A 72,089-nucleotide genomic window follows, 5' to 3' on the forward strand; every position below is an offset into this window, starting at 1 on the left:
TAGTTTTAACTGGTTAACTCTGAGTCCCTTGTAGTGGGCTTTACTGGCTTTAATTCTGTTTTCCTCATATCTGTGTTCCTGCTCATATCTGTTTTCCTGCCTAACATTCCTATTAATAGGATAATTAATGAAAACTATGTGGGTCATAAAAAAATCTGAGGACACAGAAAATAATTTTATGAAATTAAGCATCTATTCTTGATAAAACACTGAATCAAATGAAAAATAGAAAGTAAACAAGTTCTCTGATAAAGATAGTTACAAAAATTCCTAGCAAACATACTTCAATAGTGAAATGTTAAGAATGTTACATGAGATTTATAATAAGAAAATTATGTAAACTCTCATCACTTCAGCCCACAATTACAGTGGAGCCTGAACCAGTGCAAAAAATCTACCTAGTATAAGATCTGACCATTGGTTTTTCTTTTTTGTAATGCAAGTGTTATGGAAAAAACCTGAAAAACCTGGACTGGATCTGCTGACAGAAGAACCAAGCAGCACTCACAAGTTCTGGAGTGTTAAGATTTATTTTACACCAGCGGGCTCAGAGGGAGTAATCTCCCAAGGTCTGAGCCCTGGACAAAGGCAAGGGAGCACTATATACCTTTCTGCTTCCATATCTGCAGCATTTCTACATGCACAGCAAGCAAGGGGGAGTGAGTTTTGGGAGTGCAAGCCTGATGGAGGAGGGAGTGAAGGGGAGACGGAACCAGGAATTTATGCTGACTTTGCTAAAGAAGAGAAGCAGAAGGGAGCCACCTGGACTAGGTTGCTGACCTTGTAAATATTTCCCTATCACTACCCCTTCTGATGCCCCTTTAAACACTTCATTTTCAGGGAACATCATCCTGATTTATGACAGACCGATAGCCTTGCAGAGCCAGTATATGAGTGGTGGCGCGATTTGTAACAGTGTTTTCTATGAACTTTATGAGGGCATTTAGTACACAGGGGCCAATAGTGATGAGGAGGAGAATGGAGATGAGGGGCCCAGCCAGAGGAAGTAACCAGGAGAACCATTGGCTGAGTTCCCAGATCCCCACTGTCTCTAACTCCTTTCTCCTTTTTAATATGCTTTCTTTCAGTTCTTTGATTTTTGTGGTCACTATTCCTGATTGGTTCACATAATAACAGCACTCTTCCCCTAGGAATACACAGGTTCCTCCCTTTTCAGCCCTGAGCAGCTCTAGGGCTCCTCGGTTTTGGAGCATGACTGCCACAAGCAAATGAATCTGACCTTGCAGGGAAGGGAGGGAGTCTGCAACCGTTTCCATGTCCTCGTTTAATTCTTTAGAAAGTTTGTGAGCCACGAGCCTAAACTAGCTGCCCCGGCTCCAATTCCTGCAAGTGTTCCCATACCCAACAAAACCATGCTTAGAGCTGCCCACTTTTGTATCCTTGGAAAGGGACCGAGAGCTTGTTCAAGCTCTTGGTCAGACCAGAATGCATAAACCTGTCCAGCTCATCTGGAGGCATCAGGAGATGGTACCTATGCACAGGAGAAAAATTCCTGGTGTGTAGGGAGGCACAATAATTCTGATTGATTGGTGGTGTAGTTTTTGGAACACAACTGGGTTGGGACAGAGCCATAGCTAATGTTGCCTGCCTTTGAGTTGGTCAAGCACGTTATGTTGTCTGCGGTGGGTTGGAGCTGGATACTGTAGGCTACCGGACCAATTAGTTCGGTTTGGTTCTGAGCTATGTTATTTTTGGTTGCCTGAGTGGAACTCCAGTATGGGGGCACTGGGGTTCCAATACAGGCCCTGTGGGTTAAGGGCAAGCAAAGCCAGCAGGCTTGTACCTGGCTGCTGATGTTTCATATTAACTCATAGGCTGCTGTAATGACCTGGCTGACCTGGTGGGTAGGCACCAGGGTCTGAGTTAGTTGGAGTCCTGTGAGGTCACTATTGTGGTAAGGTGGCTCCTTAGTCAGTGCCTTTAGGGCCTGCTTGACCTTTTCATCACTGTCCCTGCATGCTTGATCCTGGACTACCCCCCATCAGACATTCTAATGTGGGTGAGGTAGGTCCAGCAGACAGTGGATCTCTTTCTTCCCCTAACTGCATAGTCTGAGTCCCATTTATTTATTGTTACAGTCCAGTACTTTTTCCTGTCTTTAAGGCAAAGGATGACCCTGTTCTTATCATAACATTTACCAGGCACTGAACCCAGTCCCTCATTTGTCTGACTCTATGCAACCACACTGAGGTTCCCTGGGAATGAGGGGGAGGAAGGGAAGGGCAAGAAGGTATAAAAATAACATCACGGAGTGGTAATGGGGAGATGCAGGCTGAGGCTTCAGTATAGTTAGGAGAACCAAGTAAGCACACCAAACAACCTACGAGTACCCAATAGACAATAGAAAGGGCAACTTTTTGAGTAATCGTTCAGCCCAGGCGAGCAAAAGCAGAGAGCCCAATGACCAGGATAAGAGATACCACTCTGATGAGGGGCAGTAGCCATGGCACACAGGTGTTCATTAGTCAGAGGGTAATCGTTGGATGTGGAGGCGGAGAGGATTCTGGAGGTCTGGCTGGGCTTTCCACTGATATATTTCTTCATCTGAATTATGGGCCTTTTTCACTCAGAAATGATGGACCCATGGAGTGATGCCTGCAACTTTGAGGGCAGTAGTAGTGGTTACAACAACAATGTGAGGGCCAGTCCACTGAAGTATGAGGGGGTCCCTTTTCCAAACTTTGACCCAGATTGAGTCCCCAACCTAGAAGGAATGTACTGGGGTCCCTAAGGAGATCAGGGCTCTTTCTATGGTGTATTGTTGCAGCTTATTTAGAGTGGCTCCCAAGGCTTGGAGCTGTTCTCTTGCTCCCTTATCTCCTGCCTGGCATAAGTTCCCTGGGAGGCTTCCTAGACATAGGGGAGGGCATCCATACACTAATTTAAAAGGGGAAAAGCCTTGAGTCCCAAGTGTGCAGAGAGCATGCAGGAGATCCAGGGGCAGTAGGTCTGGCCATAGGAGGCCAGTTTCTTGGCAAAACTTAGCTAGGGTTCCCTTGAGGGTATGATTCACTTGCTCTACTTTCCCTGAACTTTGTGGTCTGTATGCAGTGTGGAGTTTCCAGGTAATGTTGAGAGATTTAGTTAAAATCTGTACTGCACCTGCTACAAAGGCAGGTCCATTCTCACTGTGAATTATAGATGGTAGGCCAAACCAGGAGAAAATTTCTGTCAGGAGGACTTTGGCTACTTACCAGCTTCATTCTGTCCTGGTTGGGAAGGCTTCAACCCACCCAGGATATGTACACACTATTACTAGGAGGTATCTGAGTCTTCTCCTTGGCTGGACATCTGTGAAGTCTAGCTCAAAGTCTTCAAAAGAGGCAACTCCAGCTCTTTGGACCCAGGTAGGGGTCGTGGTGCATGCAGATCGAGTGTTATTTCTGGCACAAGTTACACACTGCTCACTTACTGCTCAGCATAATGCTGGCAACTGGCTGATATAATATTGCTTTTTGAGGAGGGCTTCCAGTTCAGTTTTTTCTAGGTGGGTGAGCTGATGGCATTTGCTGACTAGATGCCTTCCAGTTGCAGTTGGGATGAAGATGCATCTGTCAGGCAGCATCCACCATCCTTTTTCAGTTAGGGTGGCTCTTTCAGCCATGACCCAGTCCTTCTCCTTTTCAGTGTACCTGGGTGGAGGGGCCTCCACCAGGGGTGTTAGGGCCATAGTGAGGGAAGGGGCTTTACCTGTCTCCTTACTAGCTGCTGCTCTAGCTGCTTCATCCGCCAGCCAGGTCCCCTGTGTTATAGGGTCATGTCCCTTTTGGTGTCCTTTGCAATGCAGAATTGCTACTTCCTTTGGGAGCCAGACAGTCTCGAGGAGTTTTAGTTTATCTTCCTTGTTCTTGATTGCTTTTGCTACTGCTGTGAGACCTCTTTCCTTGTAGATTGCCCCATGTATGTGTACAATGGCAAAGGCATATCGGGAGTCTGTAGATGTTGGCTTCACTTGCTCTCTCTGATGGCGAGGGCTTGAATTAAGGCATGCAGTTCAGCCGATTGTGCTGACCATCTGGCTGGCAGGGCTTTGCTTCTAAGACCTCAGTGGCAGTAGTTATTGCATAACCTGCTCTGTGGATACCCTCCTGTAGATAACTGCTGCTGTCACTGAACAGTGTGAGTTCTGGATTTTGTATTGCTTTATCTTGCAAATCTGGACAACTTGCGTAGACTTCGTCAGTTACTTCAGAGCAGTCATGATCTGGCTTCCCATCTTTGGTGGGGAGGAAAGTTGCTGGATTCAGTGTCCATACTGTTTCAAGACTAACCCAAGGGTTTTCACAGAGGAGCCCTTTGATATTGTGCCAGCTGGGAATTGGAGAGGAAGCGGTATCCCTGCATATTCATGAGGGACACAACAGCACAGGGAACCTTGAGATTTAGGTCTTGTCCCAGGGTGAGTTTATCTGCTTCCTTAATGAGTAGAACTGTGGCTGCCAGGGCCCTGAGGCAGGGTGGCCATCCTGCTGCAACCAGGCCCAGTTTCTTTGACAGGTACACAACTGGCCACTGCCAGGGCCCAACAGTCTGTGTGAGAACCCTGAGGGCCACCTTTTACTTTTCATGTAGAAAGAAATTGAAGGGTTTTTCTATATCTGGCAGGCCTAGGGCTGGTGCCTGTCCTAAAGCAGCCTTTATTTCCTGGAAGGCAGCTCTTGCCTCTTCTGTCCAGATAGGGGCCTCTCGGTCTGGTCCCCCCAGGAGGCTATAGAAGGGTCTTGCCATTGCCGAGAACCCAGGAATCTATGTTCTGCAGAACCTGTCAGCCCCCAGGAACTCTAATATGCCTTTCTTTGGGCCTGGGGTAAGGAGATAATGACCTTTTCCCTTTCCACCCCAAATGCCCTTTTTCCCTGGGGGAGGAGGAAGCCGAAGTCCCGGACTTGCTGCTGGCAGATTGGTGTCTTCTTCCATGAGGCTCAGTATCCTGAGTCTGACAGGAGTTGCAGGAGGGCCTTTGTGCCTTTTGCACAATTTTCCTGGGTGTCACTGGCAATTAGGAGGTCATCTATGTACTGTACATCTATGTGCAGTACATGGCTTCCCTTGGAAAGCTGGCAAGGTCTGCAGCCAATGCCTCTCCAAAGAGAGTAGGTGGGTTCTTGAACCCTTGTGGAAGCCAGGTCCATGTTGACTGCATCTGCTGCCCTGTGTCCAGTTCAGTCCACTAGAAGGCAAACAAGAGCTGGCTTTGGGGGGCCAGCCGGAGGCAGAAAAAGGCATCTTTTAAGTCTAGACAAGTGAACCATCTGGCAGACCCTCAGATCTGGCTGAGGAGGGTGCACGGGTTTGGGACCACCAGGTGTAAAGAAACAGTCACTCTGTTAATGGCTCGCAGGTCCTGAACAGGCCAGTACCCTCTTCCTGGCCTTTTGACTGGTAGAAGTGGGGTGTTCCAGGGTGACTGACACTCAATTAGAATGCCTGCCTCTCTGAGTCTGATCAGGCATTCCTGGATGCCTGCTCTCGCCTCTTGTCTTTGTGGCTGGGCCCCTGGAGTCAATTCTACAATGTAAAGGGCTCAGTTATGAGCAAGTCCAGGTGGGTTGTCTTCAGCCCATACCAAGGGGAAGGCAGCTCTGAATGCAGGTGGGTTATCTGAGAGGGTCTGAGCACAGAATAGCCTCCACTCCTCTTCCCTGGGTGTGGTTATTGCCAGTACAAGGGACCCTGATTTTTCTTGGCCTGGGTTTAGTTTGAGGCTGGTGCATCCAATTGGTTCAAAAATTACTTGGGCTCCTAGCTTTGAGAGTATATCTCAGCCTGGGAGGGGAACGGGGCACTCGGGCAGGTAGAGAAACTCATGTCGGACCTTGTGGCCTCCAAGTTCACATTGGCAGGCTTGGCAAAAGTGTTGCTGGACTGCTGATGTCCCAGTGGCTCTGAGAATAGTTACAGTCTTTTTACTGAAAGGGGCTACAGGGAGGGTGACCACAGAGTGTTCTGCCCCTGTGTCAATCAAGTTATGTTTTGGCCCCCCACTTTCATTTTGACTGTGGGCTCATGGGGGCCAAGCATGAGACAGCCTGGCCCTTGTCAGTCTGAGTCTGTTTCTACCAGGCCATGATCCTTTCCCCATGAGGCTCCTTCCAGTAGCAACTGGTCTTCAAGTCTTTGCCTTGGTTGGGGCATTTGCTTTTCCAATGTTCCTTTTCTTTACAGTGAGCACACTGGTCCCTAGTTGGGGGGGTCCTAGACTTCCCCTGTCTTGGTGGCTGGGTTTTCTCTGCATTTGGTCATCCCTTTCTTTTAGGGCACCTGCCAGGAGGCTGGCCTTTTTCTTCATTCTTCTTTCAGCCTCTCTGTCAGCCTGAACTTCTCTGTTTAGATATACTCTGTTGGCAATTTCAATCAGTTGGGTGATATCCATCCTGGCAAAGCCTTCAAGTTTTTGGAACTTTCATCTGATGTCTGGGGTGGCTTGAGCTACAAATGAGGTATTGACCATTTGTTGACTCCCTGGTGACTCTCAGGATTGAAGGGGGTGTAGATGCAATGAGCTTCACACAGTGTTTCATACTAGTTCCGAGGAGACTCTCTTGGTTGTTGAGTGACTGAAGATACTTTGGTCATGTTCATAGGCTTTTTAGACCCGGATTTAATCCCCTGGAGGAGGACATCTTGATATTGGTGGATCTTGTGCTGTCCGTCAGGGGCGGTGAAGTCCTGCTCAGGACGCTCCTCAGGGACAGAGATTTTAGCCCATGCACCCTGATCAAGTACCCTGGCTGGTGTGTGCTCTTCCAGGTATTGGCAGGTCCCTTTCTTCTGTGTTAAACAGGGTGCAGAGAAGCTGTTGGCAGTCTTCCCAGATCAGCCGATGGATTTGGAAGTGGGATTCCATAAAATCAACCAAGGCTTGCGGCTTCTCTGAGTATGACGGGGTGCTGTGTTTCCAATTGATAAGGTCAGTCGTGGAGAAAGGTTGGTAGTAAAGCATGGACCAGCCTGGCTGGGTGGTCCCGTCCCCACCACACCTCTCAGGCTCCTATTTGTCTTGCACTGGCATCTGAAAGGTGCTTGCTTCTGGCCGAGGGTGCAGTGTGGCTGTTTGTCTAGGGGAGAGTGGGTCCACTGGTTCTGGAGGTGGCAGGGAGGCTGACAGCGGCAGGGTGTCTGGGGCTGGGGGGCTGGAGACACATAAGGTAGGGGCAATATTAGTTCTTCCTCTGGTCACCAGCAAGAATTTGCGAAGGCTCAGGCTTATGTTGATACTTTGTAGGCTTCTTTGTTGAGGTGACTAAGACCCTACCCTGTCCCTGCCTGATGCAAGTAAATTGCACCCAAGGGGGAAGGGTCTGGGTGATTCCTAACCAGGAGTCAATATATGGGAACTGGTCAGGATGACCTGGATCGCCAGTAATGACCTGCCAGACCAGGTGGACTTTTGGGACATCTAGGGCCCTTTCTGGAGGCCATCTGACACTGAAGGTGGGCCATTCAGATTCACACAGGGTTTTTAACTTGCTGGGAGTTAATTTTACTATGTAGTCTCCTGAAAATCCCTTCCTGAAATTTTTGATCATGGTATCAAGAACTGTGGGTTTGCTGTGCCCTGATCCCATGACATGTTTGTGAAATGGTGCTGTGACAACAGACAAGGGAGGGGATGCCCCCTTCAGAGTGGAGATCAATCAGATGCCTGTCCATTCACACTCCTCTCAGAGACTTTGGCCAGCCTTGACTAAGGTGCACCTGTATAAGTCCCGGGTCAGGTCAGCTGAAGCTAAGTCACTGTTATGTCCTGGTGGCCGGCTGTGAATACTGTGAAGGGTCCACTCAGATTCCATGGTGCAGGCCATGGAATCACAGATTTAGTGCAAAATGAATGGCTTCAGCCACTCTACGTACTCACTCACACACTCAGACCAGAGTTTAAACATTCCCTCCCGGGAATCCCTACCTGTGAGACTTTTAAGAAGTCTCTGGGAGGTGATCAGGGTGGGATCAGCCAATGGGTGGGAACTGGCTGGGTTAGGGGTCCCGGGGCCTTACCATAATCTGACATCAGAACCAGGTCCTCACCTGCCAAGCTTCCCTGAGTCTGGTGGGAAAAGCAGAGCGGGGCTGGCCCAGAATGACTGGACTGGAGACTGCCAAGGGATCAGGCAGGGCACGCCTTCTCCATAGGATCGCCTGTTTCATCACTGCCCTGTCGTTGCCCCAAACTGGTGGCAACAAAGGGCCAGCGCGGTTGGGTTTCCCGATCAGAGAACCAAATGTTACGGAAAATACTGAAAAAAACCTGGGCTGGATCACTGACAGAAGAACCAAGTGGCACTTGGAGGTCTTGGAGTGTTGGGGTTTATTTTACACTGGTGGGCTAAGAGGGTTGTAATCTCCCAAGGTCTGAGTCACCAACAAAGGCAAAGGGAGCAATATAATATCTTTCTGCTTCCTTATCTGCAACATTTCTACATGCACAGCAAGCAAGCAAGGGGTGTGAGTTTTGGGAATGAGTGCCTGGTGGAGCGGGGAGTGAAAGGGAAGGGAAAACAGGAGTTTCTGCTGTCTTTGCTAAAGAAGAGAAGCAGAAGGGAGCCACCTGGACTAGATTGCTGACCTTGTAAACAGTTCCCTATCACAAGTACCTGATTTACATTTTGATTGCCAAGCATCTACTTCAAAGATGGCTGTCTCAAATAAATACTTTGTCATCCTCAGGACTAGATTAATAGCCAGCTGTTCCTCCCCCAACCTTTGTTTTAGAGATCTTGGTTGATTTCATAACTATTTGGGCCACTTGTTTTCTCTCTTCCTGTGCTTTAAATTCCACTGTCATGTTTTATGTTCACCAATAAAGTATAAGCCATGAAACTCTAGGCCCCCATTCCCCATGCCAATAAAAGCAGGACCCCAGAATGCGGGAGCTTTCTCTACCCTTCATCTCTCTGTATGGCCTCAAATGTGCCAAGTAATTTCCATGTTACAAGTAATAAGGCTTTTTCTCCCCCCAAAGTTTCCTGATGGTTATTGTTGAAGATATCTTTCAATCATAATAAGAATTACAAGCGCCCATCCAGCCTGGCATTTGTTATTGACAAGTTGAGTCTGGGGCACATCAGTAAGTGTAACAAAACACATAGGTTAGAAATAGGGAGAAAGAAGCTGGTATTACTTATGGAGGTGTGTTTGGTACAAAATAGGGCCTGAAGATTACTTACTAGAAATAAAAGTAACCTTAGCAGTTTTTCAGGAAATAAGTCAATATAACTTGATTTTCATGTATCAGTAACAAAGGTTTAGAAAAAGGTAACATAAATGCTAATCACATTAGCAAAAATTAATAAATACTTATGAATAAATCTAATGCAATATATATATATATCACTTATCAGAAAAGTATAAAACAATTTTGAGAAAAAAATGAAGACCTTAATTAACTAAAGCCTGTTTTCTTGGATTAGAAGATCTGATAATCTAAAATGTTCAATTCCATCAAAATTGGTCTACAGATTTAATACATTCTCAATAAATGTGCCAATATATATTTTGATGGAAATTGATAAGTTGGTTCTAAAATTTATAAATAAATACAAAGAAATGTATAGCCAAGATATAAGCTAAGAAAAAGAATGCATTGGGAAGTCATGCTCCTACTAAGCAATGTGGAAGTAATGATAAACCAGATATTGGTTTTTGCCTTTACAGAGCTTAGTATGGAGACTTGAATCCCGTTGTGCTTAAGAAGTGATTACTGAAAAACATAACTAATAAATAACTCTATTCAGTGAAAAGCGGCAAGCACCATACAGCAAAAGGACCTGGTACTGCACTGAATTCCAGAGTTCTATGTGGATGACCCTAATGAAGCAGAGATTTCAATATTCCTCTGGGTTAATTATCATGAATTCATTCTCATATGCTCGTTTGAGAAGAGAAAACCATTATATTTGAAAGAAAGGATTGGTAGTAGTGGATAGAATTAGGAACACATTTCTACAATTTCCAGGATCACAATCATATGCTCTCGGCACAGCTGTGATTAAGGTCTATTTAATTCATTTTATCTCTGGAGATCCAGTAGACTTTGACATCAGTCCCTAATTTTTCACCCCAGGAGAAACCAGAAACATTAATAGAGATGGTTGAAGTAATCAAGCTTCATTATTCATGGAATCAAAGATTTTCAAGACCTGAGGTCCATGGAAAATCAAAATTGTATCATCTGTAGTCAGAATAAGTTTGACCTTCGGATAGAGTTGGTAACTCTTTGCAGGTGAGGGATAAACTAAAGACAGCAAGAATTAAAATCACAGAAACACAAAGAGAAATAAGAAAGATAGAAGCAATAAAAGGACTAGTAAGAAAAAGAAAATTATATGGTGAAAAGACACAAATTCAGGTAAAGCAAAATAGAAAGAAATGACAACAGAGAGACTAATAGGAAGGATAAAGATGTTTAGAAAGTAAATTGCAGAGACAGAGAGGAAGGCACAGAAATAGAAACAGAAGAAGAATATGACTTTACCTACAATGGAATAAAGTTGAGGCAGAGAAAGACAAAATGAAAGTGAATCATTTGGGAACAGGATCTTGGTTGCATGCTTAAGCATTCATATTGATATAATTGGTTTCTGTATAAATTTGAGGTAAGTGTTAATTTGTTAATTACAAATAAATAGTGGGTGGATTTTGACATACTTTGTGTTAATATACAAGGGCTGAAGAGAGTAAAATAGAAGGACAATATATCATTTATGTGCCAGGGAAAAATAAGTGTTAGAGGTTAACAACTTTGAAATGCATGACATATCATAATCCTATTCCAGTGTTCTTCAGCAATTTTAAAATAAGCTGGTCAGTGGAAGGTAGTTGTTGAGCACTGCAGGTAAGGCACTGAAGTAGTTGTAATTAAATGGTCTTCTTATCCTCAGTGATTCTCCCCTAATTACTTGGGATAAGTGAATGTGTGACATGAGTCTTTTCATGCCTCTGTCCTTTGAAACAGTCCTGTCATTAGTCCCAGTCTCTCCTTACTGTATCTTTTTCACCTTATGATGATTAAATTGTGTTAAAAGAAACAAAGAATCCTAAAGAATCATTGTTAATATTCTTTATTAACATAGAGTCCAAAGAAAACAGAGAAAGGACAACAGAAAAGGGACTGAAAAAACGTGAGAGATGTGACAGATGATCAGTAAGAGAGAAGGGTAAGAGAATAAAACAGGGATATTCCTTCCTGCCATAATTGTGTCTCTGTGGTCAGGCCTACTGCTGAGGTTTTCTAAGTGTCAGTCTGCATTTAGAGGACAAAGCAGTGAGAAAGATGTTTCTAAAGAACAGTGATCCACTTAATTTTCTGCAAGTTATCTGAGAATTGAAGAAAATGTGATTTATATTAAGGTTGCAAGAATTAAGAAAGAATAGATTAATTTCCTAACCTGGGATAAAATAGACAACTTTTGTGGCCACAATATAATCTTTGCATGTGTGTGCGTGTGTGTTTCTATATGCTTCAATGTTAATATCTAGAGTGTTTTGATGAGCTGAACTTTAGAACAGGAACTGGAATAAAAGTTTCTGAGTGAGAAAGAAGAAAAAAGAAAGCCAGCTAGGGACTTTGGTAGATTTTGAAGACTAGATAGAAAAATATTTATTGGAGGTAAAGAAAACCTAATTCATCAAACAAGTATTCTGCATGGACATGCAGAGCATGGTGAACAAACAGACTGCATGGTTCAAGACAAGGGCTCAGTGAAAGCTAATTTGGATTGCTAGCAGCTGGAGAAGAGCCCTGGGGAGGAGTCTGACTCAGAGGACAGGAACGCCTGGACCTGCGGAAAAAGGGGAGAAGTGACAAGTTGGTCTTATTACATGGAGAGGACGGCTTGGTATTTCCTTCTGTTCTTAGGATAAATATTCTAAGCCAAAGTTCTCTTTGGAATTACAGATTGTTCAGCCTGAGAACTTCCAGTTGTCACACTATAAAAGGAGGTGAGAATTAGTCTTGAGGGGTAAAAAGATTTTATGAAATAAAAGAAACAATGAAAGGTCAGTGCTAGAAAGACCGAGCCCATGATAAATCCAAGGCTACATTTGAAAAGACCTTTACTTCAGGGCAGGGCTGAAATCTGTTAGATGTTTAAGAGTTCAGAGACTAAGTGTCTACAAGGCAGGAGTGGGGAGATGCTGAGACACTGTGGCAGAGATGTCTGAAGCCTATGAGGCCTAGACAAGAAAGGGTGGGTTAAGTGGGAATTTTCTCAAGGATAGTCAACGGAGTTAGACAAAGCTACAGTATGGGAACCAGAGAGCCAAAGTGGCAGAGAATTCCATAGGACTTTGCTGCTAGGCCCAGTGCCATCTGCCCAGGGTATGACCGCTGTAGCATTAGCAGGTCAATCACAATGATTGCTGAGGGAAAGCCAGACATTAGACTTACAGTTTGAAAAGGGAAAAGGAACTTGGTTGTTTCTAAGAGGCACTGATGGTGAATGCTTAGGGGTGCATTTCTGGGATTGCTACAGGTTCATGGAGATAGGTGCAAATAGGTTATAAAATGGGGGGAAAACCACATTTAATATTCAGGTTGAATATTTTTAAAAATGTGATTATAAGCAGCATTTTAAGAGAAAAAAAAGCAAGAAATGACAAAGAGAAATGAAATGAATATTACCCAGTATGACTAATTTAAGATACATAATATATAACAAATATCTGAGCTCAAAATGTTTTTTTAAATTATTTTCATGGAAGGCAAACAGGAAGAGCTTTAATAGTAAACTATGAACTGTGTTCATTTTTCCCCTTACTGTGAGGAGTGTAGATCGAGGAGGAGTTACTATATTAAACAGCTAAAAAATATGCAAGCATGCTGGCCTTATGGAGCTTTTTACTCTTTTTTATAACCTCTTTTCATGTAATGGGGTTTTGTTTTTTATTATTAAAACATTGAATATTTCTAATTTTCAAATATATAAATTATTACAGATAAATATGAAGGGAAATTATGTTGGCTCCTTGGGACTAATTAAGTCATCATGAATTAAAAGATAGCCCCTACAAGCAATAAATGGTAAACTCAAGAACATTACTGACAGAAATGTAGACGAATCCATAGACATATACTCTGACTTTCTTTCAATTTTCATTTTTATATGGTAAATATTTCTTCCTCTACTATTTGGCTGCTTAAATATTTTAGTGCCTTCAATGCAAATCTATCAAAGTTCTTGTCAGATATGACCAGATTTATGTGGTACACACTTTTGTTCCAGAATTGGTGCTTTTACTACCAGGAAATGTTCTTATGAAAGAACCTCCTTCCTTCCTCTGTGAGATCAGATAAAAGATGTATCCTGATTGCACTGCTTATGCTCACAGGGAGTGACTTTGAGGGATAAAGAAGGTAACAGAGAACATTTTTCACTTTTTCCCAAAGGTCACCATGGTGGTTTGGAGTGACAATAATACTATGGAGCCCATATTTTTTCTGAGGGGTTTTCCTGGACTGGAGTATGTTTATTTGTGGCTCTCAATCCCATTCTGTCTTGCATACTTGGCAGCATTTGTTGGTAATGTTACCATCATCTTTGTCATTTCGATGGAGTCTTCCCTCCACCAGCCCATGTATTACTTCCTTTCCGTCTTGGCAATGTCTGACCTAGGTATGTCTCTGTCCACACTTCCTACCAAGCTTTCTGTGTTATGGTTGGATGCTCGAGAGATCTCAGCGACTGCTTGCTATGCTCAGCTCTTCTTCATCCACACATTCACATTCCTGGAGTCCTCAGTGCTGCTGGCCATGGCCTTTGACCGTTTTGTCGCCATCTGCATCCCACTGCACTACACCACCATCCTCACCAACAGTGTAATAGGCAAGATTGGTTTGGCCTGCTTGCTAAGAAGTGTGGGAGTTGTACTGCCCACACCTTTGCTATTGAGACATTGTCACTACTGCCATGTCAATGCCCTCTCCCATGCGTTCTGTTTGCACCAGGATGTTCTGAAATTATCCTGTTCAGATGCCAGGATCAACAGCGTTTATGGACTATGTGTAGTTATTGCCACGCTGGGTGTGGATTCAGTCTTCATACTTCTTTCTTATGTCCTGATTCTGAATGCAGCACTGGGCATTGCATCTCATGAAGAGCGGGCAAAGGCACTCAACACATGTGTATCCCATATCTGCGTCGTGCTCATCTTCTTTGTGCCAGTTATTGGTGTGTCAATAGTCCATCGCTTTGGGAAGCATCTGTCTCCCATAGTCCACATCCTCATGGCTGACATCTACCTGCTTCTTCCCCCAGTGCTTAACCCTATTGTCTATAGTGTCAGGACGAAGCAGATACGTCAAGGAATTCTCCACAGGTTTGGACTAGGGAGGAGGCTTTAAGAAACTTCCATCCTCCAGTGTTCCCACTGCAAAATCTTGTGGAAGCTATTTGAATAGATGAAAAGTAAAATATGTGGGGCCTGTTCATCTGGTTAAATTTCTAATTCTTCACTTCCTAGACATGTGATTTTAGATTAATTATTAACCCTTACAAGAGTCAGGTTTTTTGTAGCCAAATTGTGATAAATATGGCCTTTTCTATTTTCAAAGACTTATAAAATTAAGACAATGTTTGTGAAATAGGTTGTTTTTGAAAACTGTGTGATTTGTTAATATTGTTATTTTTATTGATGATAAATAGCAGTAACTCTCCTTGTGAAATGTAACTGTGCATGTAGTTTCTCATGTTTATGATCTAAAACCCAGAAATCTCTTTTTCTAGTACATTTGCCTATATTTTGTTATTTATGCCAAAATGTCATAACATTTTATGAAAAGATTTCTGGCACAAATTTGAGTTGAGTTGAGTTCCTGGTCTGACGTTGAACTGTTACCGTGACTGCTGGACTAAGTTTTCACCTCATCACTAGGCAGATGTGTCTTTTCTCCCATTGCCCTTGTAGATCTATCAGTTTCAATTTACCAGCAAATACTGAGGCAGAAACATGGGGGTTGCTCAAGAAAACTTGATATCTAAACATCTGGGCAAATGTAAAGATAGCCTGTTCAGTACTATATAGCACAAAATTTCATGTGAGTGGGTTGGGAGTTGTGCACAATACTCACCCTCATCTTTTAATAATATTTTCTAATTCTAAGTGTCAGTGTAGAATTTTAACATCATGTCTTTTTCAGTTTATTGTTGATAACCCATTGCATTTTTCTTCTTCACTAACATGACTTATACATATGCTTTCATTGGTGATATTTTATCATTTCATACATATTCACCTCAGCTGTATTGCAAACTTTTTGGGCATGGGTCATGTCTGTTACACTAGCCTGTGGGGCTGGTCTCTCCCAGCCATAATGAGTACTCATGAAATAGTTGTAAGTGTAAATGCTATTGCCTATTTACTCACCCAAGAGAAATATACTGAGGAACATGAAGTACCTATTATGGCAGTTATTTCTTTAAATACTGTGGATGTATAAAAAATGGAATGGATGGTCTTAATCGAAGAATCAATGTTTAATAGTGGATACATATAAAGATAGGAAAATGAACATGTTATCATTGAAATAAATAAACAGTACAATATTATTATTAAAAAGTGATCAATTCAGTTGAGATTTAGGAATCAGAGATTGGAGTAACTGACACTTTAGCTGTGCCTTGTCAGACTGTTATGGAAAATACTGAAAAAAACCTGGACTGGATCACTGAGGGAAGAACCAAGCAGCACTCAGAGGTCTTGGAGTATTGAGGCTTTATTTCATACTGGTGGGCTCAGAGGGGAGTAATCTCCCAAAAGTCTGAGCCCCAAACAAAGGCAGGGGGAGCAATATATCTCTTTCTGCTTCCTTATCTGTAACATTCCTTCATGCACAGCAAGCGAGCAGGCAAGGGGGAGAGAGTTTAGGGAGTGAACCTTGGGAACTGGTGCTCAGCTGAGCGGGAAACCAAGGGAGTGTTTTTTTGTTTGTTTGTGTTGAGCTGGGGGTGAGACAGAGCGGAGCAACTCGGGCTAGATTGCTGTCCTTGTAAATCTTTCCCTATCATTCCCTCCTCTGATGCCCCTTTAAACACTTTGTTTTAGGGAGGATCATCTCCCTGGTTTATGACAGGGTCATAGTGGCTCTGCATATACATGAGCTGTATGGAGGAAACATGTTCCTTGATAAAGTTAATGAGCCAGTTAAATATGCAGGGTCCCACTAATAGTTTAAGGAACAGCAGAATCGCTGGCACAGCAAGGCCAGTTAGAAGAGTTGTTAGCCATGGATTTCACTTACACCATCCCTGGAACTAAGATTTTTTGTTTTCTAACATCTTCTTCCTACGCTGGATATTTTCTTTTACTTTGGTTAGAGAGCTCCTAATATGCCAGACTTATTTGCATAAAAACAACGATCTTCAAGGGCTGCATATAAGCCTCCCTGTGACATGAACAGGACGTCCAGTCCTCTATGATTTTGCAACACCACTTCAGCTAGGGAATCAACTTGATCTTGCAGCTGAATCATTGTGGTTTCAAGCTGCTCTCAATCTTGATTAAACTTCCTCTGTTAGGGCAGCGAGTCCTAAGTCTCCCTTTATAAGGGCCACTGTGCCTACTGCAGTTGATTCGGCTACACTGAGCCCGACTAGAGCAGGGATCAGCAAAGGGGCAGCCTGTTCTGCCTAGGAAATCTCACTGGGGGAAAGGAGGTAGCTCCCCTCGGGCCTACTATGCACTTTATAACTTCTGTACAGTTAAACATTACAGAGAGGTACTTTGGAGATGCAGGCTGAGACTTGAGTTCAGCTAGGAGGGACGGGTAAGCACAGCAAAAAAATAATTAGCAATTACCTAATAGACAGTAGAAAGGACAATTTTTAAAGGAATAGTCCAGTCCAGGGGTGCAACAGCAGAGAGTCTAATGCCTAGAATAAAAGACACTACTCCGATAAGAGCCAGGGTCCATGGCGTGCGGGTGTCCATTAGTCAGGGCGATCGTCAGATGGGATGCAGAGGCGGAGAGGATCTGGAGGTCTGGCTGGGCCCTCCACTGATGGGCTTCCTTGTCAGGATGATGGGCCCTTTTCACTCTGGAATGACAGACACACGGAGTGATGCCTGCAACCTTGAGGGCAGCAGTAGTAGTTAGAACAACAATGTGGGGCCAGTCCATTGAGGTTTGAGGGAGTCCTTTTTCCAATCTTCAACCCAGACTGAGTCCCCAGCCTGGAAGGAATGTACTGGGGTTCCTAGAGAGATCGGGGCTCTTTCTATGGTGTATTGTTGTAGTTTATTTAGGGTGGCTCCCAAGGCTTGGAGCTGCTTTCTTGATCCTTTATTTATTTAGTGTAGGTTCCCTGGGATGCTTCCTAGACATGGGGAGGGTGTCTATATGCTAATTCAAAAGGGGAAAAACCTTGAGTTCCAGGTGTGCAGCAAGCACGCAGGAGAGCCAGGAGCAGTAAATCTGGCCATGGGAGGCCAATTTCTTGGCAAAATTTAGCTAGGGTTCCTTTGAGGGTGTGCTTCAATCACTCTACTTTCCCTGAACTCTGTGGCCTGTATGCAGTGTGAAGTTTCCAGGTAATGTTGAGGGATTTAGTTAACATTTGTACTACATCTGCTACAAAGGCAGGCCCATTGTCACTGTGGATTGTGGATGGTAGGCTAAACCAGGGCACAATTTCTCTCAGGACATTGGCTACCTCCTGGCTTCATTCTGTCCTGGTTGGGAACAGAGTATGTACACACTATTATTAGGAGGTATCTGAGTCCCCTGCTTGGCTGGACATCTGTGAAGTCTATCTCAAGGCCTTCAAAGGGGGCAACTCCTGCTCTTTGGACACCAGGTGGGAGTTGCGGCATAGATCAAGCATTATTTCTGGCACAAGTTACACACTGTCTACTCACTGCTCGGCATAGTGCTGGCAACTGGCTGATGTAGTATTGCTTTTTGAGGAGGGCCTCCAGTGCAGTTTTTCCCAGGTGGGTGAGCTGGTGGTATTCACTGACTAGTTGCCTCCTGGTTGCAGTTGGAGCAAAGATACATCTGTCTGGCAGCATCCACCGTCCATTTTCAGTTAAGGTGGGTCCTTCAGTTATGGCCCAGTCTTTCTCCTTTTCAGTGTACTTGGGTAGGGGGGCCTCTACTGGGGGTGTTAGGGCTATAGTGAGGGAAGGATCTCTCCCTGACTCTTTAATGGCTGCTGCTTTGGCAGCTTCATCTGCGGTTCGATTCCCCTCTGCTGTAGGGTTGTTTTCCTTTTGATGTTCTTTGCAATGCAGAATTGCTATTTTTTTTATGTACAAAGAGATTGAAGGGCCTTTTTATATCTGGCAGGCCTAGGGCTGGTGCCTGTTCTGAAGCAGCTTTTATTTCCAGGAAGATGGCTCTTGCCTCTTTTGTCTAGACAGGGGGCTTTCAGTCTGGCATCCCCACCCCTACCCCCAGGAGGTTGCAGAGGAGCCTTGCCATTGCCAAGAATCCAGGAATCCAGATTTTTGCAGAACCCACAGCCCCTAGGAATTCTTTCATGCCCCCCTCATCCTGGGCTGGGGCAAGGAGTTAATGACCTTTTTTTCCTCTGGCCTTAGTGCCCTTTCTTCTTGGGTGAGGAGGAAGCCTAAGTACCGGACTTGCTGTTGGCAGATTTGTGCCTTTTTTATGAAGCTCGGTATCCTGAGTCTGACAGGAGTTGCAGGAGGGCCTTTGTGCCTTTTGCATAATTTTCCTGGGTGTCACTGGCAAAGAGGAGGTCACGTACCTACCGCAGGAGGGCGCAGCATGTGGCATCTCTCGGAAAGCTGGCAAGGTCTGCAGCCAATGCCTCTCCGAAGAGAGTGGGGTGAGTTCTTGAAGTCTTGTGGAAGCTGCATCCATGTTGACTGCATCTGCTGCCCTGTATCCAGTTCAGTCCATTCAAAGGCAAATAAGAGCTGGCTTTGGGGGGGGGCCAGCCAGAAGCAGAAAAAGGCATCTTTAAGTCTGGACGAGTGAACTATTTGGCAGACTCTGGGATCTGGCTGAGGAGGGTGCAGGGGTTTGGGACCACCAGGTGTCAAGAAACAGTCACTCTGTTAATGGCTCACAGGTCTTGAACAGGCCGGTGTCCTCCTCCTGGCCTTTTGACTGGTAGAAGCAGGGTGTTCCAGGTGACTCACCCTCTATTAGAATGCCTGCCTCTCTGAGTCTGATCAGGTGTTCCTGGATGCCTGCTCTCACCTCTTGTGAGAGGGGATACTGCCACTGTCTTTATGGCTCCGAGAATAGTTGCAGTCTTTTTCACTGAAGGGGGCTACAGGGAGCATGACCACAGAGTGTTCTGCCCCTGTGTCAACCATAAAATTCATGTTTTGGCCCCCACTTTCATTTTGACTGTGGGCTCATGGGGGCTGAGTGCAAGAGAGCCTGTTCCTTGTCAATCTGAGTCTGTTTCTGCCAGGCTAATGAGCCTTTCCTGTGAGGCTCCTCCCAGCAGAGACTGGGCCTCGGAGCTTTGCCTCAGTTGGGGCTTTCATTCTTCCAAGGCCCTTTTTCTTTACAGTAAGCCCACTGGTCCTTGGCTAGGGGTGTCCTTGGCTTCCCCCCTCTTGGTGGCTGGCTTCTCTCTGCCTTGTGCCCATCTCTCTCTTTCAGAGCAGTGCCAGAAGACTGGCCTTTTTCTTCATTTTTCTTTCAGCCTCTCTGTTGGCCTGAACTTCTCTGTTTAGATATACTTTGTTGGCAATTTCAATCAGCTGAGTGATATTCATCCCAGCGAAACCCTCAAGTTTTTGGTGCTTTCGTCTGATGTCTGGGGCAGCTCGGGCTATGAATGAGGTGTTTACCATCTGCTGGCTCCCTGGGACTCAGGGTCAAAAGGGGTGTAAATGCAGTAAGTTTCACACAGTCTTTCATAATAGTCCCCAGGAGGCTCTCCTGGCTGTTGAGTGACTGAAGAAACTTTAGTCATGTTCATAGGATTTTTGGACCCAGCTTTGATTCCCTGGAGGAGGGCATCCTGATATTGGTGGATGTGGTGCTGTCCCTCAGGGGTGATGAAGTCCCTCTTGGGGTGCTTCTCAGGGACAGCAATTTCAGCCCATGCACCCCGACCAAGGATCCTGGCTGCCTCCTCTCTTCTATTGTGAACAGGGTGTGGAGAAGCTGTTGACAGTTTTTTTTCAGGTTGGCTGATGGATTTGGAAGAGAGATTACATAAGATCAACTGATGGGGTGTCAGTTGTGGAGAAGGGTTGATAGTAAAACATGGACTGGCTAGGCTGGATGGTCCCAAATTTATTATGTCTTTCAGGCCCCACATCTCTTGCATTGGCATCTGAAGGGTGCCTGCTCCCTGCTGAGCGTGCAGTCTGGCTGCTGGTCTGGGGGAGAGTGGGTTCACTGGTTCTGGAGTTAGCAGGGAGGCTGATGGCGGCGGGATATCAGGGACCATGGGGCTCAGTGCTGAAGGCCTTGGAGGCACCTAAGGCGGGGGCAATTATTAGCTCTTCCTCCAGGTCACCAGTAAAAATTTGCGGAGGCTCAGGCTTCTATTGATTCTTTGCAGGCTTCTTTGTTGAGGCAGCTAAGACCCTACCCTGTCCTTGCCGGTTGCAAGGGGATCGCACCCAAGGGGGAAGAGTCTAGGCAACTTCTAACCAGGAGTTAAAGTATGGGAACTGATTAGGATGACCTGGATCTCTAAGGATGACCCACCAGGCTCAGCAGATTGTTGGAACATCTTGGGTTCCTTCTGGAGGCCACCCTACACTAAAGGTGGGCAATACAGATGCACACAAGGTTTTCAACCTTCCAGGAATTAATTTTACTCTGTAATTTTCTGAAAATCCCTTCCTGAAATTCTTGATCATAGTGTCAAGGACTGTGAGATTACTATGCCCTGACCCCATGATGTGTCCGTGGACAGTACCATGACAACAGACAAGGAGGGGTGCATCCTCTAGAGAGGAGACCAGTCAGATGCCCATCTGTTTGCACTCCTTGCAGAGACTTGGGCCAGCCTTGACTAAGATGCACCCGTATAAGTCCCAGGCCAGGTCAGCCGAAGCTGAATCACCAATATGCCATGACAGCTGACTGCGAAAGCTGACAAGGGCCCATGCAGATTCCATAGTGCAGGCCATGGAATCACAGTTTCTGTGCTGACTGAATGACTTCAGCTGCCCTGCACACACACACACACACACACACACACACACACACACACACACACACACACACACAGAGTTTAAACATTTCCCCCCTGGGAATGTCTACCTGTGAGACTTCTAAGAAGTCTCCGGGAGGTGATCAGGCTCCCCTTCCACCCCAAGGGATGGGACTGGCTGGGTCAGGTGCCCTGGGGCCTTACTGGATTTGACATCAGTACCAGGACTAAGTGTGAAAGGAAGTGGTATGCTGAATCAGGCTTGTATTGGTTTATGAAAGCCAGTTGTACATACCCCATGATCTGTAATGTCATAATGGTAGGTTGCAATTAGTCGGGATGAGTATTTACACAACAGAAATTAGCAACCACCGCATACTGCGGTTTCTAAAAAGATTTTCCAGAGAGTTAAGTACTTACCAAAACACAACTGGGCAAGGTATTCTAGGAAAAGGAGGAAGCATGAAGAAAAACAAAGCATAGAAAGGGTGTGTGTTAGTAACATTCTCTAATCTCCAGGAACAACTTAAGACCTAAAGGATCTCACATTATTCCAGGAGAGAAAGGATTCTGAAATGGGTTCTGATGCATATGCACATACACTGCCCAGATCCCAATTCAGTAAAGGACTTGAAGCCTCTGCTGCAGGAAGTACTGTCAGTAGAAAGCCTTTGACTTTCAGCCCCCTCAAAGATTGCCTTAGCTGCAGAAATGTGCATTGCTCAAGCTCATGACCCATTCAACCACTGAGATGAAAAGGTATGAAGGCCAGGCCCTTTCAGCCCAATGCAAAACAATTCAGGGTGAGACAACTTTAGCTCCAGAACCTTTTGTGGTGTTGGCCAGCACTGTCATCAGGCCTGATTCACAGCTCAAATTCTCCTTCTGGCAATCTTACTTCTATCCCTTTTCTTTGTAAGATGCTTATTGCAAAGACTATTCCTGTGAAACATACTGCACACTAAATTTTACTTCAAAGTCTGCTTCTCAGACAGCCTTGGAATGAGAGGTTCTCAGAAAACCCATGACATAGACAAAGGATGCAATAAAATTCTCTAAGACATCCTTTTGCAGTCAGATGAAACAAGATAAGAATGCAAAGGGATATAGCCATGATTTTTGACCCTAAGTCTTAAGTAGAAGGACAAATTCTGTGCATAAGCCTGGAAGAATGGAAATAACTCATCTACTTGGATACCTATCCACTAAGCCTTGAGTGTTAAGGGACAGATATAAAAAGCTCTTAGAGGCTCTCATTTGCTAGGTTGAGAACAGGAAATTTCATATACACACTGAACCAAATTCTTGCCACTTACTAAGCTTATTTGCATCAAAATTTTAAAATGGCATTAGGTCAATTACATAATTCAAATGATAATTTCTTAAATAACCAGCCCTTAACTTTATTCCCAGGCCTCTGTTACTTGGGTTGATATAGCCTTAGGTTTTTAACTCATGAATTTAGGAATACCTAATCACCTCTGGTAGAACAGGTGAGGTTTTTTCTATGGAGATATTGAACCAGAAAAATCTCTGGACTCAGAGATGTGGAAAAATGTCATCAAAAGCAGAGATACCATGTTTTCTTTTTCTATATTATTAATTTACTTGAATTATTAGTTATTAATTTTCAATATAATTTTAATTTTTCTATTAATTTTCTATGTAATTAATTATTTTTAATGCTGAGTAATATTCCATTTTCTGGATAAACCACAAACTATTTGTCCATTTACCTACTGAAGGGCATCTAGGTTTCTTCAGAGTTTTGGCTATTATGAATAAAGTTGCTATAAACATCTGGGTGGTCATAATATTCAGCTCCTTTGGATGAACACCAAGGAGCATGATTGCTGGATCATATGGTAAGAGCATATTTAGGTTTGTGAGAAACAGCCCAAATACCTTCCAAAGTGGCTGTGCCATTTTGCATCTCCCCACAATGAATCTGAGTTTTTATTATTCCACATCCTCAGCGGCTTTTGATTTTGTCAGCATTCCAGATTTTAGCCACTCTAAGAGATGTGTAGTGGAATGGTATCCTACTGTTACTTAAATTTGAATTTCCCTGATGATGACATATGATGTGGAGCATATTTCCATAGACTTATTTGCTATGTGTTTATCTTATTTGATGAGATATCTGTTAAGATATTTGGCCCATTTTTTTCATTAGGTTTTTTGTTTCCTTTTTGCTGAGTTTTAAGAGATTTTTATGTAATTTTTATAACTTCTTTACCAGATATATCTTCGCAATATTTTCTCCCAGTCTGTGGCTTGTCTTGTCATTCTCTTGACATTATCTTTCACAGAGCAGAAACTTTTAATTTTAATAAAGTCCAGCGTATCAGTTGTTTCTTTCTTGACTTTGATGCTATGTGTAAAAAGTCACTGCCATATAGTTTTTCTCTTACATTATCATCCAGGAGTTTTATATAATTTTGAATCTTACATTTAAGTCTATAATCCACTTTGAAATCTGTCTGTGAAAGGTGTAATAACTTTTTCCTGGATTCTTTAATTTTTTCATTTTCATGTGAATGTCTAGTTCCAGCACTATTTATTGAAAAGACTATCTTTGCTCAATTGTATTTCTCTGGCTTTCTTGTCAAAGATCAGCCATATATATTCATATGGGTCTATTTCTGGAATCTTTATTTCTCCATTGATTGTTGTAGCCTATAGTAAGTCTTGAAATCTGGAAGTATATTTCCTCCAACTTTGTTTTTTCTCCTTCAGTATTGTTTTCGCTATCCTGAGTGCTTTGCCTGTACATATATTGTAGAACCAGTTTGTCAGTATTCACAAAATAATTCACTGTTATTTTGATTGGACTGCACTGAGTCCAAACAGTAAGGTGGGAACAACTGACATCTTGACAATATTGATTCTTCTATTAATGAACAGAGAATATCTCACCACATGTTTAATTCTTGATTTCTTTCATCAGAGTTTCATAGCTTTCCATGTAGAGATCTTGTACATATTTTGTAAGGTTTATACATAAGCGTTTCATTTTGGGGTGGAGAGTGTTAATATAAATGGTATTTTATTTTTAATTTTAAATTCCCCTTGTTTGTTGTTTGGTAATAGGAGAGTAATTGACATTTGTATATTGATCTTATGTTCTGAAAACTTGCTATAATTATTTATTAGTTCCAGGAGTCTTCTATGTATTCTTGCATATTTGTTTACACACATGATCATGTCATATGAGTAAATACAGTTTTATTTCTTTCTTCTCAATCTATGTATCTTTATTTCCTTTTGATGTCATTACGTTGACTAGGACTTCCAGTACAATGTTGAGAGAGTGGAAAAGGGGGCCATTTTTGCCTTGTTCTTAATCTCAATGCAAAAGCTTTTAATTTAACCATTCAGAATGATGTTGAGTTTGTTGTAAATATTTGTCAAGTTGAGAATGTTCTACTCTCTTCCTAGTTTACTGAGAGTTTTTATCATGAATAGGTGTTGGGTTTTGTCAAATGCTCTTTCTACATCTGTTGATGTGATCATATGAAAATTCTTCCTTGATATGATATGATAGATTGATATGATAGATATGATAGATTATATTAATGCTTTTCAGATGTTGAACCAGCCTTGCATACTTACATAATTTTGCTTGATTATGGTGCACAATTCTTTTTATACATCATTGGATTCAAACCATTGTTGGTTTCAATATTTTGCTGAGGATTTTTGCATCTGTGTTCATGAAAGATATTGGTTTATATTTTTCTTGTAATGCTTTTGTCTGATAATGTTTTGTTAAATATTAATGCAATGCTGGCCTCATAATATGAATTAGGAAGTATTCTTTCTGCTTCTGTCCTTCAAAAGAGATTGTAGAGAACTGGAATAATTTCTTCCTTAAATGTTTAGTAGTTGAGTTCTGGGCCTGATGATTTATGTTTTTGAAGGTTATTAATTATTGACTCATTTTCTTTAAAACATAAAAGACTATTAAGATAATCTGTATCTTCTTATGTGAGTTTTGACAATTTTTTTTCAAGGAATTGTCCATTTCATCTTTTTTATGTCACCACAGGTGATTGAAATCATGGAAAGTAAAACCATGGATAGGGAGGAACTACTGTAATTTTTCACAGCATTCAACAGCTAGTAACTGCTGTCCCTGGTTACTCAGAGCACATAATTATTCTTGTACATTATTCTGACTAACAAAGCCCACTGTTTTTCTCCATCATGTGATCCTGGGTCACCTCTCAGTTGCTGCCAATCTGGACACCCAGTTTGGGAATTTGGCATCATCATCTCTTTTCCTTGATCAGGAGAAAAATCTCCAATGGCAATGGCATTATTTCTCCTCCCTAGAGGTTGCATTAGGTAAAACATTGGTCCTGTGGGAATGAACTAGCCAAGAGGGGAACACACAGTTTAGTTAAGGCACCGAAGTGTAGTGCTAATAAACACCTAGCTGAAGAGAGTCAAGGATGATGAATGCACAAATGTAGTATCTTAGCTCTGGAGTTGCTGAAGGAGAAACAGATGCCTCACTCAAGACATCTAGACTTCCTTGAAGAACTATCTTCCTTAGGCTCCACTGTGTTTTTAATTCTTTTATGCCCACATTCAGTGGCTTCCTTCACCTACAATAAGTCCCTAGGCTTGGCAGACTGGAGATCCAGCCCACCTGGAGCAGGGTGAATGGCTGTCCACACCTCAGGGCTCAAATACGCCTGAGGGAAGGCTCTTAAGGTAAGAAGTATGGGTAAGATATAAATACCTAGTATATTTGAAGAATTCAGAGAAGTAGGGGGAAGGTCAGGGAGGCAGGTCTGACTATTGCTTATGTAAAATCAGTTTTGGAACAGGTCAGACGTACAGATTGCCATTCTCCCTGAGGACCCAGACCATCATCCTAAAAGGCTGCTCAGAACAGCTCTGAGATGGGATGCCATTGCAAATTCACCTCCAGGAATAGATAGTGCATATGATGGCAGTCCATGTACTGAAATCCCTGGTCCCTGAAAACACTGCTATCTGTTATTAAATTAAAATTATAATGTTATGAATGATGATGATGATTTTGACATCAATGATGATTTGACACCTCCTCTATCTCACTTTCAGGGATATCATAAACACCTAGCAATATTTTGAGCCAACAAAGGAATTAGGCAAAATAATTCTGACAAGTGTTCTTGGGTACTCCAGGTCACGCCACCTTTGGATCACTGTTGTTTATGGCTGAAAATGTGTCACATCACAGCTGCCTCACCATCTCCATTAACATTTTGCTCCACTTAAACCCCAAATATTCCTAGGTCTCAAATCTGTGCCAACTGCTTTAGATAAATTTTCTTGAGTTTCATAAATGTTACATAAGATAACATAGTTTCCAGTTTTTTGCCCTCAAAGAAGTTTGGTAATCTACCCAAAGTAACGGAGGGAGTGAATGACAATTGTCAGACTGTCTGACTCCGGAGGAGTAGCCACTGAGAGCAGGGTGCTTATGTCTACATCCTATAGACCCATTTATGGAAGATGGATTGTGAATATCCTAAGTCAGACACTTTTCTACCAAGAAGTAGGAATAAGTGATCTAAGAGGTAAGACCGGGTATACCTGGGCAGGATGGAGTCTCTGAAGATATTGCAAGATTTGAGGGAGGGCATCAAGGAATAAGAAAATAATTATGTGCAAGTGCCAAAGTGATAACAGTTTTTGTTCAGTGATTTGAAAAGGGACCAGAATAAAGTGAGTAATTTAAAAGCTAGGAAAGTGAGGGTGGTGTGTAAAGACCAGTATGGCCTGATACGCTATATAATTATATGCATGTATATAAGTCACAGGATGAGAATATGGAGAGCAGTCCTCTCATTATCTGCTTCTAAAAAGGAAATAAAAGGGTATGAGAGTGGAAACAGTAGGGGGTTAGGAATTATATTAAGTCTGTCAGAGGAAACTATTAAGTGTAATTTTATTAGTAGAGCAGAATAGGTTGGGGGCCATATGAATTTCAGAAAAACTTTGACATCAAGTAAGATAAGTGAAAAAATGTTATGGCTGTTCGGTGCCCAGGGTAACTGGGGTTGGGCGACCTCATATCACTACAAAATTGAAGTCCCTAGAGTTCCTACTATAATGCTTCATCTTCTCCAGTCCCTGATAAACTCTGTCTCTTTAGAATTCTTTCCTGAATTTTTGTTTCTTTGTTTCAGTTAATTTCACCAAAATCTACAAAATAACTGAACTTGTACTGGGTTTCATTCTTTTTCTCATCCTTAGCATGTGATAACTGACCAGTATTTTGTTATTTTTTTCTCCCTACATAACTTCTGTATCTACTTATCCTTTATCATCCCCACTGAATTTCACTTTCATCCAATATTTTTTTTATTACCACAATAGCTTCCTACATTATTTCCCTGAGTACTAATTGGCAACCTTTAGACCATTCTTAATATTATTTCAGTGTGACAAGCAATATAATATAAATCTAGTCAAACTGTTTGCTTTTTATTAGAATAATGATCATGCATGTCTTCTAAGATTAAGTCTAAGATCTTTATATTTATGTGCATGTTCCTTCAGAAATTCTGTTTCATTTCTGTTCAGTCTTAGTTCCAATAAAAATCTGAAGAGCCACTCTACCCTATAGCTTTGCTCAGTTATATTTACATACACTTGTAATACTAATACCTTTCTGTATTTACCTGGGTGTTAGCACAGAATGCCCAACACTGCCCTTTGTTCTCATCTAACTCATAGTTGTCATTCAAGGCCTAATTCAAGAATCACCTTCAATAAATCTTTCCTGACCTCCTTGGATTAGGTTAATTTCTTCTTTCTGTGTTGTTTAGGACCTGGTATTAAACTAACACTTAAGCTCTCTTGATTCACTGTTGTAAGTATCTGAAGGCATATCATATATATTTCTCTATATTTTAACACTCTCAGATTTATTTTTATATTATGTGTTCTCAATAAATATGTCATGAAGAATAAATTAATTGGTAAACTAATAAAGGTGTTAATTCTATATAATGAGCAGAGTAGTAATTGAACACAGTAAACACAGAGCAGCATGCATCAGAGCATTGCTTCTTTTTTGCAACTTGACTTTTACCCTAACCATTCCATGTTCTTGTCTCCCCATCTAGACTGAGGTGCCTCCATCAGCATAATGTCTGTCTTTAATAGCTCTGCCCTGTACCCTCGCTTCCTTCTGACAGGACTCTCAGGCCTGGAAAACAGATATGGCTTGATTTCCCTCCCCATTTTCTTGGTTTATGCCACCTCAGTTGCAGGGAACATTACCATCCTATTTATCATCAGAACTGAGCCTTCCCTCCACGAACCAATGTACTACTTTCTATCAATGCTGGCACTTACCGACCTGGGCCTATCCACTACAACCTTGCCTACCATGTTCAGTGTCTTCTGGTTCCATGCTCAGGAGATTTCCTTCAATGCTTGTCTGGTCCAGATGTACTTCATTCATGTTTTCTCAATTATTGAATCAGCTGTGCTGTTGGCCATGGCCTTTGACCGTCTTGTAGCAATCCGAGAGCCCCTGCGCTATGCAGCCATTCTAACCAATGGCGTAATCATCGGGATTGCGTTTGCAATTGCTGGAAGGGCCTTGGTTCTGGTCTTTCCAGCTTCTTTCCTCCTAAAGAGGCTTCAGTATCATCCTGTCAACATTCTCTCCTACCCCTTCTGCCTGCACCAGGACCTCATAAGGACAACCGTATCCAGCCGTTGGATCAGCAGCATCTATGGCCTCATGGTGGTTATCTGCTCCATGGGACTTGATTCAGTGCTCCTCCTCCTCTCCTATATCCTCATTCTTGGCACAGTGTTGAGTATAGCCTCCAAGACAGAGAGGGTGAAAGCCCTTAATACCTGCATCTCCCATGTCTGTGCTGTACTCACCTTCTACACACCAATGATCGGGCTATCTATGATCCATCGCTATGGGCAAAATGCCTCCCCAATCGTCCATGTGCTCATGGCCAATGTCTACTTGCTGGTTCCACCCCTCATGAACCCCATTGTCTACAGTGTCAAGACTAGGCAGATCCGAGACAGAATCCTCAGAAAATTCAGGCAACAGAAAATTTAAGTGGAGACCCTAAAGCACAACTTTTTTCTCCACCTTTATATTTATGAAATTATTTCATTTTTATGTAAAGTTTTGAATTTAAATATTATTATTAATATTTTGTCTTTAAGACATTAGATGTAAACCTCAATAATTGTAAACCCTCTCTTTTCAGCATAAAGAATAAAATTTTAATTTGTGTTCATGTGGACATAGTAGAGGAGATGGTCACCAAACTTGGGTTAGGCCATTCTTAGCAAAACTGTGACTAAACAATAGGCAGTAAATGCTTGTGCAGCTAAAAGAGTCATCAAGTCCACAATCTAGTGAAGTTATTGTTGTACCTTGTGCATATCCTCAATTTCGGAAGATTTAGATTCAAGATATCCTAGATTTAATATAGACTCTGTAGTCTAGATCAGCAATATTTCCCATAAATTGACCTTAGTATGAAAATATTTTTGATGCATTTTTTGATATTCTGTTCAGGGAAGAAAAAGTATTTCCAGCAGGAAGTACTTCTAACCAAGAGAAAATGATAAATGAATGAAGCTCAGCATACTTTCAGAAGTACAAAAGGAAGACAACTTTGGGCAAAACAATTGAGCTGATTTAAGAAGTTCACAAATAATCCAGAAACCATGATGTTTTTGTGTCCAGAAACTTACATAGGCCTTTCTATTCTAAGTAGTTCAAGCCCACTTTTTATATTGCTTTATGTATTAATTTGTAGGAGTTTCTTTAATATCTTTTGTCAGATATGTGTAAAGAGAATATTTATTTCCAATGTGTGGTTTGTCTTTTCATTGTTAAAAGTGTCGTTCAATGAGTAGAAATTCTTCCCTTTATTTAACTGTAAATGATTAATTATTACTTCAGAGTTAATATTTTGATGTCCTTGGTTATCCCAAGGTCATGAACATGTTATAAACTTTCTTTTACATTCTATTTCTTTTACATTTAATACTTAGGTCTATGATCCAACTGAAACTAACATATGATAAAGCTCAATACTTGTTTATTTTTATTTATATATAAATTGCTCCATTTATTGAATAGACCCTCCTTTACTGAATTTTGTCATGGCCATTTGTCTCTTCTTGTTTGTTGACTCACAACTTGGGGAAATTTCCAGATAAAATCTGAAAGTGGCCCTTGTATAGGGAGGGCAAGGAGAGATGGAAGAAAGAGACAGATCACTCTAGACAGGTAGACTTAATAAGTGAGGTAACAGAAACATACATATAAGGCTTGTCTTGGGTGGCTGGCCACAAGGTGACTAGCTCTCCACTCTCGTTGTAGAATCTTCACAGTTTATATAGAGGCTTTAACTGGGTTCAGCCATGTATACTACTCAGATGGTCTCAGCAACACAATGCTCTCTCAAGGCTACATCTTTGAAAACGGTTCCCACTGTGGGAGTGGTGGGCAGAACATGTCCCAAGGACAGGGGAGAGGTTGAGGAACCTCTGTTGCGCGGGTCAACCAGAAGTCATGTCTTCTTGATTACCGTCTCCAACACTGCCTCAGTACCACACTGATAAAGAAATGTTGCTTTAAAGTGAATCATGAGATCTAATGGTGTAGTTCATCCAGTGCTTTTCTTGTCTTGCCTATTCTAGGTCTTTTACATTTCTGCATAAAGTGTACAATGAACTTGTCAATTTCCACAATAAAATCTGTTCTTGGCCTGGAGGTACTTCAAGGGATTCCTTTTCCTTTTTAAATTGCGAATTACATTTTGTTAACAGATACAAAACCATCCAGCTTTTCCTTTTCTTTAAGTTCTGGAGACTAGTATTTTTCAAAGAATTTGTCCATTTCATCCAAGTTATCTGTTCTACTATAAAAAACAATGGTTGTCTGTCATATTCATTATATCTGTTTATAGTCATTATGTCTAATGACATAATATTCATTATGTCAGTAGGTCCTATGCTGATACTACATTTTCATTATTGCTATAAATTTTGTATTTTATCTCTTTAATCTTGATTATTATTGTTTAGTTTTTTATGGATATTCTTAACTTTTCACAGAACCAGAATCAGCTTTGTTAACGTTCTCTATATTTATGTCACATATGTATTTTATTGATTTCTGATCTTACCATTATTACTCCTTCCTTTATACTTTGGGCTTAATGTGTCTTTACTCTTATCCTGAAATGGAAGTTATACCTTTAGGTTTTTCACCTATTCTTGTTTCCTAATAAAAGAACTTAACTTAAAGTTGTCTGTAGAGGACTATTTAGCTGTATCCCATGCATTTTATATGTCATATCTTCATTATCTTTCAGGGTATGGGAGCCAAAGGAAACCTGGCTGACCTCTAGTATTTTTTTTCTTTTGTAGGAAAAACACTTGAAATTCATGTGACAAAGTATTAAAAATTATTATATTTATTGTATTTATATGTTCTACATTTTAAATATTCTTTATATTCAAATGAAACATTTATGCATTATCTTCTACAATTAAGCTTTCAAAATATATTATGTAATGAGAAAAAGACACTCTTAATATGTAAGAATTCATTTGAATATATCCTACAATTACTAAAATATGTCCTTTTTTCTATAGCAAACATAGCAAAATGAGAACAATAATAAAGTGAAAATAGGGCATATTTTATGATGCCATTTAAAAAATGCATTCATTCATTCATTCAAAAAATATTTACTAAGCTACCATATGCCATCCACTGAGCTAGTGATTAGACATAATCAAGATTAGCAGAACAGATGTACTACCTGCCCTGTTTTTGCTTATTTTATATAACTGTGGAATAAATTAACTCAGTCCCCAAAGTTGGGCTCTGAGCCAAAGAATGCATTACTACATTATAGCACTAAACACAGAAAACAAACCAAGGTGTATCCTGCTAGTTCTTCAATGAGAAAACCTGCAAAAATCTCATAGAGAAAGTAAGAGTGGATGGGAAAGAATTGTTGACTGTATAGCCAAGGTGGATGCAAACTGAAGCCCATCAGTAATTAAAAGGTAATCTAAGATTTCATGGTGGAAGTTATGGTAAAACTTTGTTGTTCTTCCTTTCCTTGGTCCATTTAATATGAGCTCCCTTACAAAGACTATGTATTAATGGAGGTGAGTATACACTTGTTTTCTCCTAAAGAATTTCCTTAATATCCCTATGTTGGCATTATTTTCTTTCTCACACAAATTTTCAACCCTAAAATTAGCCATGTATCTTAAGAATGAACTAGTAAGTGGTTTGGAATGTGAAAATAACACAGAATTACAACCACCTATACAGTCTGTAACGACCCAAATACTGATCAACCTTCCTAACTGAATGCAGCATTTTAGTATTGAGAATTTGAAGATCTGAGTTCCTGCCTTACCTCTACCATAAAACCCCTACATGATCCTGGACAGACTACTTGACCTTCTTGAGAAACATTTTCTTCATCAGCAAAATGAAGAGAATAATAATACTAATTATTATTCAATATGTTAAAGGATTCAAAACCATCATGTAATAATGAATGAATCTAAGCAATTGGAACAATTTGAGCCTTTAATAAATGTTAGCTACTACTATGTACAAAGTATGGAACAGAAGACATTAAAGGGCTCAGGTTTTTGGCTTGTGAAATGGTAAGCATAAAAATTATTATGATTATGAGATCCTAAGAAGAAGCACATGTAGGAAAGGAGAAAATGGAGTTGAATTTGGACAAGTTGATTTTAAGGGCTATTTAGTTAGTGATGTCCAAGAGTAGATGAATCTGGGAGTTGGGAGCAAAGTCTAGGCCAAAAATGTATATAATAGGGTGTTTCTTCTGCATCACTTCTTTGAATGCACAGATTTAACTCACAGTATCTCTTGTCAGCACAGGGCAGAGGAGTAATAGCTGAGGCAAATACACAAGAGTGTCAGAGATTTTGCTCAGTGTTTACCATGCTTCTATCATACCTGGTTATTAAGGACCTGTCTCCAACCAAAGTAGTGCTTAATTCAAGATCTAGATACTTATTTCATTTCTTTGTTATTAACCATCTTTGTGAATTTACTTCATTTGCACATGCTCTTACTCTCAAAGCAGATCTAACCTGGCTGCAATCTCCAGAGAGCTCAGTGCTCCTCAAGCAAGCGACTGGGGAAGAAAAAACAGACAAGCCTCGTATATCAGGAGGAGACTTTAATGACTTCTGGGATTTGATGCAGGAATCCTGTAGCTACGTTCAAAAGTGTTCTCCAAAATGCCCACTTTCTGGTAAGCGCCCAGATATCCCTATCAATCTGGCTTTCCCTTTACTTCTTTTTTTAAACAATCAACCACATAGAACTTCATATAGAGCAGGAAGAAGTCTCCAAAAGTATACCTCTAGGAAGCATGTTCTTTTCAGAAACTATGTAAATAGACTATTTACCTTTATAGGGAGCAACCTTCAACAGAATTCAAGTTCTCCTAAATTGTGATAATGACTGCTTAGGTCATTATTCTGTAAACAGCTTACAAGTGACCACAAATTGCAGGCTGGGAGAAAATGAGACATGATCTGTCAGTAATCTCTGCAGTGAGTTCCTTTACAAATATATAAATGATTTTAAAGTTGTAAGAATTTTTTTTTAAATTTTATTTTGGTATCTTTAATCTACAATTACATGAAGGACATTATGTTTACTAGGCTCCCCCCTTCACAGTCACTAAGTTGTAGGAATTTTTAAAGGATGTTTAAATAACCAGTTTTTCAATGGCAAAGAATAGAACTAAGAACAGTTTGGTTTTGAGAAGACCATACATTTCAAGAGTTAGGAAGAAACTGAGTATTTAGCATCATTTACCTTTATTTAGTGTCACTCTAAGAATCATGTATTTCTACCCAATATCATATCTAAGATGTGAAACAAAACAGTAGAGGGCTCAAGGGTAATTAGCTACTGTTTACTAAAACTTTCCAGGAAAAATGAATACGGATGCATATATTAATGCAAAATAAAAATCCAATATCTTTTTAGAAAAATATGGCCAGAAGTAATTTTTCCAAGTTATAATATCTGAGGATTCTAGTCTAAAGTGGCAAGTATTCTTCTCTATACATAACCAGATAAATGCTTTACTCTGTGGAGAGAGCTGAAAGAAGACAGAAACTTCAAAAGTGCTTTTTTTCTGTGATATCTCCAGATATTCCTATTTAACAAACAGAAGAATATATGTCATTGCAGAGCCTCCTAAATGCATCATGTCCATTATCAACACATCATACGTTGAAACCACCACCTTCTTCTTGGTTGGGATGCCAGGGCTGGAATACGCACACGTCTGGATCTCAATCCCCATCTGCAGCATGTATCTTGTTGTGATCCTGGGAAACTGCACCATCCTTTTTGTCATCAAGACAGAGCCCTCTTTGCATGAGCCTATGTACTATTTCCTATACATGTTAGTGCTGTCTGACATGGGCTTGTCCCTATCTTCTCTGCCCACTACATTGACGATCTTTTCATTCAGTGCTCCTGAAGTTTCTGCCAGTGCCTGCTTTGCTCAGGAATTCTTCATCCATGAATTCACAGTATTTGAGTTCTCAGTGCTCCTGATCATGTCGTTTGACCGCTTCCTAGCCATCCACAACTCTGAGATACAGCTCCATTCTGACGATGGTCAGAGTTGCCCAAATAGGACTAGTATTCTCCCTTAAAAGCTTCCTCCTGGTTCTTCCCTTCCCGTTCATTTTGAGAATTTTGAAATAGTGTAAGAAAAGTCAATTATCCTATTCCTACTGTCTCCACCAGGATGTCATGAAGCTGGCCTGCTCTGACAACCAAATTGATGTCATCTATGGCTTTTTTGGGGCACTCTGTGTTATGGTAGACTTTATGCTCATTGTCGTGTCTTACATCCTGATCCTCAAGACTGTGCTGGGAATTGCCTCCCAGAAGGAGCAGCTCAAGGCCCTCAGTACGTGTGTCTCACATGTCTGTGCAGTGATCATCTTCTACCTGCCCATCCTCAGCCTTGCCATCATCCATCGCTTAGCCAGGCACGTCTCTCCTCTCTTCAACGTTCTCATGGCAGATGTTCTCTTACTTGTGCCTCCACAGATGAACCCGATTGTGTACTGTGTCAAAACTAGACAGATTAGAGTAAGAGTCGTAGCAAAATTATGTCAGCATTAGATATAACAGTGATGTGTAATCGGAAACGTAGGGTCATATTGCTTTAGGGAAGATTTCAAAGGTAAGTTTCAAAGAACCTAATATTTGACAAAAAGATGCATGAACATAATTTTTCATTATCACTATCAGGGTATAGATAGAAATGGTAAGAGGAAGTATGTACTGAGTCTGTATAGGACTGGTACCTCCCTCAAGGGATGTAGGAAAAAGTCAGTTATCAGGGTGAAAATGGATCTTTTGCTGTCATCTCTGATGACAAAATATATCCATTACATAAAAATGGTAATGTAAATCCTTCTGAAAGAAGTGGATTCCTTATCCCTCATGTGCAGTCCATATGTATTAATTTCTTCCCAAAGAGACTCAAATTATCTCATTTTATCCTCTCATTATCTTCATTTCAGTTATCCTACTATAAGTCACCAGCATTTTTTTAGTGGAATACTGTGATAACCTCCAAATTTCTAAGTTTCTTGCTACTTTCTAAATGATACTTTATGCAAAACAAGAGTCATGTCTTTAAGATAAAAACTAAATAATGCAATGCCTCTTTTAACTATGACCTCTTTTCTTCTTTGAGAATAGAATTAAAGCAATGAAGTTCATACATAAGATTATACATCAGCCAGATATTCTCTACTACAACATCATCAGGTAATCATTAAACTTTGGCCCTTCTGGCCTTCTGTATATTTGTGGAACTTACAGAGCTTTCTGCCTCCTGTGACCTTCTTTATCTGATCCCTTTTTTTTGAATGTTCTTGACTCCAATTTCACTTATTTCTATGCATTTTTTTTGTTAAATTTAGACTTAATTTCATCAAAGAACACTTCTCTAAACCCTCTGGCCAAATTATGACCCTCTTTTTAAAGTCTCTTTTATAGCTAGTTCACCCTTTATCCTTTATTATGCTTATTACTATTTCCAGTCATATATATAATTTATGTTTATTTTCTCTCTACTTTCTGAATAGACTGTGCTCACAAATAATGGTAAATCATGTCTATTTTACTTATCTCTGTATACTTGAGGTCTAGCATATTTTCTGATACATAGTACATGACCAATAAATAATTGTTATTAAATGAATGTGTAAGTGAGGATATGGTTGGGAGAAGCAGATTGGTTTATTAAAGAACTCAGTAATAACTGCATCCAGATGGGATATTATTTCCTTAAGTTGTGTATTACAAATGTAGGCATGTCACAGATGCTGAAAGATTTTAAAGTAGGAAAAAATAGTATGGGTTAAGGAAGAATTATTCTCTTGGTTTTGATGGGTGACAAATAGTCCAACTTACTTCCTAATATAACTTCAAAACCTTGTGGATCACAGAATAAAGTTTTAGCCTTTTCTTATGCTCACTCATTGACCCAAGTCCTCTCAATGAGCCATAATTCTTGTCTTATACATTTTTATGTCAAGGTAAATCAAGAAACAAAGTCCCTAAGTGTCAAATGCTTAACCAACAATAATTAGCCTATACCTGGAAATATGTGCATCAGAATTAATGAGAAATTTTCACAAATATCAACATTATTTTTGCACTAATACATAAGACATGTCCTTCTAGGCATTTTCAGGCATATTTTTATGATCCTCACAGTAACCTAGCTTTATATAAAAATTCCTGCCTATGTTTTCAGTTGAAGATACTGAAGTTCAGAGAAACTGATTTCATGAATTTTACACAAGAAATCAATAGCTGGGGTTCAAATCTTATCTTTTGTACACCAGGATAGTAACTGCCTTTCCCACATTTTAGATTTCACATTGAGAACTGAGTCTGTTTCCACAGTGCAATCCTAGGGTAGGAAATCCTGTCATCAAATCAAGCAAGAAGTTTTTCTGTGTCTTGGATGTATAACCTACACAAAAGTCTCTCAGTGTACTTGTAAAGGTCGAAAATAAGTCACCTGCTTCAAAAATACAGTGGTAGGGCAGGCATTCTCCTTATAATAAAAATACATTGAACAGGGTCACTGGTCCTAAGCAAGTCCAGAACCTAGCATAGAAAATTCCATTAGATTTTAAGGCTTGAGAATAACCCTCTTTGGTTGATGTCCCATCCCAGGCTCATCAGGGTGGCATCCCTGTCTTTCTGACCCACTTGAGTATGGCCTTGTCCCTCTGTTAGGGTAGGAGGTTAGACAGACATGAGCAGAGGGGAGAAAGGGGGGCAGCAGAATGGGCATCTACACCCAGAGACCACTTGCTCCCTCAGGCCAACCCCCTTTTGTCTTCAGCACAAACGGGTAAGTAAAAGATTTAGGTCCGTGGGACTTCCCCAGTTTTGGAGCATGCACACCTTGTCTGCTAATAACCCCGTGGCCATCATAATATCATTAAATATCACTCGCATTTCGGTTTTGGCCCCACCAGGGTCTCACTTAGGCTCTCACGGAAAAATGAGGAGCCCAGACTTGTGCCAAGAGGCTGGAGGGGGGGAACCACGGAGGATCCAAAGGGTGGTGTGAGAATGACAAAGTGAGAGGGAGGAAACCAAATAAACCCCGTGGAAAGACACGGCGTGACACCTGGCAGGCTGCTGAGCACCCTCAGGGTCAGCCGCTCCGCTGTCTGTGGGGCATTTGGAGTGCGACTTTCTTTCCGCTCTGCTAAGTAAAAAACCTTTTGCGGCTTTAACTCTTTATTGGGTTTCTCAACTGAATTCTTTCCTTTGAGAAGACAAGAGCTGAGAAGTTCCATGGTTCACCTCCAGTAACACCTCCAGCCCTGGGGATTGGCAGCCTGTTCTGCTGAAATCAAGGAGGTGGTCCCACCCTTTGAAACCAAGGAGGAAACAGCCCTCTTCCCCAAGGCTTTGCATTTTGGGCCCATGGCAGCCTCGGCAGCCCTTCTGACCTCTGAACCACCTTTCGGATCATCTCTCCTTTTTCCCCATGATGAAGGCATGTTCCCAGCCAGATAGTCCATTTGGCCTGGCCTGTAGCTTCCCAGAAGTCTGATACCCTTCCTCCATTTCACCCTATTTATGGCTCCATCAGTATAAACTGACAGCATTTCTGCTGGTGTATGATTCTCAAAGACATTGTTGGCTTTCCAGTTCACAGGGTTCCAAGCAATGAGGCGAGGGGTCCTCTACACACCTTTTCTGGATAACCTTATCTCTATTCACAGCTTTTGCTAAAACGGTTGGTTATATCCTTGAGTCACCACAATCTCTAGCAAGTGGTTGTCCGATCGTACCCTTACTGTTTTTATTTTTCTTTCATTTTTTTCAATGTGGATAAGCAAGAACTTTCCAAATCTTCAAGTTCTGGCTCTTTTTTTTCTTTGACATTTATTTCTTTTATCTCTCTTACATCTTAGTAGAAACAGCAAGGAGAAAGCAGGCCATTCTTCCAATGCTTTACTTAGAAATCCCCTCAGCTAAATATCCAAGCTCAATACTTGTAAGTTCTACTTTCCACAAAACACTGGAACACAATTAATCTAAGTTCTTTACTACTTTTAACAGGGATTGCCTTTCCTCCAGATTCCAATAATGTGTTTCTCATTTCCATCTGAGACTTCACCAGAGCACCTCCAGGGTTGACATTCTACCAACAATCTGTTCATAATGATATATGTCTTCTCTGCGGCAATGGGAGCTTTCTGTACAGCTTTCCTCTTTTCTTTCTGAGCTCTCGTCAGAATTGCCTTTATGTCCATATTTCTATGACAAGTTCCTTAAGGCAGTTTAGGCTTTATCTTGCATGGACCTCCTCAAAACTCTTCTCATTAGCCAGTTCCAAATGTACTTCTACATTTTTAGGTGTTTGTTATAAGAGTGTCCCACTTCTTGGTATCAAAATCTGTATTAGTTTGTTAGGATTGCCATAACAAGTACTCCAAAGAGGGTGGATTAACCACTGGATACTTATTTTCTTACAGTTCTGAAGGCTAGAAGTCTGGGATCAAAGTGTTGGCAGGGTTTGTTCTGCCTGATGGCCTTAGGGTAGGATCTGTTCCAGGCAATTCTTCTTGGCTTGTAGATGATCATCTTCCCCCTATATATCTTCTAAAAGAAAATATCTACAGTAAATACTTGTTAAAAATGCAAGACAGATTTTATTCAGACTGCTACAGTAGGGGAGACAGACTCAGTATAGAACTGAGCTTACCTCCTCTGAGACAAAAGGTGAGAGGCTTTTAAAAAATACTGGGGTGTGCTAAAGGGAAAATATTGAAGGACATGTTAGGGAGGGAGAGTTTGGCCAATGTGCTTAGGCTGCTTGTGTTTGATTAAGGGTGTTACTGACATCAGGCTTCTACACTCCCACAGGGACTAGAAAACAGGTGCCCTATCTTTCTTGATTACTGAATGTCAAAGGGATGGTTTCCAGGTCTTTAAGGAAGGCATTCTTGATTATAGACAATATTTCTTAAAGGTACAGAGGAAGGATTTACAATTGCAAGTTTTCTAAAGTAAAGGCTTCAAGAAAAGGCAGATCAGGGGCCTGTAGTCAGATTTCAGTTGGAATAACCAACAAATGGTTTTGGCAGGGCCAGCCTTTCTCAGGCAGGCATTTCAAGGGGAGTGGGGTCATGATCCAGAGAGACAGCCTTGAGAGGGTAAAAGCTGGGCTGGTATTTGGTCAAGTAGAGAGTCCTTGGGACTCTCTTGGGATGTCTCAGTGTCTCAAGACACACTGCCTTTCTTTTGGGTATCTCTGACCAAATTTCTTCTTATAAAGACACCAGTCATATTGGATTAGGGCCCAAACTCATTACCTTATTTTATCTTAATTACTACTTTAAAGACCCTATCTCCATATATGGTCACATTCTGACATGGTGAATGGTAGAACTTCAGCATATGAATTTGGAAGTGGGGACATGGTTAAGCTCATAACAATATGCTTTCCATTTTCTTCATTAGTTAAAGAAATACTTAATGTGTTCATCTGAAAATTAAACTATTCATTTATCTGACAAGTGGATTGGTTTGACAGTGATCAGAAGTGACTAAAGATGACCTCTTCATTTAATATATCTGTCTTAAGACATAGTTTTGGCTTATAAAGGACATGTCTCTGCTCTCAGAGACTGAATGTGAGCTAAGGTAAACATGCATGTTACCATAAAACAAAACAAAATACAACAAATGTTACACAAATTTAGAAACATTTCATTTGTTCATTTCTGTCTATGTTTCCCTTTGGAACATTCAAATACCATCTACGAATCTGTACAGGGTAAAGTCAGCTTTCTGTCATCCTGGTTTCTATGGGAGTTCTACTTAATGCCATACCTAGTTTGTCTCTCTTTCTTATAAGGATTTAAACCATCTTAAAGTATACTTTTCTAATAAGATAAAGCCATGACTCTCACACATATAAATAATAAAAACCCACTAAGGGTTTTTATTATTTATCTCATTTCACTTCTTTGTTCATGAGAGAAATTGGCTAATGTTACTGCAATATAAATTCTAACCGAAATAAGCAGGCAACGAGAGGCAACAAAGTGCCACGCAGTTTATTTGAGGGCAATCCTGGGCGATGTTCCCCAGTCTGGCTAGTCACAGGCTGGGGAAGTCATGCTCAGCAGGGCAGGCAGAGAGTTTTTAAAGAAGGTAGGGGGAGGCAGAGCTTAGATTTACAGCGGCGCTTACAGTGGCGCAAGGATTGGCTAGCCTAAGGCACATTTTTCAGGTTGGGAGGGGGCAGCAGCCGGGGACTTTGGCACGTCATCAGTGTCTGACGTGCTCACCCCTCCCTCTAGTGCCTCCAACCTTACAGTTACAGTCTGTTCAAAGGAGAATCCATAGAAAAGATCTACTTATACATGAAAATGTTGACATGAATTTGCAAATGAGTACAAAAATATATTCATTCACAGTTGGGGGGAAGTCAATGGAACTTTCACCAAACAAAGTAGACTTGCATGCCTCCAAACATGAATTATTTTTATAGTTATTAGTATCTCTAACTTACAGTTATAAAATAGCTCAGAGACAATGAAAGGCACAAAGCCCGCACAAAATTAGATAACCAAGAAGGCTGTGTTCTAAACAATGCATAATTTCCCCCTATAGTTTCCCTAATAAATAAAATACAATCTTAAAGAATGATTATTCTTGATCACAAAATAAAACTAACTTATTAGATTTGGCCTGGTTATATTTAGAGATGCAGCAAGAATGTTAAATTAACATATAAACCTTAAGTTTGGAATGCTAGAGATTTTCATAAGAAATCTCACATTGAAAATCTGCTGATATTTGCTATACCTAAAGTAGGAAGCAAGTTCAGGAAACAGAGCTCTCAGATAAGCACCAGAGTCAAACAAAAACTACCTATAGTTTTAAAATTGTCAAGATAACTTGATAGTTAAAGATGTTTTAAAGTGGCTATGGTTAATTTATTTCTGACAATTTTCATATGTCAAAGTCCCAAGGATAGTTTGTAACAAGAATAATGCAACTGACAAGAGAATTTGGTTGATTTCTGTGAAATGCAAAGCAAGATAATGGGGTCATTACAAAAAATGAAGTTCTTGATAAATTTCTCAAAGAATGATAAAACCTATTTTTAAGGACAGTGAATGTTACATTTGATGTATGAATATGAATAAGCATACATTTTGCTAAGAAAAATTCTCGGACATGTAATAGTCATGAGTAACAATGTATATAGTATAAGAAGCAAATACCAAGACTACATCAAGAATATCAAGTAAAGAGATTTGGTGAGTCTGGAATAGGACTTAGGCATCTGTACTTTCTTAAAACTCTATGGTGAAGTCTGTGTGTATCACCAGTTAAGAACCTATGGCCTTGAAAATGCTAGTTGAAAATTAAATATTTTCAAAATCTTTTCAACTTGTAAAAGGAAAATCTTGTAACTCTCAGGAAGTAAAATCTAGTGGAGAGGCAGACACAGAAAGGCATCATTATCATACACTGAGAAACTGCTCTAAGACTAGGCACATGGTGCTCTCGATCCTTGGTGAGGAGAGCATAATTCTGCCAACAGGAGAAGAGGAGATGTAAGGGATGTTCTTCACAACTGGTTAATTTGTACCTTCTATCAGGTGTTTTATGATTCTCCTGGTCTCTGTGCCCTTTGAAGATTTGCCTACAGGGAGTTTTTTTTCCTCAGAGCACAGCCTGCTGAGCTGGAATACACAGAAGTTTCTAGGCCCCTGGGGAAGAATCAGGGAGGGCTAAATTCTGTAGGTCAGGATAAACTGGTGTGGTGTGCCCTCATAGCAGTGGAACGTGTAACGGTGTGCCACCTCCTGTTCCTCTCTACTCTGACCTGTGGGCCAGTGACTTACCTGCCCACTTGCTGGTAAGTGTCTTGATACTCACAGGTGTCATTTCCTTTTAATCAACTCAGGTAAGCCATGCCCTTACTTTCTGACTGTAGTTACTTAGTGCTTAGGATGAATTCCAGCAGTCCAACTTCCTAAAAAGTTCAACAATGCCATAAATGTATAGGTGAAAGTTCACGGTCCTGCCAACCCATGGGCATTAACTTGTTGGTAGGTTCAAGTCATACCTACAACAGAAATTCACAGAAGGTAACATTGACCTGGATCCTGAGTGATACGGTTTGCTGTGTGGTGGAGTTATTCCCTTATGTGCAAATTTACTGAGCTTCCAGTAGGCATTAGAGAAAAAATTGTGACCATCAGCATTATTTCTCCAGTCTGACTTAACTCTACATACTTCTGATTAGATTTAAACTTTGACTTTACCTATGACTCCAACAAAAATATTATATATGGGTTCATGGTATTTAAGTAATCTTTTAATAAGAGTGTGTTTTACATACATTTTATTTAATTTAAAGATATAGCCCTCCTAGATGAGATTATGACTTTTCATTCATTCACTGTTTGTCAGTACATTTCAAATTGTATCTGCTTACATGGAATTCTGTGAAGCTACAGAGAAGGAGGCAAAGCAGCGATATTCTCAATGGGAGCACACTATACACTGAGTTACTATTAATACTTGACCAAGAATTTGAGGATTAGTTTGTGTTCACTAGATAGGCAGGGTTAAAACAAAACAAAACAATGATGACAACAAAAAATATCATTCCAAGCCTTTGGAATTACTGATGTTGCTCAAGTTTTATAATATTGAATTGGTGAAATCTGTCCTAAGTTCACCTGTCTCAAATTATTTATACCATTATATAAAAATGTGTCCTTTAAACAAAAGACTGCTGTCCATTGATTAGCACAATCCTTCACTTCAGATCATCTTTTGAAGAAATGTATGAAGTATGAAGCATTATGGTTTATGTTTAGAGAATAATAAGACCCACCTGGTTGAAATAAGAACTTAAGTTGGGGATATTCAGAGGCTGGAAATATGTATAGCTTGGCAAGGTAAAGGGCAGAGCTTTGCATGTCAGTTAAGGAATTTGACATTGAAGTAAACTTCTGAGCTTTCTTAAGGGACTACTGAATGATCAAAGTAATGTTAGAGGCAGACAGATTTGGTACCCGGCACAAAGGCATTTTATAACAACTGTGTATGCATGTGAATTACTTCAATTTTAGGGTTGATTGCCTTCCAAACTTCATATGATAACTATATTCAATCAACTTCTCATTGGTTTAAATTTTTCCTCTTTGTTAATTGCATTCAGAAATCCCTGTGTCCTCTGCTAAGCACCCTATTATTCCCTTTCCTATTTCAAAAGTTCATTGTTGTGCATACGATTATCATTAAACTGCTTATCAGCAATCGATCTAAAGAAATACAGCAAACTGAGCAAGGAATTCAATCTAAGGAAATCAACTCATAAACTAAAGAAATATGATCGCAGAAGTAGCATCTCAGAAATGCAGCATAATTGCATTGTTATTGATCAATTCCAAGTCTACGAGTAAGAGAAAATATATATGAGAGGAAGATACAATAAAAATATTATGTGAAGGAAAGATAGAAATGGAGAAAGAGATTGTGAGAGTCTAAGCATGTTTAGAAGAGAGTGGCAACAATAGAAAAGCTCTGCACCCATTATATACAAAAGGCACCTAGAAAATTCTTGCAACATGTGTGAGGAAAAGAAGACAAGAAAAGAGAACAAGGTAGCATAATGGGACATTGCTAGATTCCATCTGATGTAAGAATATCAATTCTTTAGTGACCATGTATTGTGAACGCAAGACATATTTTAATTTATCCTCTAACAATTTGAAATACATATGGTTTGTTTAAATAATGTGAATAATTTTCTTCAACATAATTGCTTTTGTATCAGAAGAAAACAACAGCCAAGCACTGGTTTGTTAATATGTACACATCCCACTTGACTTCTCATGTTTTCACTTGTAAACTAATCATGACTGGGGTTGATTATTCCCACAACAATGCAAAGCTGATACAAGCCAATGTTTGGACCACAGAGTTTGTGCCAGGAACGAGACAGTCACCCATCTGCCAGTGATTACCCTTATTTATTTTATTTCTGTTCTGTATTTCTTTAGCCTCTCTGCAAGAGTTTGCGTTTGATAGTTCCAGCAAATATTTGATGAGAACCAAATGTACCACAGAATCAAGTGACAGTGAGACAAATATAAAATATTGTCTGCTTTCAAAGATATCAGTGAAGTTGGAAGAACAATGTCAAATAAAAGAATCATAGTTAGCAAGATAAACATGCAAAGTTACTGAGGCGGCCCCAGACCAAAGAATTTGCCATCATGCAGTGGGAAGTAGGTCAGGGTTCCAGAAGTTTTCTTAATATGACACCTGATCTAGGATGTGAAAAGAGACAGACAAGGAAAAAAAATGTTTCCCACAAAGCATTGGTAGCATTTGCAAGACATTTGAAAAAACATTATATTCTGAAAATTTAAAAAAAAATGGCTAGAACATAAAGAGGTGAACTGGTCATGAAGAGACAGGAGGTTGGTGATATCCTGCCTCTCTGGCCAGGGTACATGGTACATTAATAACACTATTATAGGTGATTAGTCCCATATTTTCTCTATTTCTGTTCACTACATAGAAAAAAAATCCCACATCATTTTCCTAAAGGAATTCAATGGTTTGTTTTGTAGAAAGCAAACTTCCTTGTGATCTAATGCTATTCTTCCAGGACCATATCAGAAGAGGTATTGTATAATTGCAAAATTACATGAAATTTACATTCCCAATTTTTGGCCCAGTTTGAATAAACATGGACAGCACTATATTCATCACCCTAAACACTAAATATAATCAAGCAAATATAAAATATTCATTGTGGTTCTGCTGAAATTTTCAATCTTTTTTCTCAGAGTGACTCATCAAACTTAAGATTTAAACAACTAAAAATGCAGATCTCCATCCTGCTGTCATTTAGGTATTCTTCAGTAGTAAGACTCTAGAAATAGCAGGAACCATGGGTTTTAATAAAAAAAATACAAGTTTATTATGTTGTCTTCTGTCAATTCTTAACTTTTAAAGTGTAGGTGGCATTTGCCTGGCTTTTTGCAGGAACTGGGCAGCTATCCTGACATTTCAGCTAAATCTTAGGTAATAGAAAGTCTTGAGGTTCACTTTAATTCTAATAAGACAATTGAAAAATTACAGCATTCAATTCACCACTTCAATCTTTATCCAAAAGTAAGATTTCCCTCCTTTCCCAGGTTAATGTAGCTAGGACCTTCCCCAGTAGGGAAGAGGATGTGTTTATATTCCTAATCCTTCTGCCTTACCATCTCCCCTTGTCCCAGTTAGTGATCTGCTCCTTAGAGATTGGAGTGCTGGAGCAGGACAAGAGAGAAAAGGAGGCAGAGAAGTTCCTATTTGACCATCTGGTCATAAAATGGCTTCAGATTTTCCAAGTTGGGAATACTTTTAACATTGAGTCTTTCTCTTCAGGGCACCTTTGCAATCTTCACAGACAACCCTTGCCACTGCCTCTATTTATATGAGCTGTGCTTCTTCACCAGCTGGAGAGGAGAGTTGAGTCCCACTGTCTCGGCTCTCCTACTGCTCATCTTCACATTTGGCACCCGGTTCATGTACCCTGGGCCCTAAAGCAGCTGGGCCACCATTTCACTTCCCTATGAAATTTTTCAGAATTTCCTGTATAGCAGTCAGCACTACACGATGCTGCACCTCAGTTATAAGGAAGATATTACAGTTTCCAGGTGAGTTTTCTTAATGTAAGTGACTATTTCATATTACAAATATGGTACTTAAGAGAAGCATAAAGGGAAGTATACTAGGATGTATTTCCTTTTTATATGTAAATGCTTTACTCATATATAATCCTCATAACACGAAATTCACCCCATTATTTATTTTTCATTTTAAAAAAGTTATATTGGGGTAATACAATAAAATACACAAATTTTAGTGTACAACTCAGTGATTTTGACATGTGTATACACTGTTGTAACCATCACCCAGATCAAGACATTGAACATTCTCACTAGTTTTTTCCTCCTGCACCTATTTTACCCATCCCCCAACCCCTCTCCCCTATGTCAACCAAAAATCACCCTTTTAAAGTGTATAATTCACTTTTTTTTAGTGTATTCACAGAGTTGAACTATCACCACTATCTAAATTTAGAATAACTGGATCACACCAAAAATAACTCTCATTTCCATTAACTGCCACTCTCCATTCTCCCCTCCCGTTAGCGTTAATATATGTTAGGTCAACATGGATTTGTGTTATGTTGGATATTTCACATAAATGGAACCATGCAATGTGTGGTCTGTTGTGTCTGGCTTCTCTTTTTTAGGGTGTTTTCAAGTTTCATTCATTTGTACCATGATCAGTATTTCATTACTTTTTATGACTGAATGATATTCCATGGTATGGATATAGCATGTTTTGTTAGTACATTCATCAGTGATGAGTATTTAGATTGTTTTCATGTTTGGGTACTATGAATTATGCTGATAGAACTATTTCTTTTCATGAGTATAGGCTTTAATGTCTCTTGGTTTTAGATGTAGGGGTGGAAATGCTAGAGCATGTTGTTACTCTTATGTTTAACATTTTGAGGAACTGCCAAATTGTTTCCCAAAGTGGTTGAATTTATTTTACAATCTCAGCAGTAATGTGTCAGGATTTCAAGTTTTTCACATCCTTGCCAATACTAGTTATTGCCTTTCTTTTTAATTTGGTCACCATATGGATATGAAGTAGTTTATTTTTGTGGTTTGAATTTACCACCTTAATGATTAATGATGTTGAGATTCTTTTCATGTGCTTATTGGCCATATATGTATCTTATTAGGAGAAATGTCTTTTTGAATCCTTTACACATTTTAAAATAGGTTTCTTTTTGCTGTTGAGTTTGAGTATTTGTATATTCTATATACAAATTCTACATAAGATACATGATTTTCAAATACTTCTCCTTTACTGTGGGTCCATTATTATGTTGACTTTTTGACGAAAAGTTTAAATCTTGCTGAACTCCAAATTACAATCCTTTTTTTCTTATATTGCAAGTGCTTTGGTGTAATATTAAAGAAACTATTAATTAGTTCAGTTAGTTAACTGAAGGTTGTGCAGATTTCTCCCGTTTTCACCGCCTTGCCAAAAAGGTTTCTCCAGTTATTAGGGTCACCCAAGGGTATTGGATTTTAGCTCTTCCATGGAAGTTTGTCTCCCATTTTCAGTTAATTTTAGTGTATGAGGTATATTTTAGGAAGACACATTGATATCTAATACTCATATCAACATTTTATGAAAAGGTTACAGTTACTTAAAGGTTAAAATTCTTAACTAACTGCAATTCAAAATGTACTAAGTGATGTTTCTATTTTCATCTTACACTAATCTATAAAATCCAAAAACTTACAGAGCTTCTGAAATGTAAGGTAATGTACTACTGAAAACAGAGGATGAAGGATTCGCTGCTTCCTTTCTACTGGAGCTGCACCCCTGCAGGTTGCTCTTTTAGGACCCATGTCCTAATTCCCTCACGTTCCTGCGATGTCAGTCCTTAACACCTCTGAAGTGGAAATCTCTACCTTCTTCCTCATCGGGATCCCAGGGATGGAGCATGCTCACATTTGGATCTCCATCCCCATTTGCCTCATGTACCTCGTTGCCATCCTGGGAAACTGCACCATCCTCTTTTTCATAAAAACAGAGACCTCTCTGCATGAGCCCATGTACTATTTCCTCTCCATGCTGGCCGTTTCTGACCTGGGCCTGTCCATCTCCTCCCTTCCCACCACGCTGAGAGTCTTCCTGTTCAATGCCACTGGAATTTCCCCTGATGCCTGCTTTGCCCAAGAGTTTTTCATTCACGGATTCTCAGCTATGGAGTCATCGGTTCTTCTTATCATGTCTATCGATCGCTTTATAGCCATCTACAACCCTCTTAGATACACCTCCATCCTGACTAGTGCCAGGGTTATTAACATAGGCCTTGTATGTGCTACATTCTGTATTTTGCTTATTCTCCCTTTCCCCTTTATTCTAAAGAGACTGAGATATTGTAAGAAAAGCCTTCTATCCCACTCTTACTGCCTCCACCAGGATGTCATGAAGCTGACATGTTCTGACAACAAAGTTAACATCATCTATGGACTGTGTGTGGCCCTAACGGCTATGTTAAACTTGGTGTGCATTTCTTTGTCATATATGCTAATCCTGAAAGTTGTTCTGGGCATCGCGTCTCACAAGGGCCGCCTCAAGGTCCTCAACACTTGTATCTCCCACTTCTGTGCTGTACTCATCTTCTATGTGCCTGTTGTCACCTTGGCTATTATTCACCGCCTTGCCAAAAAGGTCTCTCCAGTTATTAGGGTCATCATAGCTGATACCTTTCTTCTGGTTCCCCCTCTAATGAACCCCATTGTGTACTCTGTGAAGAGCCAGCAGATAAGAAATCAGATCCTGGCAAAATTTTGTGAGAAACAAGGTTGTTGAAAATTTCAGCTGCAGTGAATGCCCAACGCACTAGGCAGTTTTTGAACAAATGCACAGATCCGAGAAGGAAAAGGAAGTAATAGATTGATGCAAGTATATACTCAACAGGTTCATAAAATTCAAATTACTGGTTTAATTTACCAGCAACAATATAGTAGATGGCGTGGTATTATGCTTCCTTGATAACTATGTCATCACCTCTGTTCTGCCTCTCCACACAACCAGCTATTTAACTGTATCAACAGCCACAGAAGCACTACCATAATTTGATTAAATAAATTCTCAATGTATAATTCTAAAAAAATAAAGTTAACATGTTCATTTAGGAAATACCAAAGGCCTCTAACTCAGGCATGATTAGCAATGACTAAATGGACTGAAAGATGAATCACACACAAACACAGACACATAGAATGTATAGTTTTAACGTAATTAAACTAATTTAAGATAATTAACCTATCTTAAAATGGCCATGCTTAATTTTATTACTAATACTATCAAATGTAAAATGTCTGACAAAGGAGAATAACATGAATAATGCAACTGACAAGAAAACTTGTTTGATTTTATGGCATACTGCAGAAGATAATAATGGCATTTTTTTACAAAAGAGTTTTTGACAAAGTGTCTGTAAAAATAGTGATAAAATCTATTTTCAAGACAGTGAATTTTATATCTCATGTACCAAAATGGTTAAGCATAATTTTTCAGTAGAAAAACTATTAAAATGTAACATGGTTATCATATATAATAATATACATAATATACTAAGACATATTAAGAATACCCCAAGAATATGTAGTAAAGAGATCAGCAATTCTGGAGCAGGCCTAGAAATCTAGATTTTTATAGAACTTCATAGTGAAGTCTGATATGCAGACCTTGTTGAAAACTACTGGCCTTGAAGATGTTAGATGAAAATCAAATTCTCAAAACTTTCTCTGTTTGCAGAAGGAAACACCTACAAGCTTCAGGGAATAAAGGCTAGAGGAGGAGGCAGACACATAAAGGCATAGTTATCATACGCTATGTAACTGCTCTCAGATGCTTCACGTGGTGCTCTCAGTGATAGAACAGAAGAACATAATTCTGCCTGAGGGAGCAGAAGGGGACTAAGGGATATTTTCCTCAGAGGATTGATTAGTTCTTCCCATTTTCAGGAGGTTGGATGAGTCTCCTTGGCTCCATCCCCTTTGAGGGCTCACCTACCGGGAATTTTCTGTTTTCCCCTGAGTACTACCTGCTGAGCTGGAATCCCCAAAGTTCTCTGGGCCAATAGGAAAGCATCAAGGAGTCAGGACTAGGTCCTGCAGGTCAGGATAAATGGTTGTGCCTTCGCAGCAGGGAAGTTCTGGTGACTACATATCACCTCCGTGTCTTTACTGGGATATGTGGGTCCAGTGACTTAGCAACTTACTGTAAGTTCCCTGATGTTAATAGCTCCAGTTGCCTTTGTACCAGCTCAAGCAAAAATTCACATAGTTCCTGTGAGCTGTGGTTGCCAGGTGATTACGCTGGCCATGTAAAAAGCCCAGCAATTCTGTAAATGCGTGGTAGAAGCCCAGAGTCCTGCCACACAATGGCAATCAACCAAGCGTGCGGCCAAAAGCACTGACCGACACAGAAAGAAATTCAAACAAGGCAGGTACTTGGGCCGGGCTCTTGAGTGGCATGTTTGCTGACTGGTGGAATTACTGCCTTAGTGTTAGTGTAAATCATTCCTGGGTGCAGATATGCAAGACCGCTGGTTCGCAGCAGGCATCAGTGAGAAGACAATGGTGACACACAGGAGTTCCTTTTCCGTAGTCTGTCCTAACTCAGGATGCTTCTTATTAGGCTTAAATCTTTGCTTTATGTTTTTCCTCTCTTGGTAAATAAGAACGCAACCTTATGATTTCTAACAAAAAGTCAAGAGTTCATGGATTTTAAGTAATGGTGTGAATGTGAGTTTTGTATAAATTCCATTTAATCATTTGATTTCCATGTAGAGGCCTCCAAAGTGAGGGTATAACTTTTCATTAATCCAGTGATGTCAGTGTATGTCAAATGGCATCTGCTTATATGAGATACCATGAAGCTAGAGGCACCACTAAAAATAACAATTATATCATGAAGAGGCCACTAAACACTCACTTACCAGAACTCTCATTCCTGAGTTAGGCTTTGACTGAGGTTTTCAGGATTAGTCTGCATTTACCATGTAGACAGAGCAGAAACAAACAATAATAAAAATAAATAAAACAGCATTCCAAGGAACTGAAACAACAGGTGTTGCCTGTGTGGTTAACATTGCAAAAGTTCAACCTGTTTTAGGTTCCACTTTATTAAAGGAAAATAATTTATGCTATTATTATAAGGTATATATACTTCAAACACATTACTGCTTTCCACTGATGAATATGAACTCCATTTCAGATAATTTTCTGAAATAACAGAATGGAAGCAGAATGCTATATGGTGCAAGTGTTTTAGGGGCTAATACATCCATCTGTTAGAAACAGATGGCTTAAATGGGGGAAAAAAGATGTTCTGGAGGCTGGAAGTGTGCATAGTCTTATAGAGGAGAGGGTAAGGATTTGTATTTCAGTCAAGGTGTTGGACAGTGGGGCATCTTTCTGAGATCTCTTAAGAGAAGACAAATACTCAAGTTAATTTTACAGACAGACAAATCTTACACCTGGCACAAAGGCATTTTTTAACAAGTGAGTACACATATGCTGTCTTTTAATACAAGTGTTGAGTGACTTCCAAGGTTGAATATAGTAGCTAACCAATCAACTGCTAGTAAGCTTTTTATTTTTCTTAAATATGCATCCAGAAATTCCCATATATTCTGTTAGTTATTCTATTATTTCATGTCATCGACTTCAAACTTTATTTTACTGTAGATATGTTTATCACTATGCTCCTTAGAATCAACTCAGAGACAGAAAACAAGCTAAGCAAAGAAATTAACTGATAAGGATATGGTTTAACTCAGGGAAATCAATTCAAAATCTCAACAGAGGAATGGCCACAGTAGCAGCAGCTCAGAAACACAATGGCAACCATTTATGGATTGAAAATTATATACAAGTGAAAGCATGCAAGAGAAAAAAGATTCAAACAAAAATATATAACTATATATATATTCGACATACAGTTTTTATTATATGTATAGTTTGTTTCACATATATAAGAGGAATGGAGGAAACTATTATGACCACTAAAAATGTTGGGTAAAGAATCAACAATAGAAGAAATATGAACTAATTATATACAAAATGAATGAACAGTATATGAGGTGACAAAAGAGATCAAGGCAGTAAAATGAGCAATTGACTTGAATGCCACTTTAGAGAATAATATCAATTTCCTAATATTCAGTAATTGGTATGAAAACAAAACATATTTTTTGGCTTTATATTTATTTGCAGTATGTCTTTTTAACACTTTGCAATATTTATAGTTTTTTAATGATATGAAACATTATCTTCAATAATATTTCTTTTATGACAGGACATGTCCAGACATACGATTTGGAAATACTGTCATTCTTGTGTTATCTTTCCCATCACCACATCTTTGTGGTGATGCCATTTGAATCACAGAAGTTTTAAGTTTTGATGAAATCCGATTTACACATATATTTTTCTGTTTGACCTTTGGTGTCATCTAAGTAGTCATTGCTTAACTCTGGGTCACAAATATTTACCACCTTGTTTCCTGCTAAGGTCTTTATTGTTAGCTCTTGACCGCATGTCTGTGATATGTTTTGAGATGATTTTGGTGTAAGGTGTTAGTAGACATCTGACTTCATTCTTTTGGATCTAGATATCCAGCTCCTTACCCCAATTTTTAAAAGAATAGTGTTTCTTAAAGGTTAACAATCTTTAAAAACAACAAATGCAATTATAATAATAGATGTCTTTGACTCCATATTTATTCACATAAGTTTCCATCTTAAGGGCACCACACTTTAAAAAATATAGGAAATAGACATTGTGATATTGACTGGTTCCTTTTTATATGACAAGTCCCAGACAAGCTTTTAAGATATATCCTTTTCCTGCTGATTACTTGTGCAGATTAATGTGCTTCCATGTTACACTTTATGTCCTACTTAAGTGGGTCCGATATTACTGCTATTTATATACTGTAAAATATATTGCTTTAGACCTAAGAATTATTGTAGGAAAATAGCTACAATCCCAAGATACTTACCAATGAGATTACTAAAGCATACACATGTAGTTATCTATGCCATTGCAGGTATGTTCTTCTGAGACCCACATCCTGATTCCCTCACGTTCCTGCGATGTCAGTCCTGAACACCTCTGAAGTGGAAATCTCTACCTTTTTCCTCATCGGGATCCCAGGGATGGAGCATGCTCACATTTGGATCTCTATCCCCATTTGCCTCACATACCTCGTTGCCATCCTGGGAAACTGCACCATCCTCTTTTTCATAAAAACAGAGACTTCTCTGCATGAGCCCATGTACTATTTCCTCTCCATGCTGGCCGTTTCTGACCTGGGCCTGACCATCTCCTCCCTTCCCACCACTCTGAGAGTCTTCTTGTTCAATATCACTGGAATTTCCCCCGATGCCTGCTTTGCCCAAGAGTTTTTCATTCACGGGTTCATAGGTATGGAGTCATTAGTTCTTCTTATCATGTCTATCGATCGCTTTATAGCCATCTACAACCCTCTTAGATACACCTCCATCCTGACTAGTGCCAGAATTATTAAAATCGGCCTTGCATTTGCTACACTGTGTCTTTTGCTTATCCTCCCTTTCCCCTTTACTCTAAAGAGACTGAGATACTGTAGGAAAAGCCTTCTATCCCACTCCTACTGCCTCCACCAGGATGTCATGAAGCTGGCCTGCTCTGACAACAGGGTCAACGTCATCTATGGACTGTTTGTGGCTCTAGTGGGTATGTTAAACTTTTTGTGCATTTCTGTGTCATATATGCTGATCCTGAAAGTTGTTCTGGGCATCGCCTCTCACAAGGGCCGCCTAAAGGTCCTCAACACTTGTATCTCCCACTTCTGTGCTGTGCTCATCTTCTATGTGCCTATGATCACCTCTTCCGCCCTGCACCGCCTTGCCAAAAAGGTCTCTCCAGTTACTAAAGCCATCACAGCTGACACCTTCCTTCTGGTTCCCCCTCTGATGAACCCCATTGTGTATTCTGTGAAGAGCAAACAGATTAAAGATAGGATCCGGGCAAAATTTTGTGAGAAACAAATTTGATGGGTAATTTCAGCTTCAAGGAAAGCTTGAGTCACTTCTGACAGTTGTAGGAATCTGAAGATGGTAATGAGAGGACAGGGACTGAACACAAAAATACACTGCATATGCTCAATAGGCTCATCAAATGTCAAGTTACTGACTTCATTTAAAAGGAACAACAATCTAGATTAGCTGGTTTAGGAGTTTGGTTTGGGATTACAATGTTCCTATAATTAAGTTTCCCAGTTCTTCTAATTTTATCTCTATGAAACCAGCATATATCAACCTTAAAAACAGAATCGTGCCTAATTAGGATTAAAGAAATGTTCAAAATATTAGTGTTGACAAAAAAAGAAAAGAATAAAATGTTCATTTAGAGAAGAGCAATGATGGCTCTAATTTGTTCAGGCATGATCAGCAGTGACAGGGTGCGCTGAGAGGTGCAGCACGCACACTCACCCATGCACAGACTTAGCACCTCCTAGACACCCTGTGTGTGTGTGTGTGTGTGTGTGTGTGTGTGTGTGTGTGTGTGCGTGTCAGTCATCAGCAGCTCATATAAAATATTAAAAATTCCCTTGTTCAAAAATACTGTGAAACATGCTTGGAAATATAAGGATCTCATATATAAAATAAAATTAAATGTAAAAATAATACAGAAGCAAATATTCATTTATATTTTCAATTGTTTACCATAGATTACATAAAGTATCTGCTTTAAATGTTAGTATTTTGTATCCAAGTCTGTACAAAACTCTTTATTTGCCACTGTTATAATCCTAAACAACACTTTATGTTTTACAGTATGAGTATGGTTTAAGAGCAGATTTTAACTTCTGTTTGTCAGTACCTGGCAAAGCACTAAAATATTGATTGTTCATTGTATATTTATTAAAAACGTGATGATTTTAATTAATTTTGAAAATATGAATAAAATGTATGATAGTAAAGCCAAAGAATCAATTATGTTATGTCTGGGAAATCCTGTGTAAGTAGAGCTCACTTATTCCACAAATTAATTGCTTTGGGTAGAAAAGAAAAGAAAATCAAGTGAAAATAGCACTTGGAAATCATTAAAGAATGCAGTGATCTCATGAATATATAGGATCTGATCAGACTGGCACTGAAAGTTCCCTGACTGAATGTAAACCTAATTCTATATGGTCTAGAATCATAATCCACACTTACATCTGAAAACCAAAAAGTCTGTTTTAGTAAGATACACACTCCATTACAAGCCAAGTAATAATATCTTAAAAAAACATTCTTAGTTATGATACTAGAATGGCTCACAGATACACGCTAAACTCTGTAGAGACCTGTGGAGTGACAGGACATGGAGGTGCTGGGAAGAGGTCACAGCACCATCAACTCTCCTGTCTTCACCTGTCTTCCTACTTCCTCCGTATTCTGCATGATGCTCACCCACATGGTGTACTAAACGACCACAGCCTGGATAGGTAGGCAGTGGGGACACTTTTTACATCTTACCTAACAGAGGAGAGAGAACTTTGACTATGAGCTCCACTTAGAGATCTAGTGAAAGGACTGTATACACCTTTCTTAATATCCTAGAGCAGAACCGATCACTACCCCCAGGGATATGAATTTACTGTTATTGGCAAAATGGATCATGTGCAAATCCCTATGCCTCTACCTCAGCTATTGTGACAGCAATATATAAAGTAAGGAGATTCTCTTTCCAGAAAGGTTGGTGAAATGACATTGCGCAGGCATTGGGCAACCCCACAAAGATCAATAAATGAAAATAAAGCCAAACAATCCCAGTAGTTGTCTAAAGAAAGCAATGGAGGGATATTTTTAAATCATGAAGGAGAGAAACGAGTTCATTATACTTTGTAACCATGTGGAGAACATGAGCTCAAGTCTGCAGACTCCTCCCTGTGTTGAGAACCACAGGTCAGGGTTTAGGAGTAGAGAGAGGGATTTAAATGACATCCTCCTGTTCTTACTAAAAAATCTAGTGAGGTTCTATCTGACATCATGGGTGATATCTGATTGCTTATTACAATTGCACAGAACTTCACACTGAGGAAGTGTCAGTTGAAAGACAGATCCAGAAATCAGGTGAGACATACTAGAGACAGGGAGGCATCAAGAGACACTGACCTGCACACACTGCCCTGGAAGACCAAAAGAAAAGGTTTATAGGTCAAACAAAAAACACCATGGAAGAAAATATTGAATAATAAATAATACTAATAATTATTGTATTATATTAATTTGTTATTAATGTATCACAAATAAATCAATACTATGTTATATATAATCAATAACATATTAATACTATTAAAGTAAATAATACAAATATTATTTAATGTTTATTAATCTCTGGAAAACAGAATGCTTTTCCATGTTTGGAAGGAGCAGGAAAGTAAAAGAAAAAGATTTATATAATTTACTGCTTAAAATTAAATTTCAAAGCATAATGACTATAGAGAAAATTATGAGAAACAATATTAAAAATGGGTTAATTGGATTAGACCAGTACTTTTTATAATTTAGTGAACAAATATAACTAATCATCACTTAAAAAGTATGAGAAGACAGTTCACAAAAGAATGCAGGTAAGTAATCATTGTGTGAAAGAATGGTCTATTTAGCTTTAAATAAATCAAGCTGGCTTTTTTCTTTGAGGAAAAAGGGCTGAAAATAAAATTCAGTAATACCTAGAGACAATCACATACGTAAGTCAAACATGCACTGACATTGGAAAGAGAGTGAATTCCTGGCTGATCTACTTACAATATGTGTGATCTTGAACACATACCTCGATTCTTCTCTGTTTTCGTTTCTCTATTTTTATTATGTTACTGTAAGTAAAATTAGATGAAGTACATATGCTCAGCAGAGGGACCAGTGCAACATTATTCAAGAAAAGGTAGTTGATTTAAACACAATATTACTATTTTATTTACATTGGTCAATAACAATCAGTACAGACTAGATGTTATTATTTGAGACAGTGTACCTGTTTATGAAAATCCATGCTGAAGAAGCAACTTAAAATGAACAAATATTATTCACATGAAGATATTCATACATGTAAGGTGCAAAAATAATGTTCTTGAAGATGATTAAAGAGCATAGAGGCATTACATTAGAGAAAATGTCAAAAGAGTGATATAGTATTTACAGAGGTCAACAACTATATAAGCAAATAAACATACATTGGCAAATAATGTATTTGTCAAAATGAGTATAAGGCAGAGCATATCCTCCCAATTATCCATTCCACTTGGGTAAAGTTTTGGAATATCAGAATTTATATTCTAGTATACAAATTCAAATTTATTGGAGAATTAAAAAAATTAATTTGGAGATTGATACAAAACTTGTTTATGTCAGTTGGATAACAAATAGAAAAGCTTAGCAAATTATTGCCAAATATTGGGAAACAAACAAAATTGAGAGAAAAAAATCCTGACTTAAAAATTTAATCCAACAATTATTAACATTAGATAAGGGAGAAATGTATAAGATAGGTTATTTTTGTGTGCTTTGGGTATATATAGGACTACACAAGTCCTTGGAAAATGAAATAAATAAATGATGAATTAGAAATGAAAATTGTTTGATATGCAGGTAGAAGAACAAGTCACTTAAATTATTTGATTTATCTGAGAATAAGTGTTTATAATGTGAGCAATCTTTTTAAAACTGAAAAGCATTATGAACCAAGGAATGGTAAAAACAATAAAAATATTATAAATCATTATTCATATTACTAATTAAATATGCCACTAGTATTTTGTTTAATATTAGGTTTGAATGGTTGGATACACATTTAAAGAGATTTCCATGGTAACCTTATTCCCTGAATTTTCTTTCCACATGATGATTTAAGAAATCAGTCATGGCTTCTGCTCCCACTGGAGTTTCCACACATTGCAAAATTTCAAAAAACAGAAAGGTATCAAAATGTTTAAATTACACATAATGAATTGTTTCTCACACTCTGTGTTGCATTTTCATAGAACATGTACATAACTTTTGAAAAAGAGAAAAATATACTGACATCATGAGATTTAAGATATAAATGTAAATTTGAAGAACAAAAATAAAATTTAGAAATAATACACAGGCAAATTTGGAGACCAATGCAGCCTCCTTACCTTCACTTAGATTTTGTCATATTAATGTACATTAGTTACCTAAAGGTTTATGTTTCTCTGTTTTACATGTACTTTAAATTTCGCCAGGAAGGCTGTGATGTAACCCTGACAGCATCCTAGAAGAGATCACATCCCTGTATACAGTTGTGACCAGATTTCACATTCTATAAACTGTTCCTGAACTGCTGATTCAGATGCCTGGAAGTCTTTCTTCATGCCTTTGTGTTATTATTTGAAAAACACTAAAAACCGATTTTGCATGAATGTGATTAGAATTTGCTCATCAATCTGAATTGCCATAGCACAACTTGTGACTTTGTAGGCTCTATCTCCCAGCTCACAGCAGAGGGGCTTGTGAAGGGCCGCCATGTCGGTGTGGAATCACAGCGATGCTCTGGAGCCCATTTTCCTCTTGGGGGGTCTCCATGGGCTGAAGTCAGGTCATGCTTGGCTCTCATTTCCATTCTGCCTTGTATACCTGTTGGTGCTTACAGGCAACGTTACCATCCTCTCTGTTATTTGGAGTGAGTCTTCACTCCACCAGCCCATGTATTATCTGCTGTCCATCCTGGCAGTAACTGACCTGGGCATGTCCATGTCCACACTCCCCACAGTGCTGGCCGTGTTATGGTGGGAAGCCCAGGAAATCAAAACAGGAGCTTGTTTTGCTCAGCTCTTCTTCATCCACACCTTCACATTCATGGAGTCCTCAGTGCTGTTGGCCATGGCCTTTGACCACTTCGTTGCTATATGTCGTCCCCTGCACTACTCAGGCATCCTCTCCCAGGATGTCATAGGCAGGATCTGCTTGGGCTGCTTGCTGTGAAGTGCAGGACTGGTGATACCTACGCCCATATTACTAGGGTGCTATCGTTACTGCTGTGCCAATGTCCTCAGCCACCCCTTTTCCTGCATCAGGATATTCTGAAATTATTGTGCTCTGATGCCAGTGTCAACAACATCTATAGACTGTGTGTGGTCATTATCACACTGGGCACAGACTCAGTCCTCATTGTCCTCTCCTATGTCCTGATTCTGCGTGCTGTGCTGGGCTTGGATCTCGTGAGGAGCAGCTGAAGGCACTCAACACCTGTTTATCCCACGTGTGTGTGGTGCTCATCTTCTTTGTGCCTCTAATAGGTGTATGCATGGTTCATTGCTTTGGGAAGCACCTGCCTCCCATTGTCCACATCCTCATGGCTGACATTTACCTGCTTCTCCCACCAGTACTTAATCCTGTCATCTACAGTGTCAGGACCAAGCAGATTCGTCTAAAAATTTTCCATATGTTTAGACTAAGTAGGAGACTTTAGGAAACAAAGGGCTGTCATCAGTTAGCATTGACCTGGAGGAAAATCTTCTCCATCAGATGGATTCTTAACTCTGAAACTTCTTTAACATATGATTTTTGGAGAATTCCCTAAATCTTTTTCATTTCTAAGTTTCTTCTATGTAAACTTGGAATTTTCTCATGCTCTGATTCTCTCCCTGAATTATATGAAGGCTATTGTAGAAAATACATTAGGAGGATTTTAATACAACAGTGCAAACATATTAATCACACTTATTATGTTTCTGAAATACTAATACAATTGAGATGCTTAATAATCCAAAGACCCAAATCAATTTATCTTTACTTGCCCATAATTAGTTTCTAACTACCTATTTTTATGGAAATATTTGTTTTAAAAAACTAAGCTTTCTTGTATTGGGCCTAAAATTTAAAGACTGCCAAACCCAATCTTTACTCTGCCAAATATCTTCACTATAACGGACATCCTAACCTTATTCTTTGCCATTTACCTTAGTGTTCTCCTCACTTACTTCCTCATATAGCTATTGGAAATCATATTCACTTGCCAGTGTTTAGGTAACAAATAGGCTATGATAACTCACCCAAGGCCAACATATAATAAATGGAAAAACTGAAACAGGTATGCAACTACCTCACTAAGATCAAGAGGATGAGACAAAATCTGGGACATAGATAAGGTTTTAGAGTATGTTCACCCACACATGCAGATCATAACTTAGGATAAAAACAAGCATTCAAACAATTAAGACAAAGCAAACATATTATTTTGGTTTATTTCCATGACAGAGTAAGAGGGATCAGATTTAGTCGCTCACCTTAAACAACCTAAACAATGGAGAAGTATATTCTAAATAGTGCTAAGAAACTGGGTCAAAGGCAGGAAAGATTGTGAACTCTAAGAGAATGGGAAATGTGAGGTGAGCCCAATTATTGCCTTAACTTACTTGCTAGAAATTGATCAAGTCACGTGATACGGAGGAGAACCCAAACAGAGTCTGGTGGTGTCCCTGAATGACACAGCGGAGTACCTGTGAGGAGAGAGTTGCACAGGACAGAGGTACATGGTCTGCAGGACATTCCTTGGAAATTCTCAGTTTTGTTCTGATCCATGTGTGGATGTGAACAGCCTCTAAGGCCAGAAGAAGAACCACAGGGAGGAGGAACTGGAACAATATCCAGGCTTCATGTATAAGTGAGGGGTGTTCATATTTTTACCAGCCAGAGTGGAGAAACCTGCTAATACACTACACATCTGGTTTATGCTTAAAAGATTATTGCCTTAGTAGTGAGGCAAATTATTCCTAGGCTAACAACTAATTTGGTCTTTCCTAATAGAACATAAAGAAAAGGCTTGAAAGGGTTGATGTATTTTGATGTGACTTTATGACACACAAGAATAAGGATAAAATGCATATATGGAAATGTACAAATAATTTCACACAATAGCATACAATTCACAGTTATGAAGTCCAATAAAAAATTATTTGACATAAGAAGATATGCAAAAGTATAACCTGCAATGAGGAGGAAGTTCAGTCAATAGACACATAGCAATAAATTATTGAAATGACAGAATAATTGGACAAATACATTAAGAAAAACTTGTAAATGTGGCCTAAATATTTAAGATGGTAAAAAATAGAATGAGCATATTAAGGAAAATAGGCTTCTTTAGAAACAGTCACAAGTCAAAAGATCAAAATGAAAATTACTTTATTTGAGATGAAAAACATAATAAATGGAATTAATAACATTACACCCTGCATTAGGAAAGATTAATAAAGTTAAAGACAGAGCAAAAATACATATCTAAATTTCTAACAAGAGACAATAGACCAAAAATTGAACAAAGCATTTGAGAAATGTTGGGCATCATCAAATAATCTACTGTATACATACTTGGAATCTCAAAAAGAGGGTAATAGAAAAAAATTATATAAACCATGGCTAATTGTTTTCCTGAATTTAATGAAACTAAGCCCACAATCCAAGAAGCTCAATAAACACAGGCAGAGAAACAATATGAAGAAAACTATAGAAAAGTACATCTTAATCACTTTGCTTAAAATAAGTGCTAATGGAAAACTTGAAAGCAGGCAGAAAAAAGATATATTTACTATGGAACAAAGATAAGAATGAAAACAGCCTTCTTGCCTGAAACCATGCATCTAAGGAGACAGTTGAGAAATACCATTAAAGTACTACAAAAACAGCCACAACAGCCAATCAACCTGAATATCTATACTTGATAAAAGTCTCTAAAATGAGGTAAAGAAAAAGAAATATTAGACATATAAATGCTGAAATAATAAGTAAGTCATTTAATGGAATCATAACCATACTCAATCCAACAGAAATGAAAAAAAAAAGTAGAAAAAGGGAAAAAGAACAAAAGAGAGAAACATAAAACAAACAGTGAAGTGGGTAACATATCTTTTGATATTACATTTAGAAGTTTTAAACACAGTGATTGAAAGTAAAACATTTCAGTGTCAATCAAAAAGGAAGACATAGGCGGAGCGAAGATGGTGGTGTGAGTAGAGCAGTGGAAATTTCCTCCCAAAACCATATATATTTTTGAAAATATGACAAATACAACTATTCCTAAAAGAGAGACTAGAAGACACAGGACAACAGTCAGACTACATCTACACCAGCGAGAACACAGTGCCTCATGAAGGGGGTAAGATACAAGCCGCGGCATGGCGCGACCCAAGCGCCCCTCACTCCAGCTCCCAGTGGGAGGAGAGGAGTTGGAGCAGGGAGGGAGAGGGAGCCCAGGACTGCTGAACACCCAGCCCTAGCTATCCACACTGAGAGCACAGACACACAGTGAGTGGTATGCTGGATACTAGGGAAACAGGACAGTAAGACCTGTGAGTGGCTCCCCACAGACGGTGCCCCTGGGACAAGAAAAATGAGTGCCCTTTGAAAATCTCAAAGGGACAGGGGCCCCATAGATGGACAGAAGCCCCCCGGTGCAATCAGCCCAGTAACTGGGAATCCTGGGGAACACCGGGCACCCCAAGCCCCTAGGCAGCAGCACAGCTTGGAGGCCCCTCACTGTGATAAACAGCCTCCTGCCCATTACCCCTCAGGTGCGACTCTGGCATAGTGGCAGTGGTCACACCCAAAGCAACCAGGCAGAGCTTCTTCCACAGTGGCCGGGCAAGAATCAGACACCCCGTCTGTGCGCAGCTGCCCAGAACAAGCCGCTAGGGGTCACTGTTCTCCCAGGAGAGGAAGGCCACAAATTAGCAAGAAGGGACATTCTCCCAGGCAACACACGCGCCAGCTCCCCACAACTACCTCTATCACCATGAAAAGGCAGAAGAATGTGATTCAGACCAAAACCAGAGTCAACTGCTGAGAAGGACATAAACCTAACCAATCTTCCTGAAAAAGAATTCAAAATAAAGGTCACACCCATGCTGATGGATTTTCAGAGAAATATGCAAGAGCTAAGGGATGAAGTCCGGAGGGAGACTACAGAAATGAAACAATCTCTGGAAGGACTTAAGAGCACTGGATGAGGTGCAAGAGGCTGTTAATGGAATAGAAGTCAGAGAACAGAAACATAGAGAAGCTGATGCAGAGAGAGATAAAAGGATCTCCAGGAATGAAACAATATTAAGAGAACTGTGTGATCAATCCAAAAGGAACAATATCTGCATTATAGGGGTACCAGAAGAAGAAGAGAGAGAAAAAGGGATAGAAAGTGTATGTGAATAAATAATTGCTAAAAACTTCCCCAATATGGGGGACGAAATAGATTCTCAGACCACGGAAGTACACAGAACTCCCAGCAGAAGGGACCCAAGGAGGACAATGCCAAGACACATAATAATTAAAATGACAAAGATCAAGGACAAAGACAGAGTTTTAAAGGCAGCTAGAGAGAGGAAAAAGGTCTCCCACAAAGGAAAACCCATCAGGCTATCATCAGACTTCTCAACAGAAACCTTAGAGGCCAAAGAGAATGGCATGATATATTTAATGCAAGGAAACAGAGGGCCTTGAACCAAGGATACTGTATCCAGCACGATTATCATTTAAATGTGAAGGAGGGATTAAACAATTCCCAGAAAAGCAAAAGTTGAGGGAATTTGCCTCCCACAAACCACCTCTACAGGGTATTTTAGAGGGACTGCTCTAGATGGGAGCACTCCTAAGACTAAATAGATATCACCAGAGAAAATAAAAACACAACAAAGAAAGCAGACCAACAAAATACTAACTAAAGGCAAAAAATAAAATCAACTACCTACAAAAGCAGTTAAAGGAAACACAAAAGAGCACAGAATAAAACAACCAACATATAAAGAATGAAGGAGGAGGAATAAGAAGGGAGAGAAATAAAGAATCACCAGACATTGTTTATAATAGCCCAATAAGTGAGTTAAGTTAGACAGTAAGATACTAAAGAAGCTAACCTTGAACCATTGGTAACCATGAATCTAAAGTCTGCAATGGCAATAAGTAATATCTTTCAACAATCACCCTAAATGTAATGGACCGAATGCACCAATCAAAAGACACAGAGTACTAGAATGGATAAAAAGCAAGACCCATCTATATGCTGCTTACAAGAGACCCATCTCAAACCCAAAGACATGCACCGACTAAAAGTCAAGGGATGGAAAAAGATATTTCATGCAAAAAACAGGAAGAAAAAAAGCAGGTGTTGCAGTACTAGTATCAGACAAAATAGACTTCAAAACAAAGAAAGTAACAAGATAAAGAAGGACATTACATAATGATAAAGGGCTCAGTCTAACAAGAGGATATAACCATTATAAATATATATGTAACCAACACAGGAGCACCAGCATATGTGAAACAAATAGTAACAGAACTAAAGAAGGAAATAGAATGCAATGCATTCATTTTAGGAGATTTCAACATGCCACTCACCCCAAAGGATAGATCCACTGGACAGAAAATAAGTAAGGACATGGAGGCACTGAACAACACACTAGAACAGATGGACCTAATAGACATCTATAGAACTCTACATCCAAAAGCAACAGGATATACATTCTTCTCAAGTGCACATGGAACATTCTCCAGAATAGACCACATACTAGGCCACAAAAAGAGCCTCAGTAAATTCAAAATGATTGAAATTCTACCAACCAACTTCTCTCACTACAGAGGTATGAAACTAGAACTAAACTGTACAAAGAAAGCAAAAAGGCCCACAAACACATGGAGGCTTAACAACATGCTTTTAAATAATCAATGGTACAATGACCACATTAAAATAGAGAACAAGCAATATATGGAAAAAAATGACAACAACAACACAAAGCCCCAACTTCTGTGGAACGCAGCAAAAACAGTCTTAAGAGGAAAGTATATTGCAATCCAGGCATACTTAAAGAAGGAAGAACAATCCCAAATGAATAGTCTAACGTCACAATATCGAAATTGGAAAAAGAAGAACAAATAAGGCCTAAAGTCAGCAGAAGGAGGGACATAATAAAGAGCAGAGAAGAAATAAACAAAATTGAGAAGAATAAAACAATAGCAAAAATCAATGAAACCAAGAACTGGTCCTTTGAGAAAATAAACAAAATAGATAAACCTCTAGCCAAACTTATTAAGAGGAAAAGAGAATTAACACACATCAACAGAATCAGAAACGAGAAAGGAAAATCACAACAGACCCCATAGAAATACAATGATTTATTAGAGAATACTATGAAAACCTATATGCTAACAAGCTGGAAAACCTAGAAGAAATGGACAACTTTCTAGAAAAATACAACCTTCCAAGATTGACGAAGGAAGAAACACAAAATTTAAACAAACCAATTATGAGCAAAGTAATTGAAGCGGTAATCAAAAAACTCCCCAAGAACAAAACCTCTGGGCCAGATGGATTTACCTCAGAATTTATCAGACCTACAGAGAAAACAATACCCATTCTCCTTAAAGTTTTCCAAAAAATAGAAGAGGAGGGAATACTCCCAAACTCATTCAATGAAGCCAACATCACCCTAATACCAAAAACAGGCAAAGACCCCACCAAAAAAGAAAATGACAGACCAATATCCCTGATGAACATAGATGCAAAAATACTCAACAAAATATTAGCAAACTGAATTCAAAAACACATCAAAAGGATCATACACCATGACCAAGTGGGATTCATCCCAGGGATGTAAGGATGGTACAACATTAAAAAATCCATCAACATCATTCACCAGATCAACAACAGAAGGACAAAAAACACATGATCATCTCCATAGATGCTGAAAAAGCATTCAACAAAATTAAACATCCACTCATGATAAAAACTCTCAATAAAATGGTTATAGAGGGCAGGTACCTCAACATAATAAAGGCCATATATGATAAACCCACAGCTAACATCATACTGAACAGCGAGAGGCTGAAACCTTTTCCTCTGAGATCGGGAACAAGACAGGGATGCCCACTCTCCCCACTGTTATTCAACATAGTACTGGAGGTCCTAGCCATGGCAATTAGACAAAACAAAGAAATACAAGGAATCCAGATTGGTAAAGAAGAAGTCAAACTGTCACTATTTGCAGATGACATGATATTGTACATATAAAATCCTAGAGACTCCACTCCAAAACTATTAGAACTGATATTGGAATACAGCAAAGTTGCAGGATACAAAATTAACACATGGAAATCTGTGGCTTTCCTATACACTAACAATGAACCAACAGAAAGAGAAATCAGGAAAACAATTCCATTCACAATTGCATCAAAAAGAATAAAATACCTAGGAATAAACCTAACCAAGGAAGTGAAAGACCTATACCCTGAAAACTATAAGACACTCTTAAGGGAAATTAAAGCTGACACTAACAAATGGAAACTCATCCCATGCTCTTGGCTAGGAAGAATTAATATAGTCAAAATGGCCATCCTGCCCAAAGCAATATACAGATTTGATGCAATCCCTATCAAATTACCAACAACATTCTTCAACGAACTGCAACAAATAGTTCAAAAATTCATATGGAAACACCAAAGACCCTGAATAGCCAAAGCAATCCTGAGAAAGAAGAGTAAAGTGGGGGGGATCTCACTCCTACTTCAAGCCCTACTACAAAGCCATAGTAATCAAGACAATTTGGTACTGGCACAAGAACAGAGCCACAGACCAGTGGAACAGATTAGAGACTCCAGACATTAACCCAAACATATATGGTCAATTAATATATGATAAAGGAGTCATGGACACACAATGGCGAAATGACAGTCTCTTCAACAGATGGTGCTGGCAAAACTGGACAGCTACATGTAAGAGAATGAAACTGGATCACTGTCTAACCCCATACACAAAAGTAAATTCAAAATGGATCAAAGACCTGAATGTAAGTCATGAAACCATAAAACTCTTAGAAAAAAACATAGAAAACATAGGCAAATATCTCTTGGACATAAACATGAGTGACTTCTTCATGAACATATCTCCCCGGGCAAGGAAAACAAAAGCAAAAATGAACAAGTGGGACTATATTAAGCTGAAAAGCTTCTGTACAGCAAAGGACACCATCAATAGAACAAAAAGGCATCCTACAGTATGGGAGAATATATTCATAAATGACAGATCTGATAAAGGCTTGACATCCAGAATATATAAAGAGCTCACGCACCTCAACAAACAAAAAGCAAATAATCCAATTAAAAAATGGGAAGAGGAGCTGAACAGACAGTTCTCCAAAGAAGAAATTCAGATGGCCAACAGACACATTAAAAGATGCTCCGCATTGCTAGTTAACAGAGAAATGCAAATTAAATCCACAATGAGATATCACCTCATACCAGTAAGGATGGCTACCATCCAAAAGACAACAACAAATGTTGGCGAGGCTGTGGAGAAAGGGGAACCCTCCTACACTGCTGGTGGGAATGTAAATTAGTTCAACCACTATGGAAAGCATTACGGAAGTTCCTCAAAAAGCTCAAAATAGAAATATCATTTGACCCAGGAATTCCACTTCTAGGAATTTACCCTAAGAATGCAGCAGCCCAGTTTGAAAAAGACAGATATACCCCTATGTTTATTGCAGCACTATTTACAATAGCCAAGAAATGGAAGCTACCTAAGTGTCCATCAGTAGATGAATGGATAAAGAAGAAGTGGTACATATACACAATGGAATATTATTCAGCTGTTAGAAGAAAACAAATCCTACCATTTGCAACAACATGGATGGAGCTAGAGGGTATTATGCTCAGTGAAATAAGCCAAGCGGAGAAGGACAGGTACCAAATGATTTTACTCATCTGTGGAGTATAAGAACAAAGGAAAACTGAAGGAACAAAACAGCAGCAGAATCACAGAACCCAAGAATGGACTAACAGTTACCAAAGGGAAAGGGACTGGGGAGGATGGGAGGGTAGGGAGGGATAAGGGTGGAGAAAGAATGGGCGTTTTACGATTAGCATGTATAATGTGGGGGGCTCATAGGGAGGTCTGTACAACACAGAGAAGACAAGTAGTGATTCTACAACATCTTCCTACGCTGATGTACAGTGACTGTAATGGCGTTTCTGGGGGTACTTGGTGAAGGGGGGACCCTAGGAAACATAATGTTCTTCATGTAATTGTAGATTAATGATAACAAAATAAAAAAAAAGGAAGACATGATGTCAGGCTCTCTTTAAGGAACACATGGCAAATATAAGGGTATAGGTAGATAAAAGTGAAAATTAAAATTAAAATGGTATAACATGCCAGTAATAATCAAAAGTAAGCTGAGTAGATATATTAATGTCATAAAAAGTGATGAAAGAATGAATGTCTTTCCCCTAAAATCAGGAAACAAGCAAAGGTGTCTTCTTCCAAATTCTACTCACCAGGTGCTATAGACTGAATGTTTATGTTCTCCCCAAAATTTGCATGCTGAAACCTAATCCCCAATGTGATGGCATTTGAGAGATGAATAGGATTAGTGTCCTTATTAAATCAATTCCAGAGAACTCCCTCGCCTCTTCTGTCATGGGAGGATACAGGGAGAAGGGGGCATTTATGAACCAGAAAATTTGTCTTCCCCAAACAATGTATCTACTGTGCCTTGGTGTTGGACTTCCTAGTCGCCAGAATTGTGAGAAATCAATTTATGTTTACAAACCACTCATTCTTGATATTCTGGTATAGCAGCCCAAACAGGCTAAGGCACTGCTGTAACAAATTCCAGGTAAGGTCAATAAGGCAAAGATACTAAAGGCATACAGTTTGGAAATGAAGTTTCCAAGGTTTATCATAAAGTTATCATAATCAAAAAAGTGCAGTACTGAATAAACATAGAACACAGTGTCCAGAAATAGATCTATATGGTCAGTTGGTTTAGGACAGATATGTCAAATAAATCAATGCCAAAAGATAACAGTTTCAACAAATTGTTCTGGAAGATTAGATCACTATCATGCAAGAAACTGCACTTTGATTCTGATCATGCACCATATGCAGAATATTAACTCAAAATGGATCATAAAACTTTAATGTAAGAGCTAAAATTATAAAACTTCTAGAAAATATAGGAAAAATATTGAACCTGAGCTTGGCAAAGATTTCCACAAGTATTACACAAATATGAAAAAATGTAAAAAAAATTAACAGATCACACATAACCGATGTTAAATGTTCTGTTCTTCAAAAGTCACTGTTATGCAAATGAAAGGCATGCTAGTGTCAGAGACAAAAATCTTACAAAAATTATCTCCATCAGAGGACTTGAATCTAGTATATATGAAAACCTTTGCAACTCAGTCATTCAGTTGGAAGTGAAACAAAATAGATTTGGGCAAAATATTTCAATATTTCAATTGTGTTTTCATCAAGAAAGATAAAAAGATATCAGGTAACGCATGAAAGGATGTTCACCATCAACAGGCATTAGGTAAATGAACGTTTAGAAAACAATGTGGTAAGAGTGCACACACCTAGGAGGGTGGCTAACATGACAGAGACTGAACATACCAAGTGTTGGCAACCATGTGGATGATCTGGGGCTCTCATTCACTGTATGTAGGAGTGTAATATGACACAGCTACTTTGGAAAACAGATGAGCTGTTACTTCAAAAGTTAAATATATAGCCCAGCCATTCCACCTCTCAGTATTTACCCAAGAAATAAGAAAACATGTATCCACACACAGAAAAATTACAAATGACTTTGGTAGCTTTGTGAGTGGAAACATACTAAGTAGTCGACAACAGGTAAATGGTTAAGTAAGTAGTGGTATGTCCATGTACTGGAGTACAGGTCATCAGGAAAACAGGATGGTGTACTGATGTACATGCCAGCATGGATAAATATAAAAGTAGTTATCCTGAGTAAAAGAAGCCAGATGACAAAAACAAAATTAATATAAAACCCAACAAATTGCAAACCAACTTATGGTGACAACGCATATCAGTGGTTGGCTGATGATATGGAAAGGGCAAGGAAACATGCAAAGTGAATATATGAGATTAATAAGGTATTAGGAAACTGAAGAAATTGCCGTCCTTTGCCTCCTGCCTTGTTTTTGGTGTTTTGCTTCCACTCTTGGGCACTCCTTTGCTTCTAGAACCATCATCTCAATTTCTGCCGTTACCTTCACACAGTGCTATCCCCATGCACATGTCTGTTTCTCTGATATCATTTTTTGTAAGGACACTAGTCAGATTGGATAAGGGACCCACCCTATTCCACCATGACCTAATTCTTACTTAAATAATCACATCTGCAATGACTCTATTTCTAAATAAGTTCACATTCTGAGGTACAGGGGACTAGGACTTCAACATAATTTTGGGTGACACAATTCATCTGAGAATGACTAAACCCAAAATGTCATTCATAGTTGAGGGCAGAGAATTTTTTAGTCATATGAAGATTTTGAAACTGTACTGCTTACTCATCCTACCTTTGGAACTTAAAATGGATGTGTTCCAGGAAAACTATGGCTCTATCTGAAATGGGAAGACTTGAGGAATGAGGAATAGTGTATCCCAAACAGGAGAGTAGTAAAATGTATTCTCAGTGAGGTGCAGGAAAAACAACCAGTTCAGATAGGAGATGCAAAGTTGGAGCCACTGGGAGGGAGGTCTCCTGGAAAAGTAATTAAAACTGTATCTGTTGTGATATTTTACATAGAACATTGCTGAAAAGAGAATCCAATGTCTTAGTTATTAAAGGGCGTTTGCTGCCTCTTACAGCAATAAAAATATTGGTTTGGTTTTATAAGAGTTGTTAAAAGAGTGTCACTAAAGACAAAGTTTGTTTTTATATTTGCTGTTGAGATTTGTGTCTCATCTTGACCCTAAACCTTCCATACACCTAAGATATCTTTTTGCAGTTCTCAAGGTCATATGTGTCCTGGTTCATAATCACAGACAAAGAAAGGTGGCTTTAAGTAAATGTCTGAAGACTTAAATAGATTATGTGTAAAGACCTGATTGGACCAAAGGGAATATTTCATTGTACATGTACAGGGAAACAAAAACTGTGAATCTGCAGGAAATAGCTTTAATGATTGTTTACAATGATGGAGAAGATTGGCAAGGCCACATGAAAAATACTATTTCTCATACTTTGTATTCAATGCTTTATTTCTTAAACCTAACTGCTGTCTTCAGGAAGTTCCAGAAACTTCACACTGTAGTAAAGTAATAAAATTCTTGCAATCCAAAAATAATCACATTCTAATAGAATCCATATGACATATGCACGATTGATTCTAAAATTAGTGACAAGAATATTTTACATCATTAGTGATTTCAGAAGAAAAATAGCCATAGAGTTGGTAGTGATTCATGATTCATAAATCTGCTTTGCATGAATATCTATGGAGTTATTCTTGTGAGCTGAATCTAAATAGTAATAATAAAAAAACAAATTATAATTGACTACTTACTATGTACAAGACAGTGTTCTAAATGCCTCAGAGACCTTCAATTTACATTTCAAATCTACCCAATAAGGAAAGTCCTACTTTGATTCCCATTTTATAGTTAAGGAAACTGAAGCATAGATATGGCACCATAAGTCACCCAGTCACACAGCTGGCATGTGGCAAAGCCAGGACTTGAACACAAGCAGTCTGACTGCAGAACTGAAATTTAGTCACTCATCAATAGGACTGAAAATTTGGACATGTGAAATTGTGGTGTTGGTGGTAGGGAATTCACTTACAAAATGTACGAAACTGTGTGGAAAAAGGGTCCTGGATCTATGTCCTTTGTACT

The 72,089-nt window shown here is 39.4% G+C and overlaps 5 protein-coding genes and 1 pseudogene across 5 annotated transcripts; all 6 read left to right on the forward strand.

Moving 5' to 3' along the window:
• Positions 1 to 13,408: 13,408 nt before the first annotated feature.
• Positions 13,409 to 14,362, forward strand: LOC118912068 (olfactory receptor 51L1-like). The gene has a single exon (XM_036884859.2). It carries the CDS (start codon positions 13,415 to 13,417, stop codon positions 14,360 to 14,362), a length of 948 nt encoding a protein of 315 aa, XP_036740754.2. The 5' UTR covers positions 13,409 to 13,414.
• Positions 14,363 to 28,266: 13,904 nt separating this feature from the next.
• On the forward strand, positions 28,267 to 29,208 carry LOC118912183 (olfactory receptor 51G2-like). The gene has a single exon (XM_036884975.2). The coding sequence runs from the start codon at positions 28,267 to 28,269 to the stop codon at positions 29,206 to 29,208; it is 942 nt and encodes a 313-aa protein (XP_036740870.2).
• Positions 29,209 to 34,397: 5,189 nt separating this feature from the next.
• LOC118912069 (olfactory receptor 51A4-like) lies at positions 34,398 to 35,331 on the forward strand. Its single transcript, XM_036884860.2, is given in 2 exon segments — positions 34,398 to 34,786; positions 34,788 to 35,331. Coding segments are annotated over 2 exon segments (933 nt in total).
• Positions 35,332 to 48,252: 12,921 nt separating this feature from the next.
• LOC118912070 (olfactory receptor 51A7-like) lies at positions 48,253 to 49,197 on the forward strand. The gene has a single exon (XM_036884861.2). The coding sequence runs from the start codon at positions 48,253 to 48,255 to the stop codon at positions 49,195 to 49,197; it is 945 nt and encodes a 314-aa protein (XP_036740756.2).
• A 4,297-nt stretch (positions 49,198 to 53,494) lies between these two features.
• LOC118912167 (olfactory receptor 51A4-like) lies at positions 53,495 to 54,436 on the forward strand. Its single transcript, XM_036884962.2, has one exon. The coding sequence runs from the start codon at positions 53,495 to 53,497 to the stop codon at positions 54,434 to 54,436; it is 942 nt and encodes a 313-aa protein (XP_036740857.1).
• Positions 54,437 to 58,918: 4,482 nt separating this feature from the next.
• LOC118912071 (olfactory receptor 51L1-like) lies at positions 58,919 to 59,864 on the forward strand (annotated as a pseudogene).
• The last annotated feature ends 12,225 nt before the right edge of the window (positions 59,865 to 72,089 follow it).

The sequence above is a fragment of the Manis pentadactyla genome, chromosome 9 (genome assembly GCF_030020395.1).
Source record: "Manis pentadactyla isolate mManPen7 chromosome 9, mManPen7.hap1, whole genome shotgun sequence".
In the NCBI taxonomy this organism is placed as follows: domain Eukaryota; kingdom Metazoa; phylum Chordata; class Mammalia; order Pholidota; family Manidae; genus Manis; species Manis pentadactyla.

Bases quoted from the DNA above. Each gene is read 5' to 3' on its own strand.
- LOC118912068 (XM_036884859.2), top strand. From the start codon at position 13,415: ATGGTGGTTTGGAGTGACAATAATACTATGGAGCCCATATTTTTTCTG.
- LOC118912183 (XM_036884975.2), top strand. From the start codon at position 28,267: ATGTCTGTCTTTAATAGCTCTGCCCTGTACCCTCGCTTCCTTCTGACA.
- LOC118912070 (XM_036884861.2), top strand. From the start codon at position 48,253: ATGTCAGTCCTTAACACCTCTGAAGTGGAAATCTCTACCTTCTTCCTC.
- LOC118912167 (XM_036884962.2), top strand. From the start codon at position 53,495: ATGTCAGTCCTGAACACCTCTGAAGTGGAAATCTCTACCTTTTTCCTC.